Source organism: Furipterus horrens, unplaced genomic scaffold (genome assembly GCF_987537825.1).
Source record: "Furipterus horrens unplaced genomic scaffold, mFurHor1.1.pri manual_scaffold_7, whole genome shotgun sequence".
Classification (NCBI taxonomy): domain Eukaryota; kingdom Metazoa; phylum Chordata; class Mammalia; order Chiroptera; family Furipteridae; genus Furipterus; species Furipterus horrens.
Window position 1 is genome coordinate 57757037 of NW_028327177.1, and position 60740 is coordinate 57817776.

The 60740-nt window shown below is 38.9% G+C and overlaps 2 protein-coding genes across 2 annotated transcripts; both read right to left on the minus strand.

The window, feature by feature from the left end:
* Positions 1–19149: 19149 nt before the first annotated feature.
* Positions 19150–52116, minus strand: CUNH8orf89 (chromosome unknown C8orf89 homolog). Its single transcript, XM_090284909.1, is given in 6 exon segments — positions 19150–19301; positions 27835–27883; positions 28645–28744; positions 32254–32407; positions 39181–39344; positions 51887–52116. Coding segments are annotated over 6 exon segments (849 nt in total).
* A 4957-nt stretch (positions 52117–57073) lies between these two features.
* RPL7 (ribosomal protein L7) lies at positions 57074–59286 on the minus strand. The gene is made up of 6 exons (XM_090283728.1): positions 59225–59286; positions 58783–58949; positions 58125–58262; positions 57891–58000; positions 57480–57689; positions 57074–57142 (listed from the first exon to the last, which is right to left on the minus strand). Exons 1-5 carry the CDS (start codon positions 59225–59227, stop codon positions 57481–57483), a joined length of 627 nt encoding a protein of 208 aa, XP_090139854.1. The 5' UTR covers positions 59228–59286; the 3' UTR covers positions 57074–57142; position 57480.
* Between the last annotated feature and the right edge of the window lie 1454 nt (positions 59287–60740).

The window sequence follows — 60740 nt, forward strand, 5'->3', positions numbered from 1 at the left end:
TGGTTTCCCTGGGCAGAGGGGTAGTGGCCACTGAGGCGTGCCACCCAAATCTCCCTTGTTGGACCACAGCACTCATCCCCCAGCTCTGGGTTATTTGTGGCTGACAGTGCTGTCAACTGAGTCCTTTGTCAGGAATTTGCTCAGCAGAAGAGAGCACCCTGCCCAGGGTCACAGCCCAACTGCAGTTCCCCTCCAATGACTGACTGATCAGTAGGAAGAAGGGTGGGATTAATAAGGGTGAAATCTCCCTGCTTCAAGTTTAACAACTCTGAGAGGCTTTTCCAACTCCACAGCTCTGCATGGGGTTGGCCGAGGTTTTCACTGAGACTGCAATGCTGTTCAGCTCCTCTGCCCATTCCTTCTGGGGGCTCTTCCCTCCTTGGAGCTGCTCCTGACAGCACTACCAACAAACTCCCTGTGCTCATCTCCATCTTAGCATCTGTTTCCCAGGAATCTGTCGTGAGACAATAGGCTCCTCACTGCTGACCAGGCAATGGCCATTTGACCTAGGCTGCTAGCCTTTGAAGACAGTACCTGCCAGACTAGACCCAATTTCCTTCTTTCTGGTACTAACCAAAGTTTAGCTGACAGGATCTCCTACCTGTTCTCACTCCTTATAAATTCCATTAGTGATCATGTCTCCCTCTTGTTGACTGGAGAGTCCAGTGTCTTTGGTCTCAACTGTCTCATTGACAGCTGACCTCTGGTTCTGCATTCCTTCTCATAAAATAATTAAGTGCTTCTCAGTTCACATTTAGTGCTGGGCACAGTGCCAGATACTAGGCACACAGAAATGGATAAGTATTCTCTACCTTTGAAGGTTCAGATCCCAGAAATGCCACTTCACTAGCTGTATGACCTTTTTAAGGAGACAGAGGAGAAGTGGCTAGTATGGTTGTAAAAGGAAACACAGATCATTAGAGGTAAAATGTTGGGTTAAGACAAGAGATTCTGCAGCAAGTTTGTACATTGGTAGAATGACTGCGTCAGAGGGAAATGATATCTGTGCACAAGTGAGGAGGTGCTCTCAGGAGCATGGGCAGTTAAATGCAGGAGTGCAGAGACAAGCAGGACCATAGAGGAGTGAGTGGAAGTTCTCTCCTGATTGTTCCTATGTTCTCAAAAAATAAGGAGGAAGGTCATAAGCTAAGAGTGAGAGGTTGGGTAAAGGCACTAGTGAACTGAAGTAAAAAGGGAAGGTATATAATAGTCACCGAGGAGAATGGAGTGAGAATGAGTTGAGTATGGGTTGTCAAGTGGGGTTGTTGGAATAATTCAGTAAGATATTAGATAAAAAGCGTTTAGCATCATGCCCTGTGCATAGTGAATATGTAAAAAATTTAGTTATTATTGTCATCCAGAGAAGGTATTTGCTTTTTGGTGACTATATTTATTCAGAAATCTAAGTTACATGTAAGAGTGTTTGTTGTTTGATGAGCTTAAAATTAGAGAAAAGGCAGTGAGTCTTGGGAAATTTCTTTGAGACTGTTATTGACCAATGATTTATCCTTCACTAAACTATTTGTAAAGAACTGTTTTCTCATCTTATAATCAAGACTCAGTCTTGTCATCCTAAGTATTTATCATAAGGTACAGTTTCTCAAAATTATGACTGTTATGGCTTACACAGGTGGAATTTATATGTTACTGATTGATGAAAAAAGATAATTTCTGGCAATACTGTCTTCAACCTGAAACATAAATTTAAATCCATGGTAACTATAATACCAGAACTTGGCATTTCATCCTTATCTCTTAATTGTGGGTATATCTTACTTGGGAGTGATACTAGATACTAAATACATGGTGGTTTTTTCTAAAAAGTTCATGAGGAACAAAAAGAGTAAATGTAATGTAAGAAAGTGGAGGCTGTGGGCTTAAAAAAAAAAAGGTTTAATGAAAAACATGTTAAATTCAACCCAAGGCTAAAAAGGTGATTAATTATTGTCAGCACATCTCATTTATTAAAAAGAAATAAACATCCCACTCCTTTCTCAAATTGAATTGACTTAAACAATTTCATGGGGGACACGGGGGAAGGGGTCTTTCTATTCTACTGGTATAAATGCTCCAAGATGTGTTGGCGTCGTAAGTCAGGAACTCAATATTACAAGATATTTTCCTCTGTGCAAGTATTAACTTCTAAATTTTAAGTAACTAAATCATGATGTATCAACTAAGTTCAGGGGTTTAAAAAATTCCATTAAGTTTATATATATGAGCTCTGGAGCTTAGTAGGTGGGAATTTAGTTCTATTTTATAGCTTGAGACCCAGTGTAAAACAAAGACCCTTTGTTGACTTTACTTATAAAACATAATAATATAGGACTTCTGGCCAAGATGGAACCCTAGACAGACATGCTGCATTTCCCTCCACAACTAAGAAGGAATACAACTACCTCAAAACTAGAGACAACCAGAAGTTCCAGGAAATCAAGCAGCATGGAAGTACAACAAATAAAAAATATAAAGAAGAAATACTCATCCAGAAAGGTAGGAGGGGCGGAGCCAGGGTAGAGAGAACACGGGGTGGTGGCAGTGGCAAGCTGGTGGAAAGCGCAGTCACACATTTTATTTATTTATTTATTTTTTATTTTTTAATGTATTTTATTGATTATATTGTTACAATAGTTCCAACTTTCTCCCCCCTACTCCCCTCCACCCAGCATCTCCCTCCTCCAGCAATCGCCCCCCAAGTCCATACCGATGGTTCGTACAGACAAGCTTTCCTGCTTCACCCTTTCATATATTCTTTTTTTTTTTTAGTAAATATGTGATTAATTATTTTAACAATAAAAAAAATAACAACCCCTCCCTCTAGCTGCTTCAAGCTGAACATGGTTGTCGTCCTACCTACCCTTGGGTCCAGTAATCTCTAATAAGAGTGGGGGTGTGGGGGGAAGGGTGGCCTTCCCACATGGGGAAGGATTGTGCAGACTCCAGGTCAGTTGGCTGTCTCCGGACCACGGCGTGCTTGGTTTAACCGGCTGGCATCCTTGTTGTGTTCTGGGGGCAACAGATTTGACAAAAAGGGTTAAAAGACATCATTCAATCCATAACCACTAGATGACAAAAGGCAGGGATTAACTTTTCAATGTTCCACATTAGGAGAAAAAAGAAAAAGAAAAAGAAAAAAAGGGTTTCTTTGGAGGAAGGTGTGCTAGGCACATCTCACTTGTCCAAAACCCTTTTGCCCATTATACTTAGTTTGGGCTGAGGGAAATAGTTTAGGTTTCCCCCCTCTCAGACTTCTGTGTCCTTTCTGTCCAAGCCATTTGGATAGAAAAGAGAAACCAGTTTTAAAGTGAAGCCCACAGACCACCCCATTCTTCACCAAGCCAGCCATTTAGTTCAGCCAAACGTTGAGTCTCAGGAGGCAGCGCTGCAGAGAGGATTAAGTGAGGCTTATAAGTACAGACAATCACTCAGGTAATGTGGTCATAGGTTTATGCCCTTTGAAAATAGAAAACACATGTTAATTTATGTAACATAACCCACAAACAAGTCTCTAAATCTGTAAGACTGTCTTATTGAAAAGATATCCAGTTGCAAGGCACTTGACATTATTCTTGCCAGCAACTTAAATATCTTTGATGATACCACAGACATGGTTTAACTTTCAAGTGAAAACATATTTTAAATGAAAAGAAACTTTTAAGATGGTTAGCTGCACTACTTTATAGTCTACCACTGATCATTGTGATTTTCCTTGAATAATGATTTTTCTCCCTAGGATTACCCTCCTTCTCATTAAAGAAAGTACATTAAGTCCATTTTCAATTTATCCTGTTCATTTGCATAAACACAACAAGAGCAGCAAATGATCACTTATGACCTTTAGTTCTGCTTTGCTGGAACTTACGCAAGGAACATTTAGGGTGACCCTCAGTTTGCTCTTCAGGGCACAGAAGCTGGGCCACATACCTGGCATTCAGCCTTGCCTGTATACACCTGTCTTTTCCAAGTCCTTCTGGTTTTTCATTGTGCCTTAAGGTCCCTTCTAGCCATCTTTCAGGAAAACAACCTTCGTTCCTTCCCTGGAAAGATTACTGTGGACCGCACAACCAACCATGGTACCAGGCCTTTTATCTTGTGGGCTTTTATTACCTTCAAAAGTCATTCCCAGTTCCTCAGGGCTTTTTGGTAACAACCTGAGCCCAAGCATGTCTCCTTTAGGCTTGACATTCCAGTCAAAGACTTGGCCATAAAAAAAGAACCTCTATTAACAACTGGTCTTATTAGTTTTATGCAAAAAAACCTATGTCATTACTTATTTCTTTAGAATGCCAAACTCTGGAGGGATCAGATAGGGAGAAAAATACACAACGTGAAGGAAAATCCTTGTCCTAATATTCAGTGAACTGGCATTTCCATTCTTCATATTTTCATTTTTCCCCCACTAAAAAAATTTTTTGTTTGCTTTTCCATTACAGTTGTCCCACTTTTTTCCCCCTTAATTCCCTGCACCCTGCCCCTCCCTCCCCCCACATTCAGTCCCCACTCAGTTGCCCATGTCCGTGGGTCATTTATACATGTTCTTTGACTAGACCCTTCCCCCTCTCACCCCCCTCTCTCCCTCTCCCCTCCCCCCTTGTTGCTTAGTCTACTTCTTGTTTACATACCTCTGGTTCAATTTTGCTCATTTGTTTGTGTTGTTCATTAGTTTCCTGTAATAGGTGACAGCATAAGGTATTTTTCTTTCATTGCCTGGCTTATTTCGCTAAGCATAATTCTCTCTAGTTCCATCCATTTTGTCACAAATGGTAGAAGTTCCTTCTTTCTTTCTGCTACATAGTACTTCATTGTGTAAATGTACCACAGTTTTTGGATCCACTCATCTACAGATGGGCACTTAGGTTGTTTCCAGCACTTGGCTATTGTAAATATTGCTGCTATGAACATTGTAGTGCATAGGTTCTTTTGAATTGGTGTTTCAGGATTTTTCGGATATAATCCCAGTAATGGAATTGCTGGTTCAAAAGGCAGTTCCATTCTAAGTTTTTTGAGGAAATTCCAAACTCTTTTCCATAGTGGCTGCACCAGTCTGCATTCCCACCAGCAATACACCAGTGTTCCCATTTCTCCGCATCCTCTCCAGCACAAGTTGTTTGTTGATTTGTTGATGATGGCCATTCTGAATGGTGTGAGGTGGTATCTCATTGTCGTTTTTATTTGCATCTCTGATGGCTAGTGATGTTGAGCATTCTTTCATATGTCTATGTGCCCTCTGTATGTCCTCTTTGGAGAACTGTTTGTTCAGGTCCTTTGCCCATTTTTTAATTGGGTTGTCTGTGTTCTTGGTGTTGAGTCTTATGAGTTCTTTATATATTTTGGAGATCGGTCCCTTGTCTGAGATGTCATTGGCGAATATATTTTCCCATATGGTTGGTTTCCTTTTCATCTTGCTGATGTTTTCTTTAGCTGAGCAGAATCTTTTTAGTTTGATGTAGTCCCATTTGTTTATTCTTTCCTTTATTTCCCTTGCCTTAGGAGATATATCAGTGAAAATGTTGCTATGTGGGATATCTGAAATTTTCCTGCCTATTTTTTCCTCTAGGACTTTTATGGTATCACGCTGTCACACATTTTAAAAAGTGGGGAGGGACACCTGGTGAGTGTTCCCAGCTCCTGACCAGACTGCGGAGCTCATGGTCCCAGCGCCAGGGAAACTTAAGCCTCATTGCTTCTGACTGTGCAAACCAGTAGGGGTTGGGGTGGAGGAAGAAATTCTCAGTGTCTCAGCAGAGTCCATTTGTTTAAATGGCCCCCAAGAGTCCTAGAACATCCGCAGACCCACCCACTCTGGAAACAATAGCCAGGGCAACAACTGGAGAGATGCCAGTCCTATACAAAGTGGGAAAAGTGCCTGGAAAAGGGGTGAGTGACATTGTTCCCTTTCAGACCCCTCCCCCACATACAGCGCCACAACGTGTTGAAACAGGTTACCCTCTACTGACAAGGAACCTAAGGCACTGCCCCTTACAATGTAACAGAAGCAATAGCTCTACCTAAGACACAGAGGCAAACAAACACAGGAGCCTGTCAAGATGACGAGACCGAGAAGTATGGCCCAAAAGGTTCCAGTGGGAGAACTAAGCAACGAGGAGATAGCCAACCTAACAAATGAGGATACAGCCAACCTAACAGATGCAGAATTCAAAACACTGGTGATAAAGATGATCACAGGCTTGACAGATATGCTTAAGTACAGCAAATGCATAAGGGAAGAAGTGAAAGCTATGATAAATGAAACTAAAAAAACTCCACACAAAACCAATGGTGAAGGGAAGGAAACTGGGGTTCAAATCAATGATTTGGAACATAAGGAGGAAAACAAAAGTCAACCAGTACAAAAAAAGGACACAAGAACTGAAAAAAAATGAGGAGAGGCTTAGGAACCTTTGGGACAACTTTAAATGTGCCAACATCCAAACCATAGGGATGCCAGAAGGAGAAGAGGAAGAGCAAGAAATTTAAAGCTTATGAGAGAAAATAATGAAGGAAAACCCCCCATATTTGGTGAAGGAAACAGACATACAAGACCAGGAAGCACAGAGAGTCCCAAATAAACTAGACCAAAAAAGGACCACACCAAGACACATCATAATTAAAATGTGAAAGGTTAAAGATAAAGAGAGAATCTTAAAAGCAGCAAGAGGAAAGCAGAGTTACCAACAAAGGGATGCCTATAAGACTTTCCGCGGATTTCTCAAAAGAAATTTTGCAGGCAATAAGGGACTGGAAAGAAGTATTCAAGGTGATAAAAAGCAAGGACTTACAACCAAGATTATTCCTTCCAGCAAAGCTATTATTTAGAATGGAAGGGCAGAAAAAGTGCTTCCCAATAATGGTAGAGCCAAACAAGTTCATCATCATCAAGCTATTATTATATGAAATGTCAAAGGGAGTTAGTTATGAAAAAGATCAAAATTATGAACATTAAAATGACAAGAAACTCACAACTATCAACAACTAAATCTAAAAATAAGAACAAAATCCAACTAAGCAAACCAGAATAGGAGCAGAATCATAGGTATGGGGATCATTTGGAGAGTTATCAGATGGGAGGGGGAACAGAGAGAAATGGGGAAATGGTGCAGGGATTAAGAAGCATAATTGGTAAATACAAAGTAGATTGGGGAAGTTAAGAATAATATAGGAAAGGGTGAATCTGAAAAACGTATATGCACGACCCATGAACATGAACTAAGGGGGTGGGATTACTGGAGGGAATGGGGGGGTACTTGGCAGAGGGGAACAAAGGGGGAAAAAGTGAAACTACTGTAACATCAATAAAATATACTTTAAAAAATAAATAATATCACCTACCTACTTTTTCAGGTGTTCATAGGGTTTACAAATAACATTGAGTGTTTAGAGTACATAGTAGGACCTCACTAGATGAAACCCATTTGACAATTGAAGGTATTGGGTTTGTGAAAAAGTCTGTAAGTTTTTTTCCATAAAGTAAAAGACACATTTTTCATTTTCACCAGTAACTTTATTGATCTGGATATTTTGACTATCTCCCACGTGTTATAATGTTGATTGTTCTCAATTAATGTCTCAATTTACTTGCTATCAACTTCAACTGGTCTACCCGACTATGAAGCATCATCCAGTGAGAAATCCCCAGTACAAAAGTTCATAAACCACTTTTGACAAGTTTGATCAGTCACAGCACCTTCTCCATACACTGCACAAATCTTTTTTTCTTTTTTGCATTTCAGTTTTGGTTTTACCTTTCTTGAAATAATAAAGCATAATATGCCGAAAATGTTGCTTATTTTCTTCCATCTTCAATATTAAAATGGCCGTGCAAAAATTCACCAATTTTGATAAGAATTTTTAAATGCACGATGATATGACAGCTGTTACAATATAACCTAACAAAATTGTGTTGAATGAAGTTAAAGACAACTAAGAGCCACTGGAGCTATCTTACAGAAAAAAACAAATGAACTTTTTGGCCAACCCAATATTTGTAAGTGCTCATCAAAAATGAAGAAGTTCATGGGTGAGGAAGATAGCGGTGTTATCTGCTCGCTCCCACCACGGAAGAACTTCCGGTGCAAACACGGAGAGGGGGGAGTGAGTGAGTACTTCAGACTGTGTACACAAACAGGGAAGGGAGTGCAGGAGTGCCATGAAGGAGGAAGAAAAGTTCAGCAGCTCACACCAGACTGAGTCGCTGGGCCTCCTGGACAGGCGCTTCTGCCATACCACACCCGAGGGGGGCAGCTGTTGACCAGCTTGTTAGCCAGGAGCTGCTTGGAGGCTTCCCCTTGCCAGAGGAGCACTGACCAGCGAAGTCTCACAGGGAGTCAGCAAGAGGGTTTGGCTGAAAAGGCTGGAGGCGTGGAAGTACAGTGAACAACCTGGACTGGGAGAAACTGTATGAACTGAGTCTAGGTGGGGACCTCCTTGGCTGCAAATCTGGACTGAAAGCTCTGCGCTCTGAGCACACACAGCGCTCGTGCCAGGGCCCTACCGAACAAAGGGGAAGTATTGAGGCAAGGAGAGCGGCCTACAGGGGAAAACTGTGGCAGAACTGCAGACTCGGGGGGCAAGGGGGACCCCTAGGTTGGCACGTGGTGCTCGCCCCGGTGCTTTGAGCAATTGTGCCAGAGCCCTACCAAACATAGGGGCAGATCTGAGGCAAGGAAAGGGACCCAAATGGGAAAGATGCTGTGGATCTGCAGACTTGGTGGAGACCCCAGGTTGGCAGATGGCACGCGCAAGCATATAGGCAGGGACACGAGCAGATGCTGTAGCTTGGGAATAAAGACACGACTGGAGGCAGAGCAGAGATTACTGGCATGTGCACACTGGCCCAACCGTTAAACGTTTTGCTAGACAAGCCTGAGGAGGGCTGAGGGTGCTGCAGGAGGGGACTCAACTAAATGCAGCTCACAGCAGAGCGGCGGCAGGCCCACAAGTAAGACTAGCAACCCCAGAATCAAGCTGGATCTCCCCACAGCCAGCCAACCAACCAGGAAAGATTTGAAACCCATGGAATTTTGACCAGGGACGGATCCAGAAAAAAAGGAGACTATGCCTAAAAATTGAACTGAGTAAAAACTCTTTGTTTCTTTTTTCTTTTTCCCTCTCTTTTCCTCCCCCTTCCTTTTTTTTCTTTTTCTTTCCTCCCTTCCCCTTCTTTTCTTTCTCTTTCTTTTCTATCTTTCATTCTTTCTATTTAAAAAACTTTTTTTCTTTCCTCCCCTCTTTTCCTTCCCCTTTCTTTTTTCTTTTCCCCTTTTCTTTCTCTCTTTCACTTCTCTTTCTTTTTACTTTTTTTCCCTCTCTCTCTTCTTTCCCCTTCCTTTCTTTTTTCCTCCCTTTCACTTCTTTTCTCTTTCTTTCCTTCTTTCCTTTTTTCAAAAAGTCTTTTTCTTTCTTTAAAACTCTTTCTTTAATCTGTTTCCTACCTTCTATCCCTCATATACTTCCGCTTTAATTTTTGCTTGTCTGTTTTGTTTATCCTCCCTCTTACACTAAACATATAGCATATAACTGCTATATAAACCTAATACTATACACTTCCACTTTCTCACTTCATTCTGCATTCTTCCCCTCCTTTTTAAACATACAGTGTAAATATTACTTGCTGTCTCGCATAGCCTTGACCCTATTTGCTAATAATATTATTCTATCACCTTCTCTCTCAAAAATCATCTTTCTTTCATTCAAAATGACTCTTATCTGTTTCTACTATAATATAAGACTCTTAATCTCTCTACATTTATATTAATACTGACTTGTTTGCTGCCAGTAGTGGGATTGTAGTTGGGGGATATTTTGGAGGGTGGGGGTTTCTTGCCTGGGTTGTGTGCTTATGTTTTAACAGCACATCCACAAAAGAACTCAAGATGAGGTGGGCAGAGTGACTCTCAATCAACTAGTCAGAGGAAAAATTCCACCAAAGAGTAACTGAAATACAACCAGACAGCTTAAACAAATGGCATAAAGGGCAACACAAGAGCATTAGGCTCAGAAGATCAAAGAGACTACACCACTGAATCCTCCAGGTCTCCTATTAAGAATCCCATATCACGAAAATGGGAAACCAAAGAAGACAAATCTAATAAACAAAAATAAACAAGAAGAATTCAACATGGGGAGACACAGAAACAACCTCCCAATGAAAGGAAAAGAGGAATCCCCAGAAAGAGAGATAGATGGAATAGTCATAAGCCAACTATCAGACATGGAATTCGAAAAAATGGTTATAAAGAAGCTCAATGACCTTGACGACCTCAAAGAAAACTATGACAAACTCCAGGGATATTTCCAACAACTCCAAGAAAACTACAAAGAATTGCAGGGAAGATACAAGGAACTTACAGAGAACTACACCAGTATTAAAAAGGACATAGAAACTATTAAGAAGCAGGAAGAAATAAAGAATACAATTTCTGAATTGAAGAACACAGTAGAATCAATCAAAAGGAGGCTAAACGAAGCAGAGGATCAGATCAGTGAGTTAGAGGACAATGTAGAAAAAAATTCTCAGACAATACAACAAAATGAAACAAGATTAAAAAGAATGAAGAGAGTTTAAGGGAACTGCAGGACAACATGAGACTAAACAACATTAGAATCATAGAGATACAAGAAGGAGAAGAGGAGGAAAAAGGAATGGAAAACCTGATTGAAAACGTAATGACAGAAAATTTTCCTAACCTGGAGAGAGAAAAAGTCATGCAAATCCAGGAAGCACAGAGGGTCGCAATGAAGATGAAACCAAAAAGGCCCACTCCAAGACACATCATAATTAAAATGGCAACGTTCAAAAACAAAGTGAGAATCCCAAAAGCAGCAAAATAAAAACAGCAAATAACATACAAGGGAGCTCTGGTAAGACTATAACATGACTTCTCAACAGAAACACTACAAGCCAGAAAGGAATGGCAAAAAATATCTCAAGCAATGAAAAACAAAGGCCTACAACCAAGACTACTTTGCCCAGCAAGGCTTCCATTCAAAATGGAAGGTAAAATAAGGAGTTTCTCAGACAAAGGAAGACAAAAGAAATACATCTCCACCAAACCAGCATTGCAAGAGATGCTAAAGGGAATGCTTTAAGAAAAAGAAGAAAAAAGGAGAAAGAGAGGAACACAAGTACAAAGGGAAATGAATAAATACCAGTCAATAATAACCTTAAATGTAAATGGATTAAATGCTCTAATTAAAAGACATAGGGTAGAGGAATGGATACGAAAACATGACCTACATATATGCTGTCTACAAGAGACACACCTCAAAACAAAAGATCTACACAGACTGAAAGTGAAGGGATAGAAAAAAGTATATCAAATAAATGGACATGGATAAAAAGCTGGGGTAGCAATACTTATATCAGATAAAACAGATTTCACAGCAAAGGCCATAAAAAGAGACAAAGAAGGACATTACATAATACTGAAGGGAAAAATCCATCAAGAAGATATAACCCTTATAAACATATACGCACCCAACATAGGAGCACCCAAATATGTAAGGACAATTTTGAAAGACTTCAGGAAGGATATAGACAATAATACACTCGTAGCAGGGGACTTTAACACCCTATTGTGAACAAAGGACAGATCTTCGAAGCAAAGAAACACCAAAAATATTGAGGCATTGAACAACACTCTAGATCAAATGGACTTAGTTGATATATATAAAACTTTTTGCCCAAAGAAGCAAAATATACATTCTTTTCAAGTGCACATGGGACATTTTCAAAAATAGACCACATGATAGGGCACAAAACAAGCCTCAACAAATTCAAGAAAATTGAAATTATATCAAGCATTTTTCAGATCACAGTGCCTTGAAACTGAAAATCAACCTCAAGGAAAAAACTCAAAAACATCCAAACTCATGGAGAATGAATAACATGCTGTTTAATAATGAATGGGTTAAAAATGACATCAAAGAAGAAACCAAAAAGTTTCTGGAAACTAATGATAATGAACACACAACAACCCAAAACCTATGGGATACAGTGAAGCAGTCCTGAAAGGAAAGTTCATAGCAATACAGGTGTACCTAAAAAGGATAGAAGAATCTCAAATAAAAAATCTAACCCTACAGCTACAAGAACTAGAGAAAGAACAACAAGCAAAGCCCAGAGCAAGTAGAAGGAAGGAAATCATCTAGATCAGAGCAGAATTAAATGACATAGAGACCAAACAAACAATTCAAAGGATCAACAAAAGTAGGAGCTGGTTCTTTGAAAAGATAAACAAAATCAACAAGCCTTTCAACAGGCTCATCAAGAAAAAAAGAGAGAGGACCAAATAAATAAAATCAGAAATAAAAGAGGAGAAATCACAGCCGATACCACAGAAATACAAAGAATTGTAAGAAGTTATTACAAACAACAGTATCACAAGAAATGTGGCAACCTAGATTAAATGGGCAAATTTCTAAAAACATATAATCTTCCAAAACTAAATCAAGAAGAAGCAGAAAGCCTGAATAGACCAATAACAACCAGTGAAATTGAAGCAGTAATCAAAAAACTTCCAGCACACAAAAGCCCTGGACTGGATGGCTTCACAGGTGAATTTTAAAAAAAATTTAGGAAGAAAATAACTCCTATCCTTCTCAAACTATTCCAAAACATCCAAGGAGAGGGAAAACTCCCAAACTCATTCTGTGAAGCCAGTATTACCTTAATTCCAAAAGCAGGTCAAGACACAACAAAGAAAGAAAAACACAGGCCAATATCGCTGATGAACATAGATGCTAAAATCCTCAACAAAATATTGGCAAACTGGATCCAGCAACACATTAGAAAGATCATACACCACGATCAAGTGGGATTCATCCCAGGGATGCAAGGATGGTTTAATATTCGCAAATCAATAAACATAATACACCACATAAACAAAATGAAAGACAAAAACCACATGATCATATCAATAGATGCAGAAAAAGCATTTGATAAAGTACAACACCCATTTATGATAAAAACTCTCAGCAAAATGGGAATAGAGGAAGCATACCTCAACATAATAAAGGCCATATACGAGAAACCTGAAGCCAACATCATACTCAATGGGCAAAAACTGAGAGCATTCCCCCTGAGATCAGGAACAAGACAAGGATGTCCACTCTCTTCACTCCTATTCAACATAGTATTCGAAGTCCTAGCCACAGCAATCAGACAAGAAAGAGAAATAAAAGGCATCCAAATTGGAAAAGAGGAAGTAAAACTGTCATTATTTGCAGATGACATGATAGTGTACAGAGGAAACCCTATAGATTCCACAAAAAAACTACTCGACTTAATAAGTGTATTTGGAAAAATAGCAGGGTACAAAGTCAATATTCAGAAATCAAAGGCATTTCTGTACACCAATAATAAAATCTCAGAGACAGAAACTAAAAGAAAAATCCCATTTACCATAGCAACAAGAAAAATAAAGTACCTAGGAATAAACTTAACCAAGGAGGTAAAAGACCTGTAATTAGCAAACTACATAACACTGAAGAAAGAACTTAAGAAAGATACAAATAAATGGAAATATATACCATGTTCATGGATGGGAAGAATCAACATCATCAAAATCTCCATACTACCCAAAGCAATTTAGAGATTCAATACAATCCCTATTAAAATACCAGTGATGTATTTCACATACCTAGAACAAATACTTCAAAAATTTATATGGAACCAAATAAGAGGCCAAATAACCACAGCAATCTTGAGGAAGAAGAATACAGTAGGAGGAATCACAATATCTGATATCAAAATATACTACAAGGCCACAGTAATCAAAACAGTCTGGTACTGGCATAAGAACAGACATATAAACCAATGGAACAGAATAGAGAACCTGGAAATAAACCCAGGTCTATACGGTCAACTAATATTTGACAAAGGAGGAAGGAACATAAAATGGAGTGAAAAAAGCCTCCTCAACAAATGGTCCTGGGAGAACTGGATAGGGACATGCAAAAAAAGTGAAACTAGACCACCAACTTATACCGTATACCAGAGTAAACTCAAGATGGATCAAAGACTTAAATGTAAGTCATGGCACCATAAAATTCTAGAGGAAAACATAGGCAGGAAAATTTCAGATATCCTGCATAGCAACATTTTCACTGATATATCTCCCAAGGCAAGGGAAATAAAGGAAAGAATAAACAAATGGGACTACCTCAAGCTAAAGAGTTTTCGCTCAGCAAAAGAAAACATCAGCAAGATGAAAAGGAAACCAACCATATGGGAAAATATATTTGCCAATGATACCTCAGAAAAAGGATTGATCTCCAAAATATACAAAGAACTTATATGACTCAACACCAAGAAGACAGACAACCCAATTCAAAAATGGGAAAAGGACCTGAACAAACACTTAATGAGATACCACCTCACACCAGTCAGAATGGCCATCATCAACAAATCAACAAATAACTTGTGCTGGTGAGGATGTGGAGAAAAGGAATCCCTGGTGCACTACTGGTGGGAATGCAGACTGGTACAACCACCATGGAAAAGAGTTTATAATTTCCTCAAAAAACTAAAAATGGAACTACCTTTTGAACCAACAATTCCATTGCTAGGACTATATCAGAAGAATCCTGAAACACAATTCAAAAGAACCTATGCACCCCTATGTTCATAGCAGCAATATTTACAATAACCAAGTGCTGGAAACAACCTAAGTGCCCATCTGTAGATGAGTGGATCCAAAAGCTGTGGTACATTTACACAATGGAGTACTACATAGCAGAAAGAAAGAAGGAACTTCTACCATTTGCAACAACGTGGATGGAACTAGAGAGAATTATGCTTAGTGAAATAAGCCAGGCAACTAAAGAAAAATACCTTATGTTATCACCTATTACAGAAGACTAATGAACAACACAAACAAATGAGCAAAATTGAACCAGAGGTATGTAAACAAGGTGTAGACTAACAGTGACAAGGAGGGAGGCGGAAGGGAGAAAAGGGGGAAAGAAGGGGAAGGGTCTAGTCAAAGAACATGTATAAATGACTCATGGACATAGACAACTGGGTGGGGACTGACTGTGGGAAAAAGTGTGGGCAGGGTGCGAGGAAGCAATAGGAAAAAAAAAGTGGGACAAATGTAATAGAAAAACAAATAAATTTTATTGGGGGAAAAAAAGAAAACATTAAGAATGGAAATGCAATTTTAGTGAATATTAGGACAAGAATTTTCCTTCACATTCTGTATTTTCCTCCCTACCTGATCCCTCCAGAATTTGACATCCTGAAGAAGTAATGACATAAGGTTCTTTGCATGAAACTAATAAGATCAGAGGTTAATAGAGGTTTTGTTGACGAAGACTTTGGCTGGAATGTCATGCCTAAAGGAGACATGCTTGGGCTCTGGTTGTTACCAAAAAGCCCTGAGGAACTGGGAATGACTTTCGAAGGTAATAAAAGTCCATGAGAAAAAAGGCCTGGTCCCTAGGTTGGACGTGCGATCCATGGCAATCTTTCCAGGGAAGGAATGAATGTTGCTTTCCTGAAAGATGGCTAAAAGTGTCCTTAAGGCACAATGGAAAACCTGAAGGACTTGGAAAAGGCAGGTGTTTACAGGCAAGGATGAGTAACAGGTATGTGGCTCAGCTTCTGTGCCTTGAAGGGCAGACTGAAGGTCGCCCTAAATATTCCTTGTGTAAGTTCCAGCAAAGCAGACTTTAAGATCATAAGTGATCATTCGCTGCTCTTGTTGTGTTTATGCAAATGAACAGGATAAATTAAAAATGGACTTAATGCAATCCCTTTAATGACAAGGAGGGTAATCTTAGGGAGATATATCGTGATCCAACGAAAATCACAATGCTCAGTGGTAGACTATAAAGTAGTGCAGCTAACCGTCTTTAAAGTTTCTTTTCATTTCAAGTTTCCTTTCATTCACAAGTTAAACTAGGTCTGTGGCATCATCAAAGATGCTTAATTTACAGGCAAGAAGAATGTCAAATGTCTTGCAACTGGATATCTTTCCAATAAGACAGTCTTACAGATTTTGAGACTGGTTGGTGGGTTATGTTACATAAATCAACATGTGTTTTCTGTTTTCAAAGGGCATAAGCCTAGGATCTCAGTGCCTGAATGATTGTCTGTACATATAGGCCTCAATCATTGCATTGCTGCCTTCTGAGACTCAATGGTTTGGCTGAACTAAGTGGCTGGGTTGGTGAAGAATGAGGTGGTCCGTGGGCTTCACCTCAAAATGCTCTCTCTTTTCTATCCTAATGACTTGGACAGAAAGGACCCAGAGGTCTGAGAGGGGGGAAACCTAAAATATTCCCCTCAGCCCAAAATAAGTATAGTGGGCAAAAGGGTTTTGGACAAGTATGACATGCCTGGCACACCTTCCTCCAAAGAAGCTGTTCTTTTTTTCCCTAATGGGGGACATTGAAAAATTAATACCTGCCTTTTGTCATCTAGAGTTATGGATTGAATGATGTCTTTTAATCCTGTTGCCAAAACTGTTGCCCCCAGAATACAACAAGGATGCCAGCCTGTTAAACCAAGCACGCCGTTATCCAGGGACAGCCAGCTGACCTGGAGTCTGCAAGATCCTTCCCCATGTGGGAAGGCCACCCTTCCCTCCACACCCCTATTCTTATTAGGGAATTCTGAACCCAAGGATAGGTAGGACAATGACCATGTCCAGCTTGAAGCAGCTAGAGGAGACTATCACCCATTGTCCTATATAAGATTATAAAGGGTCTCAAGTCTGAGAGGGGGGGTTGTTATTTGTAATTGTCATTAAAAATCAATTAATTAATTTAAAAAATAATAATAATATAGGAAAGGGAGAAACCGGAGAGCTTGTATGCATGACCCATGGGTAAGGACTGGGGGTGGGGAACTGCTGGGGGGGGGGCTGCTGGGTGGAGGGGAGCAAAGGGGAAAAGAATGAAACTATTGTGACAATATAATCAATAAAATATGCCTAAAAAATAAATAAAAATTAAAAAGTTCATCAAATTTTTGTTTAAGAGGAACTTTTCTCCTGTTCCCCATTTTTTAAATCATTGAGTATACTTGGAATGGGTGACTAGAGGATAGAAAAGGTACAAGTAATAACTAAATCATTCTCAATTGAAATTCAGATGCAAGCACAAACATCTTCATGTAAGTTTACGTAGTTACCTCCCAGGAACTAATGCATTATGATAATGCATACACATATATATTAATACTGTATTTTATACAGTAATATAAAGCATGCAAGAACATGAAATATGTCCATTCTCCTGTATCTGTGATGCTTTCATTTGCTCTTCTATTTTTGTCTTTTCCTGTTTCCTCCCATCCCTTCTGAACCTGAGATCTCTTTACTCTACATTTTTAGCAGAACTCAAACTTTGCAATGCACATTTTGCCAAGTTCTAACTCTAGTCAACTACCTTTTTTCCAGAACTGCACATCTGCTTTCAACTACCTGTTTGGCATCTCTATGGATGTCTTGATGGCACCTGAAACTGAATATACTCAAAGTTGCATTCACCTTGTTATTCCTTAAAACTAGCATCTCCTCATGAGAATCTTATGTTTAAAACTGGAAATGCATGTGTTTTTAATTCCTCTTGTTTTGATACCCTATGGCTGATCAGTTGGTCTTAAGTACTTTGCCTTGATGTCCTACTTCTAACTTTATACCAAGAGATTCTTACCTCAATTTTTATAAACATCTCCTCACTGGTTTCCCTGACCCCAGTCTCCTCCCATCACAATCTAGCCTAGTAAACTATACCTGGATGAATCTTCCTAAATTACAAAAGCATCTACTTTTATTCTCAAAATCTCCCATTGTGAAAGCAAGGAAATATAAACTCATCCTTGGATCTGAGGCTCTGTACCAGATCTTGACTGGTTATTTCAAGTCCTATCTCCCTCTAGTCCTTTGACCCTCAAGTTGCAGAAATGAATGGCCCCTAGCTTGCACATGCAACTTTCTCTGTCCCACCCAATGGCTTTGTAAAGTCTGAATTAGTTGCTTATTTCAAATTAGTTGCTAACATTTACACATTTTAAGTTTTCAAATACAAATCTGGAGTCTAGCTTCTCATAAAGTTGGAATATCTGGCAACGTTGGGCCTTCATTCCCAAGGGACACAAAGGGCTGAGGCTGTGTGGTGAGTGTCCCAGTTCCCTTCAGCTTTCATGTCATTGATGTCACTAATGTGTTCCTTGGCTTGGTACCTGTAGACATGTAACTTCTGCTGCTCACTTTCTACTACCCAGTATTCCAATCATGAGTCACTCCCAAATGCACTGGGGTACCTCAGCTACATTATTCCATCTTTCTAGAAATGCCCTCCATCTCTCCTGCCTTTAAGTTCCATTTTGAACACTGCATGTTCCATGAAGCCTTCCTGTTGGATGCTACCACCCTGTTCTTGAACTGCTGTGACATTTTCTGGTTCTCCTGTGACCCAGATCCCACTCTCACTGGATCACAGGCACTGGTGTACAGGATTTCTCTGGTTCCACGGGGAGCTGCATTGACACAGACACTTGTCTCCCACCCCTCAGGCTCTCTGAGGGGCAGAATCCTCCTGAGCTAAACCTTCCTCCTCCTCCCCATAGAGAAGGAGCGAGTGTCTTCCCATCCCCTTCCCCCTCAGAAGCCTGCCTGTCTACACAGTGGAGAACCTTGGCTGTAGAGTCCCTGACTGGGCAGGGGAGTCTGAGCTTATCAGGACTGTCTCAGATTGTGCATTGGCCCAGTTCTGACATTCATACATCTAAGCCAGGGTTTCCCTTCCATGTTATATCAGAAAACAAAGCTAATATTTTCATCTTTATCTGCTTGAATACTTATCTCATAACTGTTTCAAACTCAAGCAGAGAAGAGGAGGGGTTTTAATTGGGCACTTTCTAACCCCAACAGGAAGAGCTCACTTTTTAAAAATCTTCTGCGGCTCCCAGCAAAGGTCATTGTACAAAAAGGCACTCAAAACACATTTTTCAAGTTGAGTCGAAAAATATAATGAATGTACATAAAATTCATGAAATATAATTTTTGTTATGCTAATGTCTGTCTGCATAAATAACTTAAATGTCTCTTTGTAATGCTAATAAAATACAAATTATTCTGAATGTAACATAAAATATTTATTTCCTATTTACATTTCCATTGTTTTATCAGACCGCATGAGTTACCAGCAGTCTCACAGCTCTTGTTTCCTACCCTTTTTTGACTTTCTGGTTGTTTCTTGACAAATGGTATCACACTCTAATATGGCCATTTTGGAAAGTCTCTGTAAGTATTGAGATGGTGCTCCTGTGAGAGGATCGCTGAAGCCAGAACCTAAGAGGGAAAAAATACCAGCTATGAAAATACAAATAATCACATGCTAGTGATGATCTCTAAAATATAGTGCAAGCAAAATGTCTGTTCCTCAAAAGACCATCAAATACTATGAGTTATTTGAAGTAGAAGTGTCACTACTTACTTTCTAAATGACTGTGGTAAGTCATCTCAAAAAGTATTTAACTAAAAAGCCTGCAATGCTTGCATTTAATTATATAAAACTAAATCTGTGTCTATAGCATGCTTCTTAAAACATGATGATATTATGGAATTTATTCTCTATAAATAATTGTTAAAGATTTGGTCAAGATGGAGCTGAAGATAAACAGAGTCTGCCTCCTTGTACAACCACAGCAAAACTTACAACTAGACTGAAAAACAAATATCACCCTGAACTGTCAGAAAATTGAGCTCTACAGAAGTCCAACAACCAAGGAATTAAAGAAGCCACATTCATCCAGACGGGTGAGAGGAACACACATGCAGAGACATGCAGAGAGGTGTAGAAACATGGAATGGGCAGTCCCACACACATTTGTGGTGGATAAAAATTGGGAGGGATATCTTAGAAGCAAGGGGTACCAGCCCCACACCAGACCACCCAGCCCAGGAGTCTAGCACCAGGAAGATAAGTCCTCATAACTTCTGGCTGTAAAAACAAGTGTGGGGTTGGAGTGGTGTAAGAAACTATGGGGTTCTCAGGAGTCTCCTCTTAAAGGACCTGCAATGGACTTAAGACACATGAAGATTCACTCCCTCTGTGCTTCAGCATCAGGGAAATAGCCGACGGGCACCACTGGCATAAGGCAAGAAAATGAAGTGTTTGGCATCAGGGTGAGTGCCAGGAGATAGCTTCCTCCCGGACAAAACTCCAGAGGCCAGTCAGTGGCATTGTCCCTTCTCTGAGCTCTCCTACACATAGAGGCACAGAGCAGTGACATGAGTACCCTGCCCTGGTGATTATCTAAGGCTCTGCGACATCCAGCTTACCAGTGTGCTTGTCTACAATAGGCTACACTACTAAGACAGGAAGTCAAAGCAGCTCTACCTAATACATAGAAATAAACACAGGGAGGCTGCCAAAATGAGGAGACAAAGAAATATGGCCCAAATGAAAGAACAGATCAAAACTCCAGGAAAACAACTAAATGAAATAGAGATAAACAATCTACCAGATGCTGAGTTCAAAACATTGGTTTTTAGGATACTCAAGGAAGTCATTGGGTACTTCAACAGCACAAAAAAGATCCACACAGAAATGAAGGTTACGCTAAGTGAAATAAAGAAAAATTTACAGGGAACCAACAGTGGAGAGGATGAAGCCAAGAATCAAATAAATGATTTGGAACATAAGGATGAAAAAAAATACTCAATCAGTAAAGCAAGAAGAAAAGAGAATCCAGAAAAATTAGGATATGAAACTGCCTTATGAACCAGTGATTCCACTGCTAGGATTATACCCGAAGAATCCTGAAACACCAATTCAGCACTGTTTACAATAGCCAAGTGCTGGAAACAACCTAAGTGCCCATCTGTAGATGAGTGGATTAAAAAACTGTGGTACATTTACACAATGGAATACTATTCAGCAGAAAGAAAGAAGGAACTCCTGCCATTTGCGACAACATGGATGAAACTAGAGAGAATTATGCTTAGCAAAATAAGCCAGGCAATGAAAGAAAAATACCATATGATATCACCTAATACAGGAGACTAATGAACAATACAAACAAATGAACAAAATTCAACAAGGAACAGAGTAACAGTTATCAGGGGGAAGGGGGGAGAGAGGGAGGGGAGTAAGTAGGGGAAGGGTTTAGTAAAGGAACTAATATAAATGACCCATGAACATGGACAACGGGGTTGGGATTGACTGTGGGAGAAGAGGTGGGCTGGGTGGGGGGTAGCAGTGAGAGAAAAAGTGGGACAATTGTAATAGAAAAACAGTAAAAATAAAAATTAAAAAAAAATGAGGATAGGCTGAGCCTCTGGAACATCTTCAAACGTACCAGCATTCAAATCATAGGAGTGATAGAAGGAGAAGAGGAAGAGCAAGAAATTGAAAACTTATTTGAAAAAATAAAAGAAAACTTTCCTAATTTGGCAAAAGAAATAGACATACAAGTCCAGGAAGCACACAGAGTCCCAAACAAGTTGGACCCTTCAAAAAGGACCACACCAAGACACATCATCATTAAAATGCCAAAGGTTAAAGATAAAGAGAGAATCTTAAAAGCCGCAAGAGAAAAGCAGAGAGTTACCTACAAAGGAGTTTCCATAAGACTATCAGCTGATTTCTCAAAAGAAACTTTGGAGGCAAGAAGTATTCAAAGCGATGAAGAGCAAGGACCTACAACCAAGATTACTCTATCCAGCAAAGATACCATTCAGAATGGAAGGGCAGATAAAGTGCTTTCCAGACAAGGTAAAGCTAAAGGAGTTCACTATCATCAAGCCCTTATTATACAAAATGTTAAAGGGACTTATTTAAGAAAAAGACGATCAAAACTATGAACATTAAAATGACAACTCACAACTATCAACAACTGAATCTAGAAAACCAACCAATAAAAAACAAACAAACAAAAAAACTAAGCAAACAACCCAAACAGGAAAAGAATCATAGGTATGGGGATCATTTGGAGGGTTATCAACTGGGAGGGGGAATGGGAGAGAAGGGGTAAATGATGCTGGGATTAAGAAGCATAACTATAGGAACAAAATAGACAGAGGGATGTTAAAAATAGTATTTGGAAAGGGTGGAGCCAAAGAACATACATGCATGACCCATGGACATGAACTAAGGTGGGAAGGGACTGTTGGAGGGAAGGGGTGTACTGAGCAGAGGGGGACAAAGGGAAAAAAACTGGAAAAGCTGTAACTGCATAATAAATAACATACTTAAAAATTTATCTCTATAAGTAATTAGCTCATTCAATACTTTAAATGCTTATCAAGTTATTTTCTCTAAATAAAACCATGTCTTATAAATACTAAGTGAAGTTAATCTAGTAAAATTATAATGTAAAATGAGTCTTTCTCTAATTGAAAGAACACTAATCATGCCTCTATTATAAATGGTAGTAATAATAATAATAAGTTAACACTTACTGAGTAATCTTTCTATGTCAAGTACTCTTTTCATCTACTTCATTCACATAACACTATGAAGTAGGTAACTAGTACTGTCTTGGATTACAGATTTTTTAAAATGTTAGTGAGGCTGAAATACCTGCCCAATGGCAAATACCTAGCAACTATTAGGGACAGTATTTGAATCTAGATCCATCAAATTCAAAGTTCCCTTTTAATGACTACATATTGCCCTAAATATGTAAATATGTATAAATACTTCTCTTTAGAAACACAGGCTTTGAAAATAATATACAAATCCATATTGCTTGAAAAATACTATTATTTCACTTCAATCAGTTTCAAGTGTCAAAAAAGCTGTCTTCGAATCTCCAAGGTAGAAGAGCTTCCCAGACAAGAAAAAGTTGAAGAGCACATTACCACCAAACCAACATTATATGAAATGTTAAAGGGTCTTCTTTAAGAATAAGATGAAAAAACATGAACAATAAAATGGTAACAAATACATATTTATCAAGAATTTAATCTACAAAACAAAATAAACAAGCAAGCAGAACAGAAACAGAATCACAGATGCAGAAAACATATTGATGGTTGCCAGATGGGAAGGGGCCAAGGGAATGGGCAGAAAAGGTGAAGGTATTAAGAAGTACAAATTGGTAGTTACAGAATAGTCATGGGGACGTAAAGTACAGCACAGGAAATAGAGTAGCCAAAGAGCACATATGCATGACCCATGGACATGGACAGTGGGATTGCCTGAGGGAGTTGGGGAGCTGGTGGAAGGGGGCAAAGAGGAAAAAACTGGGATAACTGTAATAGCATAATCAATAAACTATAATTTTAAAAAATCTCTAGTGTAGTTGGGGTTTTTGGTTTGCTTGTTTTGTTTTTATATGACTGTGTAACATGAGTGGCAAGTTCAGAGAAAAGTGGAGGGCAAGAATATGATCAGCATTCCTGTTCTTAGCACTGCAATGGACTTCATCTTAGAAAGATTCTCTGGCTACAAATGATATCGTCGGCAGCCGTCCGTCTCGAGAGACGATGGTGTAGCTTCTTCAGAGTCTATCTGCACCGCCAAGAATGGCTGTGCAGTCCGACTCGGGAGTGACATGGTATCTGTCTCTTCCCGTGTTGAATCGACATCTTGCGATGACGCTGAAGCTACAGAGCCTGGGCAGGGTAATATGGAGGGTCTGCTGTTGCCCATGCAGCAGACCCCCCCTCTCTTCGCAGCTGAAGGGTCCAAGGGAAAGACGGAGTCGATACAGCTTGGGTTCAGGTGCGCCGCAGGAGTTGCCGGTGTTGACTACAACGTCAAACCGCCTTAGGGACTCCGGCTCCGGATTTTCTGTCGGGGTTTACTCCCTTAGCCTTTCCCCTGAAGAGGTATGCCGCAAGGCAGCGGAGGTTTTTTGGAGTCAGAGTTTTCCTTCTCTGATGTACCCTGACTGGAAGATCGAACCAGCGACACTTAGCTCGCAGGCTGACGCTCAATCCACTGAGCTAAACCAGCCAGGGCAAACAAATGATATAGATCATAGGTATTATGCAATATTCAAAAAACTCCAAAGAATTGTTACCATATAGAACAATAAAATTTAGTTGAAGTTGTTAACAATAAGACAAATTCAAAATTCTGCAATATTTAGAAATTTATATACACGTCCTAAATTATTCATCAATCAAAAAAATCATAATAAACATTTAACTAGGTGATAAAGAAAATATTAACAAAACTTGCGTGGTGAAGCAAAAGAGAAATTTTAGGGTATAAACCTCTCTATGGTTTATAAAATCCTAAAATCCCTATGTTAGAAAAGAAAGCTGAAAATTAATAAGCTAGTTATAAGATATACATTAGGAAAGAATAAACCCAAAGAACATGGGAGAAAAACGATAATACAGAAAAGAGGAGAGAGTGTGGTGATTGCTGTGGGGAGGGCGATATAAGGGGACTAAGTGGTAATGGAAAAAATACAATAAAGATTAAATCAAAAAAAGAAAGGAAGAGAAATCAATGAGGTAGAAAACAAACTTACAATGAGAAAGATTTTTTTTTAAGACTATTAAAAAAGACTTCACTGACAAGATTAATAAAAAATAAAAGTCTCTGGTGAGATGAATCAAGAAAACAAGGCAGAAGGAACAAATAATAGGAGATGAGGAACAGAAGTACAGATAGAGCAAAGACTAAACTTTAGGCCAATAAAATTGAAAACTTAGACAAAATGAAAAAAAAAATCTTGAAAATATAACTTACCAAAATTGATGGAAGAAGTAGAATACCTTAAGAGTCCTAAAATTAAAATGACTGAATCACTATCAAAAGACTCCTCCAAAGAAAACAAGTGACCCAAATTATGTACTTGTAAGGCTCTGGTTCACCTTTAGTTTTCCAGAGATTAAATTTTCTCCTGGCAGGCAGTTACTTTAACCCAGTCAAGTCTGCGTTGTAGACTGTTTTAAGGCTAGTTTCTACCTGGGATGCCTTTATAGTGTGGCCCTTCAGGAGTTTTAACCAAAAGCCTAGGTGTTTACAAAGGGCTCTCCTGGATAGACCTTAAACTGCCCCCTCTGCCTTCCTAGCAAATGCTAAGTTACTAAAGCCTCTGCCCAGTTCTTTAGTCTCCAAAAAGCTGTTTTCTGCTTCAGGTCCTGAAATATTACCCAGCAAACATGTCACTCAGGAACAGGCAAACACCTGGGGGAAAACTGCTCACAGAATTTTGGGTTCACTTCTCTGTAATTATTTCTCTAGTATCAGCCTCTCAAGTCCTGTTGGAATAATAGCTCTTGACACCTTAAAGCAGTTGCTTTTTAATATTTTTATTATTTTATATAAGTAATATATTACTTTTAATTATTTATTATGAAATATATTCTTATTATATCCTTTAATAATTAGCTCATATGCTAATTCTCAGTGGTAAAGCTAATTGATAGAAGCTATTCCATCACAGCCAGAGGTGGAAGTTCAACGGGATGTTTTTTAAAAAGGTCTAACTACTGAAATAGAGGCCAGTTGCCTAACGATCCTTTAAAAACTTAAACCAGACCACATTAAAATCATTCTTTTGTTAAAATTATTCAATGGCTCTTCATGTCAATTAGAGTTGTCTCTTCCAAGGCCCTACAGGGTCAGATGTCACCTCTCTTACCTGGTCTTTTTCACTCTAAAATTAGTCACACTTGACTCCTGATTTCTTCCAACAGGTCAAATACCGTCCCATCTTGGGATCTTTTCTGGCCCAAGAGAATAACTATTTCCCAGGAGTTTAACTCCCTCACCTCTTTCAAGTCTTGGCTCAAATATTACCCTCTCCATTAAACCTGTTCTGACTCCAGATCTGATCTTTCCCTTGTTCCATTTTGTTTCTATTATACTTTTGCTTTCTGATATACTTGGTAATGGTCTTCTTTATCATATTTAATGTTGGTTGGCTGTCTTCTCTCACTAGAATGTAAGCTCCGCAAGGGCAGGGACCTTCGTTTTGTTGTGGGATGTAGCCTAAGGCCAAGCACCTAGAACAATGCCTGGCAAAGAGCAGATACTCAATTCTCATTTGGCGAATGAGTGAATGAACTGCCCACTTGCATGACTGATGGAAAATCAACAAGTATTTACTGACCACTAAATATGTTGCAGAAACTGGTGTAGGCACAGCAAGGTACAAAGGCAAGTAAGACATAGCACTGGCCCAAGAACCATAAATTTGGCCTATTGGAAAATAGGTAGGTAGTGTTCATCTGTGCCAAGATGCAAAATAAATGCCTTTTGCTTAAAATGACATTTATATTTTTATGTTATGCTGCCTGTTAATCACAGAAGTTCTTTGTAGTATATGGAAATTCAGAGAAAGGACATTTATAAAAAGTTCATGAACATGCAACCTTAAGAACACCCAGAGACTGAACTTGCAAAGCCCCTAACAAGTCAATTCTGACTGCTACCAACAATGTCACAAAAGTCTTACTTAGTGAGTATAGTGTTTTGGTTTCTTTGGGGGTGCTCTGAACTCCATTGGTCCTAAGTGCAAAATCATGGAAGTGATGATGATAACTTTGAATAGCATACAAATAAGTAAGGTTTAAAAAATATTAAGCTGGTAAAAAATAATAATAATTGTTACAAATAGGTAAAAGAGCAAACAGTTGACAGTCTGAAGAACAAATAGTAAATAACATATAATGCTAAAGATGTTATACTTAATCCTGTGGTTCTCAACTGGGAGTGATTTTTGCCACTCTAAGGACATTTGGCAATGTCTGGGGACCTTTTCAATGATCACACTTGGGGGCTGCTAGTGGCATCTAGGGAATAAAGGCCAGGGATACTGCTAAACATCCTTCAATGCCCAGGACAGACCCCACAACAAAGAATTATCTAGTCTAAAATGTTAATACTGTAATTGTTGAAGAACCCTGGCTTACACAATAATCAACAAAAGACAAGAAAGTGGAAAATTTTGGACTGCGTGAGTCAAAAATCTTTACCATTAACTTTGGGTAAGATTACTTCAGGAAATAAGTAAGAATTTATTGGAGAACTTAAATGCTAGACAAATACACATGTTGCATGCCACAGATATTCTGTTGGTATAAAGGCCCCAGGGATCTGTAACTCATGAAAGTTAGGAATGAAAAGGTAAGTCTAGATGTCAGAGCTGTCAAGAAATTCTCCATCATCTTGTAGATATCATTCAAAATGTAACTACCTGGCTCAACAGATTTTTTCATTGTCTTTTTGAAAAACAAAATTCTGATCAAACATACCAGAAATGTAGGGGTGAGAATGCTTGAATGTAAAGCTTCAAAGAACAAACTCATACTCTGAATAGATGAAAATACACCTCGGTGTTATAAACCATCTTAGTCACCAATGACTTAGAAATAAGTCAATTTTAAGAGTATTTTTTTAAAACCCAAACTGTTGGCATATTGATAAGTTTCTGTAGTTTAATGTTATAGTTACACAAGTTTCAGGAAAAATAATAATAATTAGAAAATAAGCCCAGAAAGGCAAATTAGGTGAAGATGGTAAAGGATTCAATGCCAAGTTAAGGAGTTCATACTTCAGTCTGAGGGTAATGAGGAGGCATTGTTTTTGAAGAAGGAAGTAATGCAATTAGAAGCCAAAGTTTTAGGCTTCTGTTGCAGTGTTGAAGGATTTCAAAGGTCAGAAATTCCAAGTCAGATTAGTTTGCAGGCTACTGCAGTGGTCCACATGGAGATGAGGAGATCCTCTCCCAGATAATATTCTGAGATAATAAAGATATATAATATATTGAATACAACACCCACTAAATTTATAAAATAAAGCTTCAAAGAAGCATTAACAAAACAAAGACAATTAAATCAGTGGAGGGAAAGGAAGTTTAAAAAAAAAGTGAGTATTCAGCATGTGGTAAGAGAAAAAGCTGAGCCCACTTACTGCAAGCTCTCTCCTGAAGTGTTATGGCAGTGCAGGTCTCCTTAGTCTTCTTTATCCTGAAATTATAATTATCATAAAATCACTTCTCTTTAAGTCCAGGGCACGTTAATTTTTCAAAACGCATTTGGAGACAAGAAATATGCTTTCAGTGAAACTTACTTGTTGAAGGACATCATGTGGAAATTAAATAAACATTAAAAAAAAAATCCTTCCATTGTAACTAATCTAATCAGAAGCAGATAAAAACTAACTTAATATCAGTTTTTGCTAAAATTTTTCCAGTGGATGAGTGTTACATCTAACTTTTCCCATCTTTCTCTCAATTTATCTTTAACGATCACTAATCATGATTCAGGGAATGCTAAAAGAAAGTGAATCAAGATTAGATTAGCAGGGTATCTGGATATGTCAGCTAACCAACTCACTTTTTTACCTATTCATCGCCACAATCTGAATTTTGACATAATTAACTTTTGTTCCTTCTGGAATAAACCTAGATAATAAGTAGTAATTAGAGGAAACATGTCATGATTGAATCTACTGTGTGTGAGATGGTCCATAAGAATTCCAAATTTCTTTTAACTACATAAAAATTTTAAAAGTCAGTCAAAACTTTCAAATAATCTACACCTCTAGGATTACCATTATCAGTTAATATTACCAGAGAGTGTCTTGAGATTCATTGAAAATTTTTGATTATCATTAAATAAATTTTTAAAAACAGACTTTTATCAGCATTTTAAAATCAAATATTTGCACATATGGGGGAGAGGATAAGGGGTTGTACACAAAAGGAACAAAAATGAGCACTTCCCTGGTTTGCCAAGACTGTTCCTTCACAGGGCGTGGGGCAATACGCAGAGGAGAATAAAATACTTGCAGGCAACTCAACATGTTCTCACCAGGATAGCTAAAATAGAGACATTCATTTGAAAGACAGGCAAGAGAACTGATGTTTATGCCTGCCATACACTTCATTAACATATGGCACTTAGCCCTACTCTTCTGCTTTGTATATGAAGAACACTTGTCATAACAGAATTGTTATATTAGGTTGGCCAAAAGTTCATTTGTTTTTTTTTCCCCATAAGATGACTCTAGTAGTGCTTAGTTGTCTTTAACTTCATTCAACACAATGTTGTTAGATTGCATTGTGACAGCTGTCATATCATCATGCATTTTTAAAAAACTTTTCAAAACTGGTGAATTTTTGTGTAGCCGTTTTAATATTGAAGATGGAAGAAAATACACATTTTTGGCATATTATGCTTTATTATTTCAAGAAAGGTAAAAACACAACGGAAAGGAAAAAAAGATTTGTGCAGTATATGGAAAAGGTGTTGTGACTGATCAAACATGTCAAAAGTGGTTTGTGAAGTTTTATGCTGGAAATTTCTCGATGGACAATGCTTCACGGTTGGGTAGTTGAAGTTGATAGCAACAAATCGAGACATTAACTGAGAACAATCAACGTTCTACCATGCAATAGATAGCTGACATACTCAAAATATCCAAATCCATAGTTATAGGTGAAAATAAAAAATATGTCTTTTATTTTATGGAAAAAGTGAGATGAAGTTTTTGGTCAACCCAATATATTCAAATTACCCTTAAGTAAATTCACACTCAAGTCAATGTGAAATGTTGGTGAATCATTTTAAATATTTTATTTATTGATTTTTAGAGAGAGGGGAAGGGAGGAAGAAAGAGAGGGAGAGAAACAATGATGTGTGAGAGAAATGTTGATTGGTTGCCTCTCACATACTCCCAACTGGGGACCTCTCAGGCAACCAAGGCATGGACCCTGATTAGGAATTGAACCTGTGACCTTTCAGTTGAAGGTCTGTGCTCAATCCACTGAGCCACACCAGCTAGGGCTGATGAATCATTTTACAAACAACCAAATTACAAATGAAAAAAAAAATAAACTGAAATAAGAGTGAAAACAGTAGGAAGCAACATAAAGACTAAAAATTTAGAGGCATAGCAGGCTAATTCAGGGGATGCTTTCTGGGCTTCCTGTTTCTTTAAGATGATCAAATACACTGAAAGAAGGCTAAGACTGCCATTGCCACAGGCAACTGCCCACATTCATACTCCCTTCTCTATCAAAGGCTGTCAATTTTGAGGACATGACAGGAGCAAGCTGAGTATTAAGGATACAGGTGCCTTGGTGTTAGAAACACTGTCCTTGAGTAGGTTCTATACTAGGCTTCCAGTGGGCCCTCTTCTTTCTACAACCTTCCGATACTGTAACTCTCATCATCTGCTCTACTAGCAACTCTTTTTCACCACCTCTGATTCTGCCTTATTTCACTGTAATCTCACTTCAGAAAGAGCAATTTTGCTTTGTATATCTTTAGAGTTTAGCAATCTATCCTCAGATAATATTTAAAATGATGGGAAAGACTTTAAGTGTGCCATTTATTCATTGCAATGTTATTTATAAAAGTGAAAAAGCCTAGCAATAGAAACTTTTAAATAAACTATGTTATTAAACACAGTTTTAAAAAACTATGGAACAAACTGAATAACAAGCAAAACAGAGACAGACTCATAAATAGAAAGCAGGATGACAGCTGGTGGAGTAAGGTTAGGGGGTGAAGAGATTGAGCAAAAAAGAAAAAGGACTGATGGACAACAGTGTGGTGATTGTGGGGATGGGGGAAGGTGGAAGAAACTATAAGGGGGATAAATGATAATGGAAAAAGTACAATTAAAAAATAAATTAAAAAAAAAAACAACTATGGACCCATCAATGAAATATAATGACAGTAACTTAAGATTATGTAGTGAGATAAACATATTTTTAGAGAGAGGGGAAGGAAGAGAGAGAGGGAGAGAAACATTGCTATCTCACTACATATGTGTGTATGTAAAAGAGGCAGAATAAAAAGTACACTAAAATCTGTAGTGTTGAATATGATCAGAGACGCGGAGGCAATTCCAGCAGGCAGAATGATTAAACAATTGGAGGGCTGTAGAACGCTCTGGCCATCAGCAAAGAGCGAGGAGCCTTACCGTCCTTTTATTAGGATTTCAAAAAATAGAATCAATAGGGTATACGTGTACATTCCTTACGTGATTATGGAGCAGCATAGCTTCTGTGGATGGGTTAGACATTAAGCAATTAGGCCTACAATACTAAACTACTTTTTATCTATAAACTACAAAGTAAGGTAATAAGTGACAAGGGTTTGTTCCACCTCAGACGTTATCACTATGGCAAAGGAGACACTGTCCCTTAGGACTCCTTTGTTCTCAGGGGCTTGTGACCTGGCCGCCAGGAACCACATGCAGCTGCTGGCGTCTGGCAAAACTTGTGTGCAAGTCTTTGCAGGCTTAGTCACAGACCACCCGGGAGGTGGGGCTCACATGCAAGCCCCCCTGCGGATGCCATCCAGCTTTCCTCTTCAAAAATCACAACTAAAATTTAAATTTAATAGAATAAAACACTAAAAAACAAAAATAAATGTTAGGATAGGTAAATTTTCTTTCCCCCCCAAATCTTCCACAAAGATTTTATTTATTTTAGATAAGAACTAATCACAACTTTTCATTTTTCGTATGTTCTAGGTTTCTATTTATATTACCAGGATTTATTTCAAAAGTAGTTAACAAGAACAATAATACTAGTGGAAAACTCAAGAAATAGATTCTACAATTCTGGTACTTGTGCACTATGTATAACTGGATGACTTTAAGCTTATTAAACAAAAATATAAATATAAATGAAAATATAAACCCTCCCCTAAGGAGAGTTGCAAATCACACTACTATAAATGCATCATCTTTTTTTCAGGCTGACCATTCAATAAATACCTGATGGATAAATAGACCAAAGCAGAAACCAAATAGAAGATGCCTTACTAATATATACATCCATGCCTCTGAAGAAATGGGTTTTCTTCTAACAGTATGTCAGTCTGATTTACAGTTGGAAAGGTATTTATAATAATGTTTTTAAATGTCAGTATTCTGGCTGACAAACTCATTTCTGACAGTCATGCAGGGTTTTTATTAAGCTGACATCTCATTCAGAATCTCCCCTCACACCACTTCAAACAAGAAATGAAACACAAGGTTCTTTACTGAGGATAATGATACCTGTTAATATTGCAGAGTTCACTTATTTTTATTGCTAATGTTTTCATAAGCAATCTACACTAGGGCAACAATAACTTTTTTTAAAGAAAGTCCTTAAATCCTTTCTGGCAATGTCACTTGAAAACTGAGAAAAGCACCTACTTGTCAAACTGAAAAAAAATCACTAACTTAAATTTACAAAATTAAATCCTTTGTGGAAAAAAATTAGTAAGCCAGAAAGAAGTGGATTCACTGGCCAGGAAGACCTCTACAAGCATAAGTATTACTACAAATAAATATTCAATAAAAGAGATCTGAACAGACATAATGTACCTGACTGGAGGCATCTGGGTATCAGCACGCGACCATCTGCTAGGAGCCTCTGGTGGAGATGAACTCACACTTTTTTTGCAACTTTGCAATCCTGGTAAATATGGCATTTTGACATGTTCTTTGAGTTCCTCTAGACCAAATGCTCTGGTATATTCTAATTTAAAAGAGTATCATAACCATTTTCATTATTTCTTGATTAAGTGTATATATCTTCTTTTCCTACATACTATCGTCGTCGGCAGCCATCCGTCTCGAGAGACGATGGTGTAGCTTCTTAAGAGTCTATCTGCACCGCCGAGAATGGTTGTGCAGTCCGACTCGGGAGTGACACGGTATCTGTCTCCTCACGTGTTGAATCGACATCTTGCGATGACACTGGAGTGTCCTCTCCAGTGAAGCTGAAGCTACAGAGCCTGGGCAGGGTGATATGGAGGGTCTGCTGTTGCCCATGCAGCAGACCCCCCCTCTCTTCGCAGCTGAAGGGTCCAAGGGAAAGACAGAGTCAATACAGCTTGGCTTCAGGTGCGCCGCAGGAGTTGCCGGTGTTGACTACAACGTCAAACCGCCTTAGGGACTCCGGCTCCGGATTTTCTGTCGGGGTTTACTCCCTTAGCCTTTCCCCTAAAGAGGTATGCCGCAAGGCAGCGGAGGTTTTTTGGAGTCAGAGTTTTCCTTCTCTGATGTGCCCTGACTGGAAGATCGAACCAGCGACACTTAGCTCGCAGGCCGACGCTCAATCCACTGAGCCAAACCAGCCAGGGGGTGCATATATATACCCAGAAATATATATATGCTGGTTCATTTAGTAATTCTATGTTTAATTTTTTGAGTAAGTTCTCTGCTCAGATGTAAAGCCAGAATCATTTTAAAGATAAGCTTGTAGTCAGCTTCTACAAAAAGTTTTAGTGACTCATCTGCACAACAGTATAACGCCCATTAAAAGGTTCCATGAGTTGGGGGATTGATGTTTCCATATTGCTCTTTAAAAACTAGAATAGATTTAATTTCATCTTTCCATTGCTTCTAAGTGAAGTAATAAAATATATTGAGTAGTTACTTGTATTCTCTGGACAGTATAAAGGATAGGGATTTGATAGAAAAAAAAATGTGTGTTGAAAGCTCTGTCCTAGCCCTCCTTAACATTGGTATCTAATCAATTTTCTAGAAATGCTGGAAACGGTTTATCACGCCATGACTAAAAATTAAAGCAGGAAACTCTTTACAACACTGTAAGTTGTAACTTCCAATTAACAATTAAAACCTGACAGCAAAATGGTAGCACCATGGTGCTTTTTTCCTGCTGTTTATCTGACAGATTATCTGGATTACTTTGTGTTTTGCCCTCTCCAGGTTTTTTTGTACAGATTCTTTTTGTGTAGATATTTAAAACAACTAACTAGGTGATGAAAACCTGAGTGCTTTCCTGAAGTTTAACCCAAACAGTGAGGCATTCTGGATATTTGGTTTTGATTTCATTCTCTCTGCCAATTTAGTGTTTCTGAGTACAGGTACTGTCAAAATTCAAAGATGGAAATAAAAAGCAGGTACGGTGGAAATGAGAGTGCATTTGAACTGATCCCTTAACTGAGAGATTCATTTGGAAACCTTTGGTTCCTTAATAATGTGATTTTTAACATGGCTATTTCATCATAGACATTGGTATTTTAGGGTTCAAAAATATCTCCAAGTTAAGCTTTTCCAGGAAGAAAAGCTGAAAAATGAAGTGTTACAGAGTGAACCTGGCTACAGGTTCCATTAGTCATATTTGGGGTCACCAAAACTGTTACAGAGCTAAAGGGGGTTCTTTCACGTGGTGCCTTGGTGTAAAACCCAGCAACTAGTGTTGAGGAAAACAGGTCTTTACTTACAATATTCCAACCTGGGGAGGGCAGTGAGCACTTCAGCTCAGAGCCCTGTTCTCCCATGGGACCCAGCACTTCCCTTGCTCCCCAAAAGGCTAGAAGCCAAAAACATGCCCAGAAGTTCTCCATCCCTTATCTGTCAGCTGTCTCCTTCAGGACCTGGGGTACGATGTCATCAGCCTCCATATAATAGTTCAGGAAAACATGTGCCATGTTGCACTGGATCACGCATGGTTCTCCCTTTGCCCTTTCAAAGCCGCATGGAGTTCTCCTCTGCCCTCCTTGGAAACCACGTGGATCTCCTCTCCTCTCAAAGCTGCATGGAGATCTTCTCTCTTCCTCTCTAAAATGGTTGCTGTCTATTTTAAAATCGCTGACTTTCCTGTGACACAGTGGGCATGGTAACCACTTCTGACCATTCAACAGAACCTTGCGCAGGCCCTGTATGCTCTTTCTGCACCATTCCATGGTCAAAACCCCTCCCGTCTTCTTGGGGCTTTGGAAGAACCAAAGCCATTTGCATAACTGAAACACAAAGCTACTAGCCATAGTCATGCAAAGGCATCTTAAAAGCTGTTCCCTTTTCCCCATATCCCAACCAGCAGGCTCTGAGGATTTCTGGAGACCCCCAACTCTGTAACAGTTGGGCACTAGGCTTAATACCAGATTATCATTTCTGACAGCAGAACATCATAAAAGAATCCTTTTATTTCTTCTTGACTACCCATCCTAAGAGTTAGTAGATGGGTGGGGGGGGGGTCAGTACTACAGAATATTTTTTACTTTTATTTTTATTATTTTATTAGAGAGAGAGGAACAGAGGGAGAAATAGAGACATAGAAACATTTATTGGCTGCCTTTCACATGCGCCCTGATGGGGAACTGAAACTGAAACCTAGACATGTGCCCTGACCAGGAATAGAACCTATGACCGTTTGGTTGGTGGGATGATGCCCAATGTGCTGAACCACTCTGGCTATGGCAGAATATTTTTTAAATTATTTTTAAGTAGGATAGCATTTGATGCTTATCTAACAGTAGTGCTTAAATCACTTATGACATGAAATGGAATAATAATGTATATCTGTTACGGACAAAGTAGCAAGCCAGTGACTCTCAAACCAGTAGGAGATAGTTAACAGATGAATCATGGAAAAGGGGCGAGGAAATAACATTCTGAAGTTCCTCACACATATCTCTGGGATCAAAAGGAGGAACATTGCTTTCACCAAAAACAGAGAAATGGGAAGATGTAGCTAGATAACTTTGCAGATAAGTTGGAGCTAGACCTATAACTAGATTACCCTCAATTAATCACACCAGGAGTTAAGTAGTTAATCGTGTTATATTGTGAACCTGGATTAACCAGTAATGGAGAAATGAGGGAGGGGGAAGGGGAGCTAATGGCATTAGGGAGGGGAGCTAATCACATTAGTATAAAACCAGTTTTCTTTGTCTACTTGGCGCTCACATTCTCCTGGCTGGTGGTGTGCCTGATTCTGCAGACTCATGAGTAAACACCTCGCTTTGCTGCTCAAGTCCTGTGTCCAGGTTTTTATTGTGAGCATTTCTCACAAATCCACATGCTATATGCTACCAAATACTTTTCACTGTTGTACATTAGATTTGTATAAATTGCTCTCCCCTTGTTTGAAAACACATGTTCACAATAGTTTGATACAGTTCCTGAAATAAAACTCCTGCATATTAATTTAATGCTTCTTTGAAGCTACTTCAGTCAAAGAGAAATGAAATCTAGACTATTTCCTCTGTAGCACTATATTTCTAAGGAGGAAAGCCGTGGAAATAAGAGCCTGAATGAGAAATACATCACAAATCTTGCACAATGGCTGTGATGTGGGCAGTGTAGAATTTAGTAACTTCTATAAAAAAAAAGTTATTTTTTAACACGAATCTTGTGTATAATTTCACGGCTGGCAGCAAGGACTAGTGAAATACATAACATTATAAATAATGGACTTATAGGCCTCTCCTTAACAACCATTGTCAGGTACATATTTATCTGGCTTCATGGCTGCAGTGCATGTAATCTAAGTGGTAGCCAGCACTGAAATCACTCTAGAAGGCTTCCTCAATCCATCTATGCATTATACAGTCTCAGTATGAGCCTCAGTCATTTCTAGTAATATCCAACTCTCTCAAAGCTCATCCCTCTGGAGTTCTTAACCTCTACATTTTTTCTTGTCTCTCCCACCTCTGGGCCCCATTTTTATCCCTTCCCTGTTCCTGGGATTTAAGCAGTCACCATCCTTTAGGGCAATTGCTTTCCCTGAATATTTCCTCCCTGTCTAGCCATTACCAGCCAGCTACTCAATAACTTCTCATATTTTTACCTTTCTTAAAACAAAACAAAACAAATAAACAACAAAAAAAAGACGAAATAAAACATTTGTATCTGTTTATCTTTTTTTCTGACTTAAATATATTAATTTATTTCCTAGCATCCTATAAAAGTGCTTGCTCTCCTGAGAAAAGCATGGTGGAGTGATGTCAGCCGAACTAGGTTCTAGCCCAGGCACTTCTCTAAGACTGTTTTCTTGTCTGTAATTGGAGGAAACAGATATCCTACCATATGCAGGTTATTCTAAAAATTAGGCAAGATATCATATACAAAGTACCTGTAATAAAGCCTGGCAGAATTGGCCTCAGGAAACACCATCTATTTTAATATTATTATTATTATTATTATTATTATTATTATTCCACCAACCTTTCAAATGACAACTGGAGGTTCTTCCCATGTGAATACTCATCTTCTTTTTTTTTCTCAGAATTCAGGATAAAATTAATTCAATACACTGTAACACTTAAAAATATTATCCTGTATTGTGGTAAATGACCCTGGTACTGCATTTTGTAGATAGACTAATCCATATTCACTAAGCCTACTTCAGTTGCGTGAAGTGATGGGGCCAGTTCAAGTGCTCTGCTACAGACTATCTTACACATAAGAAACCTCAGGTCCAGGGACAAGAGACAGTGGAGGGATAAACCCAAAGCTGTCTGCATTTCAGATGGTGACCTGAACCCTCTTGGTGACATCAAATTGCAAGGGCAGCCCCTCTGATTTGTTATCTTTGGAGAAAACTCGAAGGGTTTTTGGAGCTACTAAATCCTCCATGTGCCAGGTTTTTCTAGAGAACTGGGATTTGGGGGAAATGTAGCTGCTTCTTTTTTCCTTGGGGCTCTAGCCTCCAATCCATTGGACTCAGCAGAACTAGACAGGTAAGACACCTCTCCTTCCAGGATACTTCAGGACTATCTACAACAGACTCTAGTGAGGAAGAAGTCGCTTCCCAGTGCAGCCACTGTGAAGGTCTTGCAGCTACAAGCTTCCTACATACTATAATGCATAATAAAATATACTAAATCAGTCATTAAGTAAAGGAAATTAAGCTACTGTAGTTTACCTAGCATCTTTCCCAAGAAAATGCCTTGAATTCCTGCAGGGAAGTAATTAAGTTGCTGCTTAAGACAAAAAAGGAAAAAGGACAGCTTCATAAATCTCCCAGTCTTCTGCTGTCATGATTTTATATAACTAGAATTCTCAGAATATTATATACATTCACACTGAAAAGAACTTAAAAGTACTTCCAAGAGTCTTATGTTATCCATTACTTTAAATCTTTCCATCTTCCTGCTTTTATGTAAAAAATCAAGATGTGTAAATACATGATCACCTGAGCTGGCAATGAGAGATAAAAGAATTCTATTTGCAAGCATTGATTTTAATTATCTCTCTACAAAATTCCACACCAAATCTATAAACAGCATCATGGAAGCACCAAGATTTCTTCTTCTGCTGACCTCACATATTACTGGAGAAAGAAATTATCAAATTATTTTTTAATTTTTTCAAAATGAAGGACATAGAAGGAAAAAACAGATTAAATGTTTGGTTGATCATTAAATTAAACACAGAGAATTGTTTTTAAAGATTTCTCTACTGGGCAAGTCTTGCCCAGCAATAAAAAAGGTATTTAATGGGACTGGAATTATATGAAATAATCAAAATGCTATTTTGCAACCTTTGGTTATTTTTCTTGCAAAAATAAAAATAAAAAGCTTCTCTTCATCAAAAAGATATATTCTCTTTTCAGCAATTAAATTTGGGAATAAGGCATATAAACTGGTGTCTTCTGAGTACCTTTAATGGGAATCTAGTGAAGAAGTTGAAAAACTAGCAACACATTTAAAACCAGAAGTGATGAAATACTTAGGGAGTTCAAATTTTGCTATTTTTCAAGAATTATAGCTCTGTCAATAAAGCTAATGGCAGAATTCAGGATAAACAAACAAAAATACAATTATAATTTGAAATTAAGGGGGAAAAACTATGAATACACTCACTTACATGTTAAAAGTCCTCAGATTTGTCTTTATTGAGCAACTATAGGATATAAGACTCTTGATAGGAAAAGAAAAGAGACAATTTTGGTTAGAATTATTAGTACAAAAAGGTGCTGTTAAAATTTGGGGTTTTCTGGGGTGTTTTTGTTTGTTTTCAGGGGTAAACTTTACTGTTTTTCTTTTTTTTTAATTTATTGGGATGACATTGACTAATAAAATTTCATAGGTTTTAGGTGTACAATTTTATAATACATTACCCATATATTGTATTGGGTGTTCACCACCCAAATTCAAGTCTCCTTCCAGCACCATTTATCTGCCACCCCCTTCCCCCGTTTACCCTCTTCCACCTTCCCCCAAATCCCTTTTCCTAGATATGGGTTTTTCTAAACTTCAGGTATTTAAAACCAAACACTATTTATGAAAAGTAGTATGATCCAACAAAAAAAAGTACTTCACTGATATCAGGCGAAGTAGTCCTTTAAAATTTGTTTCTACCATGAGTTACAAAATTACTTTAAGTAAGTTAATTTTAATTTGCTTCCATTTTTATTTTCCTTAAGTTTAAGATAATATCCTTATTTACATGTTACAAAAATTATAAATGTCTCTTATTGCTTTAAAACATACATGTAAATTCAAATTCACTATTTCCATATTTTCTTAAGTTAAAGAAGAGTAAAACTGAAGTTACCGTTTCTCAACTTGTGTGTTTCTAAAACTGCTTTCCTCCAACTACTCTCAAAAAGAAAATAACTATCAAGGGAATTTTTGGTGACATTAGAAGTCTTGAATTTGATTTCAGGAAATAGCACTGGCAGTTTTTCTTCCTTCAACAGTGCTGATGAAAGTGAGATGCTGATCCAGATTTGGGACACAAAATTTAAAAAAAAGAAGAAAAGTTATTTCAGAGATAAATATTCTTTCTAATTTGTTTTCCATAGGCCTAAATGAAAAGTTTACTTATATTAAGTATACAAATACAGAGTCTTGATATTTTAAAGCAAGAAGCCTTTAAGAATATAGCTAAAATATGTAGCAAGAATTTTTCTTTTATATATTTTAATGAATTCATTAAAATTCCAAGGTATAGATGTTTGGCAATATAAAAAAATTAAGTCCAACAGCAAGTTACCATGTACAAGACAAGAAAATGCTTAGGATTCTCTCAAAAATATTATCACTATACACCAAGTGACATTTATCTCTGGGACGCAAGGATGGTTCAATACACAAAAATCAATTAATGTGCTACACCACATAAAATAGGTAGGATAATAACCACATGAGCATCTCAACAGATAAAGAAAAAACATTCGATAAAATTCAACACCCTTTCATGATAAAAAAAATAATTTCAACAAACTAGGAATAGAGAGAAATGATCTCAACATAATAAAAGCTATATATGAAAAGCCCAGAACTAACATCACAGTCAGTGGTGAAAATCCAAAGTTCCTCCTCTAAATTCAGGAACAAAGCAATAATGCCCACTCCTGTTACTTCTATTCAACGTAATACTGCAAGTCCTAGATAGAGAAATTAGGAAAGGGAATAAAAGGCATCCAGATTGGATAGGAAGAAGCAAAACTGTTCCTGTTTATAGAGGACATGATATAAAACACACAAAATGCCCTAGACTCCACCAAAAAAAAAAAAAAAAAAAAAAACAAAAACAAAAAAAAACAAGATGTTAGAACTAATAAAGGAATTCAGTAAAGTTGCAGGATACAAAATCAACAAACCAAAATCACTTGTATTTTTATACATTAACTATCTAAAAAAAAAAAATTAGGAAAGCAAACCAATTGACAACAGCATCATTTTAATAAAATACTTAGGAATACATTTAACTAAGGAAGTGAAAGACTTACACACTGAAAAACAACAAAACATTAATGAAAGACATTAAAGAAGAAACAAATGAAAAGATATTCCATGTTCATAGATTGAAAGACAATACTGTCAAAATATCCATACTACGCAAAATGATCTACAAATTCACTACACTCTTTACCAAAATCCCTGTGGTATTTTTTAAATAGTAAAAACAATTTAAAAATTCACATGGAACCACAAAGAATCCTAGATAGCCAAAATAATTTTGAGAAAGAAGATCAAAGCTGGAGGCATCAAACTTTCTGATTTCAAAATACATTACAAAGTTTAAGTAATTAAAACAACATGATACTGGCATAAAGATAGACATATAAATCAACAGAATAGTACACAGGCTAGAAATAAATCCACATATATATAGTCAACTGATCTTTGACAAAGGTGCCAAGAATTCACAATGGAGGATAGTGTCTTCAACAAATAGGGTTGAGAAAACTAGATATCCACATGCAAAAGAATGAAATTGAACCCTTTTCTTATACTACACACAAAAATAAACTCAAAATGGATTAAAGATGTAAGCCTGAGACCTGAAACTATAAAACTCCTAGAAATAAACACAGGGGAAAAGCTTCATTGCATTGGTTTTGACAATAATTTTATGACTATGACACCGAAAGCACAAGAAACAAAAGGAAAAAAAATAGACACATGGACTACAACAAACTACAGACTTTTTGCATAGCAAAAGACCAAAAAGTGAAAAGGCAGCCTACAAAATGGGAGACAACATCTGCAAATCATATATCTGATAAGGGGTTAATATCCATAATACATAAGGAACTCCTAAAACTTCCTAGTTAAACACACACACACACACACAATTTTAAAAGTGGGCTAAGGACTTGAACAGATCTTTCTCCAAAGAATATATAAAAATGGCTAATGGGCATATGAAAGGATATTCAATGTCACCAACAATCAGGAAAATGCAAACCCAAACCACAATGTGGTATCAACTCACACCTCTTAGAATGGCTATTATTAAAAAATGTTTTAAAAGATAACAGTGTCGGTGAGGATATAGAGAAACTGGAACCCTTACGCACTTCTGGTGGAAATGCAAAATGGTGCAGCCATTATGGAAAACAGTATAGGGGTTCCTCAAAAAATTAAAACTAGAACTGCCATATGATCCAGCAATTCCACTTTTGGGTATTTATCCAAAAGAATTGAAATCAGTATCTCACAGATATTAGCACTCCCATGTTCACTGCTGCTATTTACAATAGCCAAGATGTGGAGAAAACCTAAGGAATAAAAAAATGAGGTATAGATATAAAATGGAATATTATTCAGCCATAAAAAAAGAAGGAAATCCTGATATATAAACATGGATGGGCCTTAAGGGCATTATGTTAAGTGAGCTAACACAGTCACAGAAAGACAATTACTGCATAATCCCACTTGCATGAGCTATCTAAAACAGACTCATAAAAGCATAGACTGGCAGTTGCCAGGGGCCAGCGTAGGAGTTGGGGTTGAATGGGGAGTTGCTCATTGGTGGGTATAAAGATTCAGTGAAGCAAGATGAGTAAGTTTTAGAGATCTGTTATGTGACATTGTTCCTACAGATAGCAATACCATCTTGTACACTGAAAAGTCTTATATTAAGTAGATAAATCTCATGTTGTGTTCTTATCACAATAAAATAAAAAAAAATCAATTATCACCATTATAAAATGCACTCGTGTCTGAAAAAAAAAGATAACTTCTATGCTCTAGGGAAAAACACACATCCTCAGGATAGCCATTACTTTTATTCTAAACATGGACACAGAAAAATAACCATGCATCAGCTTATTTACTACATATTCACTTCAATCATAGATATTAAGTGTCTATTTTTGCGCAAGGCATTACTATACTCTGGAGAGGGTACAACCATGAGCAAGGCTTATATTCATTTTCTCCAATCTTCACAACAAATGGATTACATGTAGCCAGGTTTTGCTATGCTTATTCACTCATACAAAATATTCACTAAGGATTGATTCTGTGGCAGGAATTGCACAAGGCATTGGAGAAACATGATAAACAAAACAGTCCCTGCCCTTGAGGAGCTTAGAGTCCAGTAAACATGGACAAGGGAACAGGTGATGCAGCGTAGTAAGTGCTACAAAGGGAAAACAATACAGTGTCCTAGTAGAAGAAACACTTGTGAAAAGATATGAAATGAGAAACAACATGGTATGTATGCATCCCCATGCATGGGTGCACAGCAAGAAGCAGGAGAAAGAGGAGAATGTGGGAGGAGAAAGGGAAGGTAACAGAAGAGGGAAGGAGGGGGAAGAGGGAAAAGGAGGAGAGGAAAGAAGGGAGACACAAAGTTTGCCTTGGAGATGCAGGGAGTGGCAAGAGGTTAGCATCTCCTAGGAAGCATCTCCATACCTATTGAACCAGCTGTGTCAAATCTAGGAGAGGTCACTTAGCAGACCATGAGAAATAGTATGAGAATAAAGGGGGAAGAGTTTGGACTTGGTGGTGTAATCTTGGGTCTCTGAAATGGCCGTGCTGGAGTTAAAGGTGAGGGTGGGAACCAGACAGTTATGGGCTACAGGAGTTGGTAAAGAGCATTAGGAAATGCAGAGACAGCAAAGAGAGGAGTCACAACCTCAGCACCATGCCAAGGGCCCACATGGGCATCTCCAACGGGACCCACCTAGTCCTCTGCTCTGAGCCACTGTCCTTCCCTGCAGCAGCTCAAAGGCTTACACTGCTTCCCTTGTTCTCCAGGGCTGCCACCACCCTCTCTACACCTGGGTTCATCCCTCCCTCCCAGCAGCAGAGGAAGAAGAGTGACTCATTCTTTCTTTGATACTCTTGAACTCTCTTTATTTCACAGTGTTTATTGCTAAAGACTTGAGAAAACAGGACAATCAGGAAACAACAATAATGAAAATGACAACAAATCTGAACTAAAATAGGGAGCAAATTAAATTTTCAAAGTCTTAAAAGACTACTAGAATCACAATCCAGACTGCGTCCAAAGAACTTATTCTTTCCTTTTCCTTATAAAGGTGAAGATGATCTGACAGCTTTGTTTTTGCTTCAAGGCAGATCCTCTTCTCCCTCTTAAAAGTCTCCCTCCTGGGACAGAAGAAATAATCACAGACTAATTATAAATGCCTCTTGGCGCATTGTATCAAACCAGGTCAAGAGAAAAGTTTCCTAAAACTGAATATTTTGAAAAAGTTCACAAAATAAATACATAAGGGGTCATTATACTATTATCTCTGCATTTTTGTGTATGTTTGAAATTTTCCATAATAAAAAGTTAAGGGGGAAAAGCTCATAGCTGAAAGAATGTACAACTTAAGGAATGTGCTAAAATAATTAAAAAACCAAATGTTTTTGATCTTTTGTTTCCTGAAAACATGGTCAACATCTAATTCTGGTGGAAAGAGAAAAATTAAGGATACTTTATAAAAGACAACAACAACAACAAAAGACTGTTAAAAAACACATGTAGAAAGAGATAATTAAAAAGAATAAAGTACCTATGTTCCAGGGCAGGCCATAAAAAACTCACTCAAAACAAATGCTTTCACAAATTAACAGTAAAGAGACTTAAGATTGAGATAAACTAATCGTTTAAAACAAAGAGCTGTAAAATAATTACTATATTTTCAAAGGCACTCCAAATGGGAGTGCATTTAAATATTTTGTAAAAAAATATTTCAAATATTTTAAAATTATCTTTTTTCACCCAGTCTAGAGCTAGGAGAAAATGTTAATTGTTTTCTATTCATTATTTGTCCACCCATTCATTTATTCATTTAACAAAATATACTGAGTGACAATCATGTCACACAATAAGGATGCAAGAATGAACCAAATCAGATGGGGTCCCTGTTCTCCTGAAACTTAGGTGAGCAAAGCAGACATTAATTAAACAAATGAACAAAGTTTATTTCAGATAAAATACAATGAAAGTAAAGTCAATTCTCATTATTTGTGATAGGTACATTCTATAAAGTTGATGTTAATACTGAATTAGTGAATACTGAACTATTGCTCCACTGAACTCTAACCCAGGGGTCAGCAAAGTATGGTCCCAGGGACAAATCCAAACTGCCACCAGTTTCAGTAAATAGATTTGCATTGGAACACAAACACCCATCTGTTTACATATTTTCTATGGCTTCCTTTGGCCATAGAGCAGAGTAGTTGCAGCAGGAGACAATGGCCCGCAAAGCCTATATATTTACTATTTTTTACTGAAATTTTCTAGTACTTCCTCTAATTTGTTCAACAAGCATCTATTGAGCACTTACTCGGAGTGCAATTTCTCAAATTTAAAATAGTACATATGTAATAGGAACTTGACTTTCTTTCCCAATGGATCTTATCTTGAGGTTCATGTACCCTATTTTGGAGATCATACTCATAAATAATGGAAACTAATGAAGGATTAGACCTAAGATTTTAAAACATTGCTTTATCTTCAGCAGTAGTGAAAGAAAGATGGGAACAGGAGACCAATTAGGAGACTATTGCAATCCAGTAGGTGAATGGTAGTTACAGCCTAAACCCAGAACAAAGGAGATTCTAGAGAGCCAAGTGGATAGAAGTAAATGTAGCAGCATTTAGAGGACCCGGGAGCTATATATGACTGGTGGCATTCACAATGTCAGGAAGGATGAGGAACTTGAAGAGGCTCCAATTGAACAAAGATAAGAGTATAAACATTAATAAGAATATTAACTTCAATGAATTAGAATACAGGAAATGTGAAGAATGCATAAATGTATTGAGATACTATAAAAAACACCCCACTGGTCATCTTTGAAGGGTACTAATCAATTGGATTTGAAACCTACTACATATAAGAATCAAACATTTATCCAAATGAATGATAGGGAGTTTTTCTTCATAGAGTATCAAGATTATAAATGAAGGAATAATAGTATTAAAATATCGTGTTTGCAAACTTTAATTAATAGATCTTGGCAATTGTGACAGTTAATTTTATGTCTATTTAGTTAGGCTCTGGTATCCAGCTATTCAATTAAACACTAATCTGGGTGTTGCTGTGAAGGTGTTTTGTAGATATAGTGAACATCTACAGTCAGTTGACTTTAAGTAAATGAGATTACCTTCAAAAACTTAGGTGAGCTGTATCTAATCAGTTAAAAGGCCTTAAGAATAAAACTGAGTTTTCCCTGACGAAGGAAATTCTACCTCAAAACTTTAGCATCAGCTCCTGCCTGAGAGTGTCCAGCCTGCATGTCCTGCCCTTCAAATTTTGGATTTACCAGCCAGTCCCCACAATTGCATAAGCCAATTCCTTGGAATAAAAATGTATATGTACTAGTTCTGTTTCTAGTATATATAGAGAACCCTGACTGATACAGCAATGATTATCAATGGCAGCTCAGATCAAAAAAGGAGTCAGGACACAAACACTATGTACCTCCCAAAGGGGCAACACCTATTAAGTATTCTTGGGAAAAAAAGTCAAACCTGACTTTGACCAAGCCCTTAGATCTAAGTACTGATTTAGAGGACATGTAGGGGACAAAGGAACATAGTACATGACATCATAGGGATATGATCAGCAAAATCAGAATGTACAACTCTAGACATCTCCTGTATTTTTTATACTGCCCTGTTCTTGCCTTATGGTTTCCACACCTTCAACTCCTTGAATATTATAAATTTAATTTTTCTATTATGTTCTATTATTTTTTAGTTTTGGGATACAAATCTCCCATTTGCTAAATCTGCCAACTTCCCTTCCTTGTGGTTCATTTCCTTAAATAATTTGGAATTTTTGACTGTGAGCTCATCTTTAGAAGTTATCTGTAGGAGTGCAGTGTTCCCTGAACTACAGAAACTTTGCTATACAGAGAGGTTTCTTCATTCATCTCTGTCTGGACCTGGGTTTCAGAGTTGCCAGACCAGTTAGTATGTCAATTTCTTGAAAAGTTATGTGAATTCAGATTTCAGACTTGAGCTATGCTGGGTATGAAGTTCCACTGTCTAGCAGCTGATTCCTTTCCTAGTTCAAGGGATGGCAAGCTTCCTTGCAGGCTTCTCAGACCAATGGAGGGTCGTTGTCGTCGTCGGCAGCCGTCCGTCTCGAGAGACGATGGTGTAGCTTCTTCAGAGTCTATCTGCACCGCCAAGAATGGCTGTGCAGTCCGACTCGGGAGTGACATGGTATCTGTCTCCTCCCGTGTTGAATCGACATCTTGCGATGACGCTGAAGCTACAGAGCCTGGGCAGGGTAATATGGAGGGTCTGCTGTTGCCCATGCAGCAGACCCCCCCTCTCTTCGCAGCTGAAGGGTCCAAGGGAAAGACGGAGTCGATACAGCTTGGGTTCAGGTGCGCCGCAGGAGTTGCCGGTGTTGACTACAACGTCAAACCGCCTTAGGGACTCCGGCTCCGGATTTTCTGTCGGGGTTTACTCCCTTAGCCTTTCCCCTGAAGAGGTATGCCGCAAGGCAGCGGAGGTTTTTTGGAGTCAGAGTTTTCCTTCTCTGATGTACCCTGACTGGAAGATCGAACCAGCGACACTTAGCTCGCAGGCCGACGCTCAATCCACTGAGCTAAACCAGCCAGGGAAACCAATGGAGGGTATTTTTTAGTTATCATCTCAGTGTCAATGAGGCTGGTTGTGTTTTTCAAAGAAGAATGAATTAATAAGTATCTGTTACCACATGTTCTTCTTTCAATGTAATGTTGACATCCCTCCCTCATGAGGTGAAGCCTGTGTGTTTCCCTCCCTGAAACTAACTTCCTCAGTCAATATGATTTCCAAAGCTAGATCATAAAATGTATACAACTTCCTCTGGCTCTCTCTCAGGATACTCACCTTGAAAACCCAGCCACCATTCTGTGAGGAATCTAGGTGGCAGAAGAGGCCACCATGTAAAGGTTACAGCTGACAACCACAGCTCAGGTCTAAGTCCACAGCCAGTATCAAACACCAGACATGGGAGTGAAGGAGCCTGCAGGTGATTCCAGTCCCAAGCCTTCAGATCTGCCATCAGAGGGCCCAGACACGGTGAGGCAGAGCCAAGCTGTCCCTGCTGTGCACTGTCCAAATTCCTGACTCACAGAATCCATGAGCACAATAAATGGTTGTTTTTCACAACTACGTTTTGGAGAAATTTGTGATACAGTCATAGTAACAGGAACAGTACTCCTTTGCGACACCCAGCTTTCACCAGATGATCAACAGTGGCTTCCTATGTGAACATTCCTTCATCTCTGGCACCTGGGCATTTCCTTCTTTTGGTTCCTAGCTCAGCCACATATCTATAAATTACCTTATTATATTTTGCCCACACTGGAAATATAATGGGGCAGAATGGAGTTCCTTTCATGTCAGCTCCCTCTGCCCAGAAGTTTCCAGAATAACTTTTCAAATGAAGACATAAAGACTGAAGAATTTATTTTATGTACAAAGATACTTAGAAATCAAAATAATAATGAACCCTATAGAGTGTATTTGTTAAAGAACAGATAACTTATTGCAGAAAAAATAATACAAATTGTCAATAAAGTTTATCCTCTCTAGTACTCCAATAAAAGCAATATAATGAGCTATGACTTTCAGCAATCAAATGGCAAGGATTTTTTCTTTAATACTCAATGGTGTAAGACAGGATTTAAGGAACTAAGCACTCTCATGAGTTTCAGTATATATATTTTTATAACATTTCCAGAGAGCAATCTAGCAATACATTATGTCCTCATAGTTCTACGTGCTTTTGACTCAGCAATTCCACTTCCAGCAACTTATCCTAAAAGAATAATCATTGATACATATAAATAATTTATCTTCAAGAAGGTCAAATCCTATGTTTTAATCATTAAAAAAGTGGTTGAAAATAACCCTGACATCAAACAGCAGAAGGTAATATTATCTTGAATTTCAGCCTTATTTAAACCAAAAGAATTATCAAGTGAACATCAAGAAAGAAAAACTGTAAGATCATTGAGAAAGTTGATTGCTTATTTATCCACAATGCCAGTCATTGTGCTAGAAGATGAAATACAAAAATGATTAGAATGCGAGCCTACAGTGTATAGGGGAGAACAAAGTAAATGATGGTAGTTCATTAAGATAACTAGTAATGATAAGCCATGCTAGAATTCTGCAGTACAACAGAGCCTTTGCTAACCTAACCGATTGGGCAGGTGAAAGTTTAGCTTTTGTTTTTGAGCAAAAATGTTCAAGCGAAGTCCCACAGGTTTTGATAAGTAGAAATGAACTGTGGCAGAGCAGGCTGAATGCCTACCAGAATTCTTGCTCCTCCAGAGAACAGAGCTGTTCCTAAGTGGCTGTCTCCCTGGAACTGGAATGTGAGAGAATGAAAGATGAACACTTTCTGCAGGAAGATTTTATGAAGCATATCTGCTTTTGCCATACTAATGAATGGATCCTACTACTGATCTCAAGAAGGCTGCCTGCTAACTAGGAACACCAGGTCCTCAAATGACATCACTTTATGTAGACGAGAAAAACACTTGATTCCAGCTGATGCCACTGTCTGTGTGGAGTTTGCATGTTCTCCCCACATCTGCATGAGTTTTCTCTGGGTTCTCCGGGTTCCTCCCACATCCCAAAAAATGTGTACATGAGATGAATGAGGACATACTGGATATGTTAAAACACTAAAATGTTGAGATCTATTTTGTCACTATAGCTAACAATACACTAATATATGCAATTTTTAATTCCCGTGAGTGTATTAGCTTACCTACTCAAATATATTCAATAAGTATGTACTATGTGTACATCAGTGTGCCATGTGCTTGACATATACAAAGATGAACTAAATAGAAATCCTGCCTTCATAGAATTTCCTGCCCAAAATAAAAAAGAGTAGCCACTCATACAGCTGCAATAAATGAAATAACAGCCTTGGGGCAGATATATCCATATACATATTATCATATATGTATATGTACATATATGTATACGACAAGGTCTGTCCAAAAAAATTCCAGCCATTGTTATAATATAGAGAATGGTTTGCACAACATTGATGTAACCTGGTAGCCAATGAGAGTGGATGGGAATGCACAAATGTGAACAATGATGACTTTACCATACTAGTCAGTGGGGGCAGTAGACCCTCTGAGTGAGCATGTGTACTGTGTGGCCATTGCATTCAAAATGACTGAGCAAGTAGAGCAACGAGTCTGCATCAAATTTTGCGTTAAGCTTGAATATTCCTGTGTGGAAACTATTGGGATGATTCAGAAGGCCGCAGCTACAGGCAACTGCTGATTGGCAGCAAGATCACAGGTGTATCTGAATGCTGGCCAAAGCAGTTTGTACTTTCTTCTTTAAGAATTGGGAAGGCACTGTTGACAGGTTAATAGTACAGGGTGCTTAATTTAGAGTAGCAGCAGTGAGAATGCACAATTAACAATTAATTGAATTTAGGAGGTTCAGCAAAGAAAAAGGAGTCAAAAGTGATGGAAGCTATGAACTAGATTGACTAAGAGAATTTATGGAACCATGAATTAAGTTCAGAGAAAATGCTGGCCTGGAGGTGGAAGACAACAAAGAGCTCGATTTTAGATAACATGAGTACAGAATATCCAGGTGGAGATATAACCTGTAGGGGTTGAAGACTACAGGTTTGGTTGGGAGATGAAAATTTAAAGAATTATCTATTTACTTGTGAGAATTAAGGAAAGAGACTGGTTTAAAGTTGCCAAAGAAAACTTGAAAGAAAGAGAAGGAAGGCACAAGGCAGGAAGACAAAGAAAAGGCAACAAAGTGACTGGAGAGGCAGAGGACGGAGAGGAACCAGAATCTAAGGAAGCATTGAACCATGTCCAATTCAACAGAAGTAGAGAAAAGAATTACCAGCAATACTGTTAACACCAAATACACAATCCCATTTAATCCTCAAACAACCCAATGAAAATTCGCAGTTACTGACCAGGAATTCAGACTGGACAAAGAACACAAGCATTGGAGTAAAATGAACTTGGATTCTAATCTTAACTCTGCCCTTTGTAGCTGCATAACCATAGGGCCATGAAGAAAATAATAGTGACTGTGATTCTCATTGAGTCAGTGAAGATTATCTAAAAATGCATGTAAAGTGTTCAGTGCAGTGCTGGACATGTATAAACATTCAGTAAGTGGAAACTATTGTTTTAATTGTTTTTAAATAATGATAAACACAGGTTTTTTCTAAACACAGTCTATTGATGGATATGTCAACTGGTAAAGACTTTTTGGAAGGCAAGATTCCACCAAAATTTTTTTAATATACATACACACATCTGACCCACGATTCTGCTTCAAGGAATTCATTCTGTAGAACTAGTCCCATGTCTAAAAATGTTCATTGTTGCAGTGTTTGTAGTAAGGAAAAGTTGGGACCAATTTTAATGTAAGATGGTTAAACTATAATATATCTATCTATACCATATGAGCACACATCTATATGACACATCTATGAAATATTCAATGCAGACCTAAGTAAAATGATGATAGGCATTTGCTGTATCTTAAGTGAAAAAGGCAATTTCTCAAAATAATCCATATGATTCCATTGATCAAAAAACAAATGAAAGGATAAACACTAAATTAAACTCTAAGAAGTGTTAGCAAGTAGACTAGAAAGCAGAGAGGACTTTCACCTCAAATTCTATATACTTCTGTGCTGTTTGAATGAGAAATAGTGATGTATTATAATGTAATTTCAAAAATGTAAGCACTTAATAGGAAATGTCTAAGTAGTTTTGAAAAAATGCCACTGTCATTGGAGATTTCACTATTAGCAATGTGGGTAAAAAGTCAGTAAGATGATTCCGGTGCTTCAGAGAACACTACCCAGAAAATGGTTGCAACATTGTGTTTGTCTAGCAAGAGGCTCCACAGTCTATGACCCCAGAAAGATTGTAGGGGAAATGACGAGTGCATTTAAACAGATGACGTACATCATACAAATTTTTTCCAGTATTTTTAAGCCCTCATGAAAACAGTAATAAACACAAATTATGGGTAAACCAGAAACCGTACAAAGCAAAATTGACCATGAAAACGGGGCCAGAGCTTTCAAATTAACCTGGTCTCCGTTCTACGCCTGCTCCATCCACATGGAGGAATGCAAGTGCAGGGGCAAAGGGAGACAGTAAATACATTCTCCCCCCTCTTCAGTGAAACCCCCTAGGGTCAGACCTGCGTGTTGTGTCCGCTGGAGGAATGACTGTGGGCGCTGGCTCGTACCAGAAAGGAGAAGTAAATGCAAAAATACAGACCTGGAGGAGGTCCTTCCGGGTTTTACTCCCATCTCTCTGTCCCCACCCCGCCCAACAGCCTAGGTCCGGGTCCTCAGCCCCAACACCGCCTACCCCTCCTTGCACCATCCTGCCCCATGCTCCAGGTCTCCTCGAAGAGTTGGAGTGGCCCACGTGTCTCGCCAGGCTAGTTTCCCTTCCTGGGAGGGGGATCGGCTTCCCTACAATCCCTGGCTGAGCAAGGTCCCTGGGCCGTCCCAGGCCTCCAGCCGCACTCACTGTCCCCGCAGCTCCGCCATAGAGGCAAGGGGCTTCTTCGCCTGCCGGGCCTGTCGCAGTGGCGCCCAGGTCTGAGATTCCTGCAGCGGAGTCAGTGCGGGCAGAGGACAGTGCGCAGCGCGGGAGCCAGCGGCCACGCTCTGAGCAGAGCCCCCAGCCCACGCAAGCTGTTGGCCCGGGCGGGCCGGGCGGCCGCGCGGTTGCTCTGGCGCCACTCTTGGGTCGAACATGCTCCGAGGATGGCAGCCCGGCGACGCTTGGGAGCGCAGCACCCTGCAGGGCCCTGCTGGCAGCTGCTTCCTCGGCTACAGCCCTCCAGCCCAACGCGCATTGGTTGCCAAGAGCCCGGAGCTTCCGGCCCTCTGTGCTGCCCCAGGCCCACAGACCCTCCAGTCCCTTCGGGGAGTTAGGGGACCGCGCCGAGCTGGCGCTTGGGCGGCTAGGAGACACACTCCCTCCTACACCCCCAGGGCTCACTCTAGGTGCCACAGTTCCCTTTGTGGCCACAGCTACAGAAGCTGGGGTGGGAGGGATGGTGCCGAAACAAGGCTAGTGAACTGGAGTCAGTTGTGATACAAGGTCAGAGGAGCACAAAAGGTGCGCCAAACACTACAGGATGGGTGGTGCTCAGTTGGATAAAGCTGGCAATGTGCATTTCTGAGTTGCATTTTTAAGATTCAAACTAGGGTCTCCAGAGTACTGATGAGTCTGGACCTTTCAAACAGCCCAGTAATACCCGACTAGTCCAGTCTTAGGTGAGTTAAACAATCATCCCCGAATTCCCTCCCCACGTCCTCTGGAATTCCATGTTCTATGCTTCCTTTGTATGGCTTCTTTGGTGAAAGCTTAGGATGCCTGCCCTCTCCCTAACACCCTGACTTGCACTGTAGGCTCTTAGCAGATATAACCTTGCTTTCATTTCTTGACCCCGTGATAGGGTTGCAAGTTCAGCCCTGATAACATGGCTTTAGATCTCACAAAATTCTTGAAACTGCTCTCAAGCTCACTTTTCTGTTTTCAATAAGCTTAATACTAACCTTTCCTAGTCTCTTTGATTAAGAAAACCAACTCAAATTAGACCTGGAACCTATACTTAGCCCCACCACTCAGCTGTGTAATCCTGAGGGAGGAAAGTTAACTCATCTAAATAATAGGGACAGTGATATACTTACCTAGATGAATGGGCTGCACAATGAAAACTCATGAACTTAAAGGTGAAAAAGTCTTGGTGCTGCACTCAAAGTGGAGAACTACCAAACTAAAATTATGTGGATTAAGTGCACACACTACACTCAACAAGTTATCCAGTGTTTTACTAACTGGTCTGCTTCAGTCTTGCTATCACACTCCCCACCAACGGCTCTGTCTCAACTCTGCCTGGCTCCTGTTGTTTTATAACCGAGTATCCAAATCCTACCTCCTTTGTGAAACTTCCCAATCCTCACAGCAAGCACAATCTCCTATATTCTAACATGTTGCTCTATTTTCATACTATTATCCCTACACAATGAAACCCATACATCCACATTCCAGCCCCTACTCCTCTCACTCTTCCCCATCCAATACCCCAGGACTACTTGTGCCAACTGGAGATACAAAAATTTAAATTGCTTTTGCCCTTTAGGTTTGATTAACTGAAGGAAACAACTGGCACCCAATGCACCAGGCATTAATGGTTCTAAGTACTAGAACAGAAAAGGCGGTGACTCAAAGACAGCAAGTAAACGAAAAGTATTTCAGGTAGTAAGAAATGCTATAAAAAAAAAAAAAAAAAGTTGCCCTGGCTGGTGTGGCTCAGTGGATTGAGCACCATCCTGCAAGCCAAAGGGTCACCGGTTCAACTCCCAGTTAGGGCACATGCCTCTGTTGTGGGCCAGGTCCCCCAGTTAGGGTGCACAAGAGGTAAGCACACATTGATGTTTCTGTCCCTTTCTCCCTATCTTCCCTTCTCTAAAAATTAAAAATCTTAAAAAACAAAAAAGTTGTATAAAGAGGTATGTCAAAGATGACCTTTTTCCAAAATGAAAAAGCCAAGTACACAGCCCTGAGGGCTGAGTGTTCCAAACACAAGAACAAGTGCCAAGACCCTACATTAGAAACTTCTCATTTCTGAAGAGCAAGAAAAAAATATAGCTGGGAGCCATATAATAAAGATAAAAAATGGCCTTTCCGGATTATTTCCCTGTCCTAGTTCCTGGGACCTGAGAATATACTACCTTATGTAGAGACTCAGCAGATGAACTGAAACTAAGGAATTTGAGATGGGGAGATTATCCTGGATTACCTGGGTGGCCCAGTGTAATAACAGGGGTCCTTGTAAGAGGGAGGCCAGGAGGCTCAGAGCCAGAGATGATGGAAACATGGAAGCAGACTACTACACTTTGAAGATGAAGGGGTGACGAGCCAAGATATACAAGCAGCTTCTAAAACAGGCAAGGAAATTGATTCTCCCCAGAGCCTTCAGAAGGCAGGCAGGCAAGCCAGCTGACACCTTGACTTGAGTCCAGTGAACTGGATTTTGGACTTCTGACCTTCAAAACTGTTAGGACTATAAATCTGTGTTTTTAAGTTACTTACAGGTTTGTGGTGATTTGTTACAGCAACAATAAGGAACATACTTAAATACTACAGGCATACCTGTATGCAGGTTTGGTTCCAGATCACTGCTATAAAGCGAGCAGTAATCTTTTTTTATTTTTATTGATTTTAGAGAAGGGAGAAAGAGAGAGAGGAACATTGGCTTGTTGTGTGACCCACCTACACTCATTGGTTGACTCTTGTGTGTGCCCCAACTGGTTTTGAACCCCCAACCTTGGCTCACTGAGACTGAGTTCTAATCAACTGAGCTTCTGGCCAGGGCTCCAAGCTGTAATCTTTTTTGCTGGCAGAGGGTCTTGTCTTCAATTTGTAAAAGATATGCAATGTCTGTGAAGCCCAATAAAATGAGGTATGCCTGTGTGTGCTACATGTCAGGCACTGGGTCTGACAAAAGTTGGCCGTAAGTTTTACTACCCAGGAGAAAGGAAGGTGTATGAGGACAATGTTTTGGTTGGCTTGATACCACATCTGTAAAGGAAAACAGCAGGGGCACAAAGTTGTCAACCTTCCTCGGAGGTGGTCCTCCAAGACCCCAAGAACCTATCATTCTAGATGTCCTTGTAGCATTTACCTCTCGATGTTTGTTCTGTCTACCTTGGCCATTACACTCACACATGAAAGCAGAGGCTTATTTTCATTTGCATGCCCAATAGGTGCTTAAGTTTTACAATAAATACTAAATAGCATTTACTTGACACTTTGAGCCAGGTACTGCTCTAAGCATTTCACAGGACCTGACACAAATAGTTTGGCTCCTGAGCCAGCATTCTTGATCCAGCCTACCAGAGGAAGCTTCTAGGCAAGAGGCTGAAGGACAGGCACAGCTAATAAAGCTGGCACTTTGAAGGGTACAAATGGAAATGTACTTATGTGAAGGTGAGTTTGTAGAAGTAGCACCTACTCAGTGGCCCAGACATTCAGAAAGGTTGGTTAGCTTTCTAGCTGACCGTCCCTTATAGAAGGGACTTTCAGAGAGGAAAACTTTCTAAGTAAAGGTATTAACCTGCATTTAAATAGGTTTTACTGGTTCACAAAATATTTTCATATCCATTACTTTTAGCCTTCACTCTATATAGGGTTTGGTACTATCCACTGCTTCAGGCATCCACTGGGTGTCTTGGAACATATCCCTTGTAGATAAGGGGGACTAATATATCTAACTTCAATTTACTGTGAATCTAATATTGTTCTAAAAAACTGTTTAAAAAGAGCTGCTAAATGCCATCACCTCTATAAGAGTTCCACTTCTGTTTATTACTATCCCAATTCCTACAACATTTAGTTTTGCCCACCTACCCATGCCTAGGTAGTAGGCAATATGCCATCTGTACAACTCGATTACAGTAATGAAATTTTCTTACTTCTGAGCAACTTCTACCTTTTAAGATACTGAATGAACAAAGGCTGAGGGGGCTGGATTCTATCTGCCTAAGCAGTAAAACAAAATAGGTAACTTTAAAACTCACACTCTTAGGCTCCACCTAGAGATTAACCTATGTTAATTTTTTGTACAAAAATTTCTTGCAAAGCACTAGTATACTCAGGCACGTACAATGATTTTATAAACTAAAGGACCTTGCTCTAGCTGGTGTGACATGCCCGAGTTGCTGTCCTGGTCCTAGGTTGGGGCACATGTGAGAGGCAACAAATCACTGGTTTTTTCCTTCTTTCTCCCTACCTTCCCCTCTCTCTAAAATAACATTTAAAAGTAAATAAAGGACATTAATTTTTCTCCAGAATTCACTGACACTAAACTCACTAGTCCAGAGAAACAGCATCCAAGACAAAAGAATTTAAAGAAATTCTTAAATATATTTGTCTTGCAACTTTCAAATACTGAAAAGTAATAATTCTGGCACAAAAGCATCAAAACAGGACATTTGTTTCATATGTTCCATACCTTTGGCACAATCACTGAAGACTACAAAAAAATGTTACTTTTATCATACTTCATGTTACACTCTATACTTAAAAACTTTTAGTTCACTAATAAGGCAAGATACCATGCAAAACATACAGGAATATTATTTATAAAATACTAAAACTTATTACTTAAGGTTTTTGTTCACTAGTTTCACTTTAAGTACACCAAAATAACTTGCATCAATGGGCACTCATTTCGTTTCTTCCTTCATATCATACATACATATGTAATGGAAAACTTACCAAAATATGGACAGGGACTACAAAACCAAAAAAAACAAATAAATAAAATAAAATAAAGGAAAACACATTTACATGGTACTTTATAGGTAAGTCAAAGACTAAAAAAAAATTAAATTTCAGCAATAACTTATTTTTATATGTAAACTGCTTTTATTTCCTTACCTATAAATCATGATGCGCAACGGCCTGTGAACTAGGCAAAAGGCTAACTCAATGGCACAATTCAAAAGTGAAAAATTAAAATCTCTTTCGTACAGAAAGTCCTTCCTAAACCCAAGAAATGTTTTTCACAAGCTACAGAATGAACCTTAGTTTTGGATGCAATAGTTGTTGATTTGGCTTAATTTTATCACATAGCAAGCACTGCCGTAATAGTTAAGGGACAGCAGAAACAGGCCAACAAAAAAGTCACCAAGACAACAATACATTTCAATTTTAAAGCAGTTACTGTTTATTAACTGACCAGATTACAAAAATAACCATGGTAGACACCTGAAAGGGAAAAAAAAAAAAAAAAAGCTTATTAAAAGAAACCACCTTAATAGCTAAGAAATTAACAAATTAGGAAGTGATGAGGAAGTATGATGAGGAAGTACCAATTCAGTTTCCATTTTTAAGTAGACAAAACAGGCTCTCTTCCCTCCATAAATATTCCCAAAAGGAATAACCTAACCAACAGTAACCATGTAAGATGGTTGAGTCCCATGCACCTCCCACTAAATACATTGATTAGAACTCAACCAAACCCTTATCGATATTTAATGGAGAAAGTATGAGATTACATCACTTTTACTGTAGTATTAAGTACATTTCTCAAGAAGTTGCTCACCTTAGTTCATTCTTCTAATAAGCCTGTTGATCTGGTCTTCCCTGTTACCAGCATCTCCACCTTCTACAAAATGGGTGGTCTTTTTCTTCATTCCACCTCGTGGAGAAGATAATTTGAAGGGCCACAGGAAGTTGTTTGCTTCTTTGAAACGTTTCCCAACAGTATAGATCTCATGAATCAGATCCTCCATGCAGATGATCCCATATTTACCTGAACATTTCATGGTTATTTAAGATGATTAGAATCGTTGATTCTTAAAAATTATTAAATTTTAAGGTAGTCAAAAAGCACAATTATAGGATATAGCAGAGTTAAAAAGTAAACCACAGTAAAAATGAAAATGCAGGACCTAAGACCCCAGAAAACATCAACTTTGTCTAATTATCAAACTTTTCCTCAAATAGAGCCTACCAAGAGATCGAGCAATCAATGCGTTATCTGTCAGAGCAATTCGTTTTTTGTTGATTTTGCCATAACCACGCTTGTAGATCAATTCATTTACTGACTTCAGGTTTGGGTACCTAAAATATGAAAAACAAACATAAATGACCAAAGAACACCATTGTTGCTAACAAAATGCCTAAAATTCACCTTGCTAATACAGCGAATTTACCAAACAGAAATCAAAGGAAAAGAGAGACCTACCCCCATGCAATGTATGGTTCCACAATCCTCAACATGTTAATTGAAGCTTTGTTGAGCTTAACAAAGGTGCCATTGAAGATCTGGCGAAGGCGAAGAAGCTGCAGCACCTTTCGAACCTTTGGGCTCACACCATTAATACTGCAGTAAGAAAAAAACCAAAAATACACTTGGCTTTTCATAAGAACATTTTATTAATAAAAAACAGAAAAATATAATTTTGGACAAGTTCTACCTAAGTAGACAAATACTCTTGTTACAAAAACCACTGGTGTTTTTCCTTATTTTGCTAAATTTTTCCATCACCTCTCCCAGCTTGCTTCCTTCACAAGTAAATTGTCTTCGGACACACATTTATACTTCCCAACCCTTCTACCACTTCCTAGTTTTATACAATCTATCTTATAACTATTAATGAGTCTACATTTTAATACTTTTGAAATTCATCGCAAGGACATTGAACTCAAGTCCAGTGCTCAATTAGAGAATGAATAGGCACTTTGGGCCCAGGTCTTGCCATTAAATCATTAAAATACCTCCTCTTGTTTAAGCTACCCCCAAAATATTATCCCACAATCAAGGCCTCTGAAGTAATGTTTACTTTAGCTGGGATTACACAGTTTTCCCTTCAAAACCTGACTCCAGTAAAAAATGAACTTACCCTCTGATTCTGATGACAAATGCCAGTTTGGGTTCCGCAGGTACATAGAAGTTGCCAGCTTTTCTTGCCATCCTAGCCATTCGAATCTCAGTTCTGTACATCTGCCTGTACTCCTTGTGATAGTGCTTAGCTTTTTCATAGATAAGCTTCCTCCTTGCCTTTCGAAGCTGAAAAACAATAATCATCCATCTGACTTTTAGCTCCCAAACACAACTAGCATAATGCCATTTTCTTAATAGAAAACTAATCTTCCCTTGAAACTTTTTTCTTGCCAGTTTGCACTAACATTCTGAAGAGCAGACGCCACCTTCCTTTGAGAGGCTTCTCGGAGCTAACCAAACTCACTGCACAGCCAGGGAAGTGAGCAAGTCCTGCTAAGTACACCCTTCTCCTTTTCAACCCCAAAACCCCTTCTTACATGATGCCACCAAAGTTTCCTTACCATCTTTTGCGCAAATTTCTTTCTCAGGCGCTTGATCTTCAGCTCTGCGAAATTCCTTCGCTTTTTCTTAAGGGTCTCTGGCAAAGCAGGAACCTTCTTCTTCTTCTTCTCCCTGGCATTTGCAATCAACGTTAATACTTTTCAAAAAGCTCACAGCGCCACACCACTCCCATTCTGTACTGAGCATACTGTTACTTAACCACTGTCACAGGCTCTGACACTTGTACCTTTAACTGCTCTAGCCTGCTACAGCACGAGACAAAGATTTTAGGGAATTTCTATGTGAACAATCACCTTTAACAGGGACATTATTTAATCGGCAGCCACAAAGACGACAAATTCACATCTAACTCATGCCAAGTCCCAGCCTCTTCACAATGAGAAACTGCTGCAAGACAATGATCTCGAGACTTTTAACGAGGACACGGGCTTCTCAAAATAATAATCATCGTCACCCCAGGAAACAACAAAAAATCCAACTACCATCCTAGTCTGGCCTCAAGCTCCACATGCCGAAAGCAAAGACCTGAGGGTAGGGACGCCTAGACCAAGTATCAGCCAAGCGCGAATTCAATTCAGAAGTTCTGCGCCTCACCCTTAGGACCAGCCGATTCCGCACACATTCAGTCAGCTCCACACCTCGCCTCGTCCCCAGTAACTCCTAAACCTCCACCCCAAGGCCTCCTGCATCCCATGTTAGCCTGTGGCCACCATCAGTGTCACAAAACGTCATAAACACACAGATAAGTAGGCAAAGGTACAGGCTACAGTTGGACCGGGAAACAGTGAAACAAATGGTCTCTGGTTTCGGGGATGGAAGAAGATTCTCCAAGAGACTAAAAGCAACTTACTCCGCAGCCTCCATGGTTCTAACCGGAAAAGAGAAGTTGGAGCGTGCGCACTGTTCACTTAAAGACGGCGCGTGAAGCCCCACGACTTATAGGTGTCCCAGAATAAGCCAGAAAAGAACTCAGAACTGAGAACTTGCAAACGCAAAATTAAGAAATGCCCTATCCTGCCACTTGCGATCAAATTTAGTATAGAATTTGTATGGGGGTAAAAAGCATGTATTGATTAGACTCTTTAATCAACATGACAACATAGAGTGCTAACACCTTGACTACTCGGGGTCCTAGTCCTTAGGCTTCGTTAACCCGGTACAGCTCGAATGCCAACCAGTAACAAAAGCAAATAACACGCCGTAGGTGTGGGAACTACAAATCCCAGTAGGCATCAGTTCTCTTGCCCACCCAGGGGGAGGGCAACGCTTGGCTAGGACAGCAGGCAGCCACCACGGTCGTGGTTCCAGCCAAAGAAAATGAGATTCTTTTGGCCCACATTGCAAAGGGCTAGCTGCAATTATGAGTCGCTCCCAAGACCTGGCTTTAACAGCCTTTTCGGCTCTCAGTCAACGCCAGTCACAGCCTCTGGTACCCCAGGTTGCCGTACTGCCGAGGTCCTTTCGTTCCTCCAGCCGGAAGGGCTGTCTTCCGCAGAGCCTGATTGCAGACGGAAC

Coding starts and splice junctions, on each gene's coding strand:
- RPL7 (XM_090283728.1), bottom strand. Junction 58,001..58,124: donor GAACCATACATTGCATGGGG/GTAGGTCTCTCT, acceptor TTCATATTTTAG/GTACCCAAACCTGAAGTCAG. Junction 57,690..57,890: donor ATTGATTGCTCGATCTCTTG/GTAGGCTCTATT, acceptor TGAAATGTTCAG/GTAAATATGGGATCATCTGC.